Source organism: Lepisma saccharinum, chromosome 4, assembly GCF_977018435.1.
Source record: "Lepisma saccharinum chromosome 4, izLepSacc3.1, whole genome shotgun sequence".
NCBI classification, from domain to species: domain Eukaryota; kingdom Metazoa; phylum Arthropoda; class Insecta; order Zygentoma; family Lepismatidae; genus Lepisma; species Lepisma saccharinum.
In genome coordinates, this window is record NC_139232.1 from 107572418 (window position 1) to 107644506 (window position 72089).

A 72089-nucleotide genomic window follows, 5' to 3' on the forward strand; every position below is an offset into this window, starting at 1 on the left:
ATAGTTGACCCCCTTGCCCCCCCTTCCTTGGGACGTCTATGATCAGAAAGCCACAATGTTATAAGCCAATCTACAATTTTGGTATGTGGTAGAATATTTATATTGTCTGAAAATTACAGAATTCTTTATTATCATAATTTCCTGACAGAGTAGTCAGTGCAACGCGCTGTGGAGTCAGAGGTTCATGGTTCGAACCCTGAGCAAAAATAAGTGATGGGGAAGGCCACAGACTAGAGTGGTAAGGCATGGGTGTATCTTTTTCAATCATTATACAGTGGGATTAACGAGTATTACCGTCCAAATTGTCCATCACCATGTTCGCTCACTTTATTTGACCCAATAACAGCTTCAATAATTAAAAGAAAACTCAAAGCAAGCTTTTGACAACTTCTGCACCTGCATACATAAAAATCCATCGCTTAAAAAAACATATAGGACGAAAGAGAAAAATTAATGAAAATGCTCATGGACGGTAATACTCATGGATCCCACTGTACGAATATTAATTTAATCATTTATGCTGTTACGTGCCTGAACGGCCGAACCCAATGCTCAACATAGGGAGAATTAGTTGGCGGAAACAACAATAGATGGCAGTCCGACGAAAAGGCGGAAAGTAAATTGATTGACGAAATTACAGCAGACAGAAAGTGTAAATATAGTATCAGATATATGAAATCCGTATATTGTATCTCTGGCGAGGAGGAACGCCTCGTTAGGTGTTTAGTTGTTTCCTCTTGCTGGCACTATATTGATATTTGTCGCCCCAAAGCACTACGATTGCGCTAGCTGACTTTAGTCGCACTGGGCTCTTACACATTAGCGATCCTGGGTTGTCCCTTTGGTAGTTATTTAGGTGGCGCTATATCAATATTTGTCGCCCCAAAATACTTGTTTTTTGTTAGCTAAATTCAGGCCGAAGAAAAGGGGGAAACGCTCAGGGGAAGTAGCTATATGGAAGAAATAGATGATACTTCTATAGAAGAAAAGGAGGAATAGATGATCCTTCTACAGAAGAATGAAAGAAATAGATGATCCTTCTATAGAAGAAAAGAAGAAATAGATGATCTTTCTACACAAGAATAGTAGAAATATCTAACCATTGTACAGAAGAATATAAGAAATAGATGATCCTTCTATAGAAGCAGTGGCGTACGCAAGGGGGTTACGGGGTTTAAAACCCCTCCTTGAGCTTGTGAAATATTATGGAAAATGCTGTGGAAAAAATTCAAAATGGCCAATTTATCACAGTCAAAGATCTGCGACAATGCTGCTGCTACTACTACTACTACTACTACTACTACTACTACTACTACTACTACTACTATTATTATTATTATTATTATTAATAATAAATAATTTGAATTATTATCTCTATGCAGCACGGAGAAAAGTCCTGCATTTCAAACACACACGTCTTTAAGAGTGAATGCCTTGAAAATAAACACGATTTCTTGAAAATAAAATATAAGGGTAACTATGATTTAAAAGAGAAAAAAAATGTTTTGTATCTCAGTTGCAACAATGTTCAATACACTGGCGTACGCAGGATTTTATTTCGGGAGGGGCTGGAATAGTAAATGTGGATATAACATCACTTCATTTTGGAGGGGAGGATGCATAATAAAGTATTTCGTATTTTTGGAGCTTTTCAGTCTATTAAAATTGTATTCAAAAACAAAAATGGTAATCGGGACTCACTTTAAAAGAGGTTTCAAATTTACATATTTTGATTTTTTAAAGTTCTTAACGGATTTTTCTCTGAAAATTCTGATTTTCTCAAAATTTCGGTAGGGACTGTAACCCCATCAACCACCCCTCTACGTACGCCAGTGTTCAATGAACATGTATCTTTTTTGTGAACAATGAGAATTAACTAAAAGAAAGTTCTTGATTCGTTGTAAGCGGCTAATGTACAAACAGTGGCTAGGTGGACAATAATACAGTCACCAGTCCGCCTTCCCATTGTTTACCGATGCACGTTTGAATGTGTCTTTAAAATGTTTCACCTTGTTGACTAGACAATTATTCAAGCGACAATAAGCTTAACTATTGCAAAATGTTTTGTTGGTAAGAACAGCGAGACAATCCATATGTGAATTATCGGGGACATTTATGCGGGGAAGAAGCCGGAAAAATTCCAACCAATTTCGGGAATCGAATCAGGATCTCCCTCGTGATTGTCAGACGCTCTACCGACCAGACCACCGCAGCTCCTTGGATGAGTTTCATACATTGAGTATTTCAATTTATTTTAATATAATTTCTTGTTTTTTGTGGATTTTCTTCACACTTAAAATGTCTCACCTCGTTGACCAGACAATTATTTCGTAACACAGGCTCTGTCCGAAAGGTACAAAGTACGGACTTGAAGTACGGTCTTAGCGGAAGTACAGTTCGAAACGCCAAGAACAGAAGACAGAAGTCCGCAAGTGCCAAGCTTACAGTACAGACGAGAGCTGACTAAAGTAAGAATCACGAACCTTCCGACCTTCTGTAAACAACCGTCTCACTTCGAGTAACGTATCACTCCGCGCCAGCTGTTCGTGAATGGTGCGGCCATCATATGCTGCTCACTCGCAACCTTTAATTTTACGTAACATGGAAAAACGTATTCTTTTTTTAACTGATAATCTACACATTGAAGTATAATAAATTTTCTACAAGAAGTATAATAAATTTTCTACAAGTGATTAAATACGTGTTCTTGTTCAAGAATGAACCTATTTTTCTACGCCAAAAGTTCGATTTATCTGACACTGGGTTAACAGATCCCCCTTCCCCCTCCTCTCTCAGTATGACAACGCCAAAGTTATACAAGAGAGTGAGAGATTCGTTTCAGTAAATTCAAGCCTTTTGGTTTTATTGCTTCCTCTTCCACCAAATTATTGCCCAACATTGTTGACATGAAGAGCATTGTTTTCTCCTTTTTGCAACAAATATACCGCCAGTTTTAGCAGAAGCTAAACAAAGATAAGCCGGGGAATAAAAAGAGATTGTTTATCTTTCTCTCGGTTTCTCGTGCACTACAAGAAGACGATAATAAGCACATTATTTACGCACGTCTCATGCAAGTAATGTATTTTCTTACCTTGATTCAGTAGCCTACTTCCTTTTTGAACTTCAGGCATTTTCGGCGCTAGACATCATCCTGTCAGAGTACGGTCTGTGAAATTTGCTTCCCAAAAAGGAACTCAACGTGGCACAGACTGCTAAAATTGGGGAGATCGTCATCAATCATCACTATCAACATCTTCTCCACAGCGGACAGGACGGCTCTTTGATTGAAAGAATACGAAAGCACCTCGCATTGTATTGCGCTTATCTCAAAATCGGTTTACTTGTTTATACGAGCAACAACGTGTTTTTCTCGCGGGACTCACAACTTGACCGGTCGTTTTCCTTTCTTTCACCACACCGAAAACACAAAGACGCAGACACACAATTACACTTGGACACCAACTTCACTGCTTGCTGAGGATAGCACCGACACAACGTCACATAAACGTTAAGAACAACCTGCTTCTTGACACTTTTCAAACGGCTGTATTTCCGAAAGACTCTGAAAACACGGGAGACCATCCTGCACGCATGGAAGTCGCCATGTTCGAAACTGGCGCTATTTTCTTGCTGTTCACGTGATCAATTGTAATTTATACAATAATCACGTATTATTATTATAAACAGAAACCTCTAATGAAAATATATTTTAAAATGTATAATCCAATGTAATTTACACGTTTTTCTTCCATGAGCGTGCTTTCATAGAACGGACTACATTATGCGGAAGAAGTCCGTTATTAGGCTGTTGCCAACCACAATACTTCTCACTAAGCCAAGTACAGAAACGGAAGTGGTATGTCGATTGTCGGCATATGATAGTGTGATTTCACATTGTCAGTGACGATCCTCCGGGGATGGGGAAGGGGTTGGGACGCAGGAGTCGATCTATAATCCAGAGGTGTTCACCATCCGGATGGTGACATCCTCACACTCCGGAATACTTTTGCGGGTGAAGGAAGGCAGGCCGTAGGGTGAGGCAAGTTGATTTAAAATGAACACCTCACAACAAGAGAGAAGAAAAGAAAAATGTGACAATATTTAAAAATTCACCCCCAAATATGCATTTTATTTTATATGTAGCGTGCAATAAAATGTGACTGCCTCAAAATATTTCTGTATTCTACGGAATACACTTTTATGCTTCTCTAAGTTGCCGTTTTAGTTTCCCTTGGTGTCTTTGCTGCATAATTATTAATTTAGTCAATCAAATCATATGTATTAGCTTACTTTCATTATCTATAATAATAAATCATTACACTTTCCAACATCAAATAAATTTAATGAGGAAACCCCGGTTTCAAAACGTAATTTATTTCATGTGTCACATTCTTCTAGCAAGGTTTTTTTTTAGTAAAATATGAGAGAAAATTAATCCTTTGGTACGGAACCGTCTTACTTCTGCGGGATAAGATGTACATTTTGTATTTGATTTTTTTTTAATTTAGCGTTGCTTTTCTTCCACTTTTGGCTAATCCCGACGATGAGAATGAGTGATCTTCAGATGAAATTGATGAAGGGACACTCACAAATAACACCCATGCCGGGATTCGAGCCAAGGAACTTCGGTGATGAGTCTGAAAATCGGCCACCAGGCAAGATGTACATTTTTTAAACTTTTTTTTAACATACATTCAATAACTTTCAACAGGTCATCACTCAGTGATACACTGCTTATTCCGCATCTGTTGACAAATGGAATGTTTTTACACCTTGTAGGCTATGTGGATTATTTTTGTTTCCATAAGTTTGCAACACTGTTAGGGTACACGTGCTTTTGTTTACAGAAGGTCTTAAGTTCTATGATTCTCACTTTAGGTCACGTGATTTCCACACTCGTTGTTCATTTGTTTAAAATCACGGAGGTAGAAAGCCAGCAACACAGGTTAAATATACGTTATGGGCCAGCAAGTTGTTGGTTAAAGTTCTTATAATGTGTCGAAATGTAGGGTGTACGAACATTTGAAAATGCTATGTGATTTCTATGGTGAAAAACAAGTGTTTAAAACGTGGGGAAAACAACGAGTACTAAGTTTTATCTACTCATCGTATTTGGCGCTGCAGTCGAAGTGCAATTCGAAAGACGACTTTGACTTCTAGTCCACGACTTGAAGACCGCACTCCAAGACCATAAATCGGAGGATGCTCGCTTCAAGTACGGTCTTGCACCTTTCAGACACGGCCAAAGAAACAAAAAATTGCTCTCAGAATTTGATAAAAATAGAATGACTAGAAAGTAATTTCGTTCTATTGCTTTCATAAATACTATATACATGTAGATCTCTACTACTTAATAGTCATAGTGATATTAGTAGTAATTCAGATAATTAATTATAAGTATTATTATTTAATTAAAGTATAATAAGACAATGGTAGTGTGAATTTGGAGAAAGTTTTAGAAATAACCCCCCTTGATAAAATCCTGCGTACGCTACTGTATAGAAGAATAGAAGAAATAGATGATCCTTCTACAGATGAATAGAATAAATATTTAATCGATCTACAGATGAATAGAAGAAATATTTAATCGATCTACAGAAGAATAGAAGAAATAAATGATCCTTCTACACAAGAATAGTAGAAATTTTTAACTATTGTACAGAAGAATAGAAGAAATAGATGATCCTTCTATAGAAGAAAAGAAGAAATATATGATCCTTCTACAGAAGAATAGAAGCACTATTTAATCGATGTACAGAAGAATAAAAGAAATAAATGATCCTTCTATACAAGAAATAGTTAATCCTGTCATAGAAGAAAAGAAGAAGAAGATAATCTTTCCCAAAGAAGAAGAAGTTGACCACTCATAGAAGGAAGAAGAAGAAGCCATTTTTTTCTGAGATTTAAGTATATAATATTTGTAATTGTGAAGGTTTCAGAATATACCAGGTGGTTATAATTAAAGTGACGGTGTTCAGAGTGGTACAGCACGGGCTGTAATGAGAGTAGCAGTCTGAAACTTCGTAGATATGATAATGAAGCAATGCGCTCGCGAATTATGCAAAAAAAAAAAAAAAGTTCCAATTCTCGCCACCAGGGTAAAAAATGGCGCTGTAAGCAGTCAAAACGTGAAATTTTCCGTAACTCTGACGTCAAAGTCGGTGACATTGCCTAACCATTGTGTGAGCTCCCTGGTAGTGGTTGGTGACGCTTGTTGCTTTTTCCTTTAGTAATGTTCATCTAATTCGAATAGTGAAATTGTAGCGATATTTTATTACAAAGAGTATTGTTTTCTGCAATTTATAATGTTTTTCCTGTAACTATACCAAGTTTTGACTGCTTACAGCGCCATTTTTTACCCTGGTGGCGAGAATTGGAACTATTTTTTTTTTTTTTTTGCATAATTCGCGAGCGCATTGCTTCATTAGCATATCTACGAAGTTTCAGACTGCTACTCTCATTACAGCCCGTGCTGTACCACTCGGAACACCGTCACTTTAATTATAACCACCTTGTACATTCTCATTATTATATCCATTGGCATATATCTCTGCTTTCTGATTTACATTCCAAAGAAAAGAACCCATAACCCTCGAGATTAGCTGTGGTATACAGAAGCTGTGCTCCTAAAGTGTGACATACACGAATGCACGTAGTAATGCTCACCATGCTGATACAAATATGAGTCGGATAACATATATTTTTATATATTAAGTTACCTGGGGATAACATGAGCCGATAATGCATTAGTACATCTCTCATCTTCATCTCATCATCGCAATAATAATAATAATAATAATAATAATAAAAACAGATTGGCAAAAAATAACATTTTTTTCTCAACATGACAGTCTTAAAAAAATCAGATATAAAATATAGCCATTTTTCGCAAACGTGCACAAAGAAAATACTCAATTTGTTAAATATATATTTTATTTTCTCTTAGTTTTCTCATGGAAAATACATAAAATCACAGAAAAGCCAATGAATTGAATTGTTGGATATGCTAATTTGAACATCAAGTGCGATGTGGAATTAGGTATTACTCCATGTTAATCTGAAACAAAAGATATACATTATTAAAAATTATAATAACTTTCTTTACATTTATGCTGAACTTCTTATTTTTTTGGGGGGGTCAAGATTCCAGCTTAAGGTTCAAATGAAAATAAGTTTGTGCTGAAACTTTAACCTCTCTCAGGGTTTCACCAGTTTCTTTTATTTTTTTATATAAATGCCTGTCATTTCATATACTGACGTCCTCAGGATTTTTTCCAGGCAGGGACGGGTAAGTAAAGTACTATTCCAGGGGAGGGCCAAACGGAAGTTTTAATTTCCCCCCATAATACGATTGTCCCCTCAAAAAATATTGCTCTGTTTGAATTTATCATGTTCCTGCAACGCTGTGACTGAAATGAAATTAGGGTCTATATGTAAGAAATGTATTTTTTTTTTCGGGGAAATATGGTCGGGGTTAAAGGAGAGGCGGTGGCTTCACAATGCATAATTGAACTAATTTATAGGCTCTGAAGGCAGATTAGATTGTTTTCACGATATGAGAAACTTGGAAATGAAAAATTTCTGCAACATTTTCACGACCAAGAGTCTTGTTGTTCCCGGTAAACTTACTTTCTTGTTTACGAATTCATTACTGCACTGCTACGTCAGCACAGTTCCTGTAGGTTTCCTGGATTCCACAGCCCATTGCAGAAGATCCATCGTCACATTCTCCATATCTGTTACCTAGGATGAACAAGAGAAGGCACTTTAATGCAATGTCAAGCACAACTTATGGAAATTACGAAATTAATGTTTGTCTCAAACAAAATTCAGAATGCGAAGGTGATTTTCGGCAAAAAGGAATCCTATTCAACGCTTATAGACTTTTTGGGGAATGGAATTTGAAACATCTTATCACCAGAGTTGAAGCAGTCATCAGTGATTTTGTCTTGGAATTTAGAAAGAAATTTCCAGTAGGCCTCATGCACTACTCCGTAATTTTTTAGTGCTGCGAATTTTTGTCCTTATGTTTTAGATATTTTATAGAAAATACACTATTTCTTTTATTGTGATGCGGCGTAAAATGAATAAAGAAAGGAAAAGTATGTAATTTCGTGAATCACATCTTACCTGTTAAACGTGGGAAAAATTCAATCGCTAAAAGTGTTAGGCATGTTTAAAATTATGTCAGTTGGGACGGGCGATTTACCTCTATCGCTCTTTATGTCAGAGACGTTGTTAAGGAGGCTTTTTTTGTTGTTAACTCACATTCAGACATGACCTTCATGTTGAGAATCATTCAATTTATAAATTTATTATTTTCAAAACAGATTATCATTGCTGTTCAATGATGCTGATGTAAGAAAATGAAATGAAATTTGAAAACATTGGCAATTTGCGGAATACAGTACTATTCGAATACTTCGGAGAATTGAAAGTAAACAATAAGGACCAAGCTGTACCGGGATAGCTTGATTAAACGGCCTTGATTTGCCTTGCACCACGTTACTACTGTCCCATAGGGGAGGCTCAAATATATGTGTATGTGTATTTTCAAATTTGACCCTGCCCATTTCTGATAAAAAGGGAAATGGAATCGGTATTTACCACACTGCCAATTCCACTGCAGGACGCAGTTTGTGCAGGTGACTCCAGCCGGCAGCTTGAGCGCGATGTTCCTGATGCCTGGGCTGTAGTCCCCACCCAGCTCGTAGCGGGTGCCCGAACCGTCGACCAGTTCCAGGAGGTTCTCGTCGAAGCAGCCCTGGGTCTCCATCACGGTTGGGTCGTTCCTGGCGCAGAGGCGGAATTCGAACCAGCCGATGTGGGAGGCTGAGATGTTGACTCCAACCTCTATGATGTCTCCTGCTTTGTACTCCCTAGCGATGGTGCCCGTTCCGTAGGTGCCACCGGATTCGTTGGGTCGGGGTTGGGGAAGGGCTGCGTCGTCTCCGCAGAGACCGCACTCGCCTCCGTTTTGTTCCCATTGGACCTGGGGAAAAATAAACATCAAGTTTCTTCAGGTTGAACTTCATCATGGTACTATTGCTTTTGTTTCAATCATGGACGTTGCCAGGATGTTTTTAGGAGTAGGTAAGGCCGGTGCTATAAATTTGATTATGCATTTAATAATAAATCAATACTAGACAGTTAAATATCCATTGGTAGATAAGATTTAGCAAAGTGAAGTCCACTTCATGCACAGAAAGGCTAATCGGGACTGGACCTACAGTTTAAAGTGGGATCCGAACCACTGTGCCATGTGTCTCCACCAAGTATCGAACCCGTGACCTAATTTGCTTTCATACTTAGTCAGTACAAACATTTTTTAAAAACTTTCATTCACCTCAGTCAAAGCAGTCTTTTGAACATTAGAGGTAAATTTTACTGACGAAGTTTATGTCATGTGACCATTCTCATAAAAAAATATTTTTTCAAATTTGATATATTCCTTCACGAAAGCATTTATTTGCTATATTAAGTGGTAGAATATGAATACATCGTGCTGAAAAAGTAGCAAATTCATAATACAGTGCGTTCAATTTAAAATTGTACCCACCGGGAAAAAGCATCATGTCAGTTTCTCAAAATTTATATGAATGTGACTCCTAACGTACTTCAGTGATATAGTTTCATGAAAATGAGTATTTTCATTAACGACTTTAACTATAATTTACTGGGAAAGATTGTCTTTCTTGTTTAAAACGTTTTTTTTCTATGTGCGGAGTGCTGTACAATTTTAAATTGAACGTACTGTATATAATTATGAGTTTTTCGAATGTACATTTCCCAACTAGTTTTAATTAGAATTTTTTTGCTGTTCAAAATGCAACATGCCAATTGGAGTCATCACTTACTAAGCTAATTTAATGATGGGAAAATTGTTGAGAACTAATTGAAACCTAACCATCTGTCAGCAAATCGATTTATGATTGTGCCATAATTTATTTATTAACATCTTTAATTTCAAGGGTCAATATTAATTAAAAGTTTTTTTTAAAATTCGAAAGGTTATAACGAGTAAAAACGTTTGGCTCACTGCAACGAGTTAAAAAGAAAGGAAAGTAATTTAACGGTCGCGGTCTCACGAAACAATTTCCAGAACCATTTGGGTACTGAAAACATAGAGAATGGAAAGCCTTTATAGCTTTGGTTTATTATGACGATATTGAAAAGCAGATTAAAGAACGAAATAAAGTATTACTTACATCGAAGCCTCCGCAATTCAATGATCCATCAGTGTAGTTGGGTGGGACGTTGAACCCAGCACGCCACATGGACGAGCGCTGGGGCGGTTCGGACATGAACCCATGACCCGCCACCTGGTGGATCAGCAGCAGACTGCTCAATGCCAACGATACAGAGCGAAACATCTTAGCCAGTGTTGGATGTCGACGATGCTGGCTGGTGAATCTGGCCTATCTTTTATACCGACTTGAATCCCGATAACAGATAGTGTCACGCACCTTGGAACTTTAGCGTTATCAGGTCACAAAGGAATTGTATTTTTTTCGATGCATGAAATCAGATATGGATGGAGTGGAAGCACATGAAGATGGATATCAGTACACTCTCTCAATTCTTGTGAACATTTGGCATTGACACGTGAAGCCTAAGGACTTTTCGAAGTGCCTAGGTCGAAGATAATGTGTAGTAATGTGAGAGTTTATCGATGAGAAAATTATGAACTCATATCATGCTATTGTCACTCAGGTTGTATTTTTTTATACAAAGGAGTGTCTTCAACAATAAAGTTAACACAAACGTGCATACACACGAATTGCAACTGAAACCGATCATCAAAAGTGGTGGAGTATTTTGTAACATAATAGAGCGTTGCTTCAACAAGGAAATACGAAAACAGACTCAGGAAGTAAGGACATCCGTCACACACATGTCTCATCCTCGACACGAGCGATTCAGTCAAAGCCCCCCACCCCTATATTATCAAGGGCAAGGTTTCCGACAGGAAGTTCTGGTTGCTTAGTGTAAACAAGGCCAGGAACTTGGCCGTGAATGTTCTGGTATTATCCCTGGCGATAAGCATCTAGTCTACTGACCACAAGCATTCGCCATAGCCAGCAAGGACATCCCTCTCCCCAGAATGGAGAATTGAGAATTCTCACTAACACAGTATACTAAGATCAAGTCACTTATGGCCAGATAGATAGAGTTAGATATATGTTTATACTTGTTAAGACATTAGACCAATAAACATTTATTTATTTATTTCCTCCTTTTACAGAAGGTTGCCAATAAAAAAAAAAGAAACACATAATATAATACAGTGAGACAGAACACAGGTAGAACACATACACAAATATAATGTAACATAAATTACTAAACTATACTATAGAATAATATAACACCCAATTAGCAATTTAGAAGCGCTTCACCCAAAACAATACAAAACAAGACCAAAAATACAAACCAGATGCCATTTATATTCATATGCAGTGATATATTGCTAAGTATAACACTAAATCTGATAATTTATGTTGTAAACACTCTTAATATTATTTTGTACTCATTGATTGAGATACTAAAATCAAGATTAGATTACAATACAGATATTTTGTTGTACGCAAAGGACATTCTAAATAATGGCGAATTCTTGATATATTTTTTTAGGAATATCATAAGACATCAATTGCTGCAGCCTTAAGCCACAGTTTTTTGCTTTGAAACATGTCATACAATGAGCGAGTGTCTACCATCTATGTATACCATCTACATTTCAACTAAGGTAACAACCGAAGAGTAGCGCTAGCTCCCCCCTTAGCGTTACAATTTTATTTATTTGTATACTTGTGTACTGAGTGGATCCATTTTATAACAGAATGTCAACAAAGAAAGAATAACACAACATGTATGCAAAATAATAACAATAATACCACTACAGGAGCTCATGGGCGTAACTTGGGACTTTTTTTGTGGGGGGCAGAATCTAAACTTTAAGCTTCACTGTAGCACTTTATTCTGTTAGTCCCCTTAGATACGCCTCTCATCGTAAGCACGTACGTATATGCAATTTTCAACTCTCATGTAACAGAAAAAACAGCGCAAATGCCTCTGGAGCAGTTATTTTTAACCTGTGCTAATGTAATGTTACGATTTTCCTTTATCTTATCTTAAAAACGAATCACGCACAGATTTGTTTACTGTAGGTCAGTAATGCATGTTCATAGCATGCCACTTCATTTATCTGACGTTCAATGTTTTGTTTCTGGCTTATCACCGGGAGAGATAGTAAAATTACATTCACTACCGATTTTTTTATTGAACTTATTTACGTACAAAATATATAAAATAGTAAGCCATAGTCTACAAGAAAATTCATCGCTCAAACTGGCGATATATCGGGTCCAGATGTGCTTGAGTGGAATTTGATGAACGTATGAAGAAAATAAAGGATTGTTTTGCAAGTCAAAATGACCAAATTAAAATAATATTAATATTAAGTTGCAATTTGAAAATATGTTGCTTTGGTGTTCTCCTTGCGAGGTAGTGGCATATTTAGGACTTTGTCTCGGAAATAGTTTGTCTTAGTGATCGTGTTGTTTTGCGTACTCAGTTCACACATTATTTCAGTTCTTGATATAAGTCGAGTGAATCGAATGAGTAAATAGAAATGTCTAATATTTACAAAGTATTATTTTGTAACTTAACAAGCGATAACTCTTTTAATTAATTTTCAGGGTTTCAGAACAGTGCTTCTCAACCTCCGGGATCTGGTCTCAATTATACCGAGCCGCGAGAGGGTTCCCCTGAAGTTTGAGACTTGCAGCCCGAGCTGGCAACCACCTGGAAAGATGGCCTTTCATTCAGGGTTTGCCAACGATAAGAGGAAATTCTTTCTCACCAGTGCTGGGTAGAATCAAAGCCGCCGAGAGGAGACCGTCACTCGGGCAGTCTCCAAATTTGAATTACAACTGTGGGGCCGTAGATCAAACAATCTAAACGGGGGAGCGTTGTTTCCCCCCCTCCAAATTTGGAGGTTGGCGGATGGGAACAACGGTCAATATAGTTTGCGCAGCAAATCTCATGAACAAATATATTGGAATGGACATTTTCTGATTAATTGCAATTTTTTGGTGTCCGAAATGAAACATGCCAATGAAAATTAGCACTTACCATATTATTTTAATGATATTGGCCAGAGGAAACTAAAAGATTCCGTTAGATCCAGTCGTTGTCAACTGATTTAAAGCAAATTTTATGTTTGTGAACAAGCCTAGAGATAATCGAATTAATACTCTCTATGATTATGCCATAACTTATTTATTAATGTTAAATTTCAAGGGTACACATTACTACTACTACTACTACTACTACTACTACTACTAATAATAATAATAATAATAATAATAATAATAAGCCGTGGCTCTACAACCCGTAAGGGGCTTGGGCTCAGCGCCGGATTAAGACGAAATTGGTCTTGATGCTTGAAATCTTCGGTGAACAATAAACACGACGACAAAGAATAATAGTAACTGTATAATAAGTAACGCTGTGTCTAGGCGTCCGAAATTGGAGCTCCAAATTTCATTCTAAGATTTATTTTCAGTTTAATATAGCAAAGGAAAACTGTTCAGCATTCGGAAAATTCTTGTCTTTTTTCATCTGGGCCTATTTTAGGAATGGGCCTAATGCTGCAGCATCAATAGCACCCACTTTAATCCGGCCCTTCTTGGGTTATCTCTCGTCTGCCAGTCTCCCTCCCACAATCCTACCTAGAGGTGTGAAGATCTTCAACCGGTAATGAGGTGACGTGGGATCAGCACGTCGAATCCCCAACTGTTATAGGAGATATCCATGACGGGGTTACACTACTCACTCGTAGCTCCCCAATTGCCTCATACACGGTCCTATACACAGGCCGAAAACACAGAGAATGAACCCAGGCGGACTCGAATCCATGCCGTCCCGCAGTCGGAGCCCAAAGCACAGCGCCTTATACCGCACGGCCACGAAGGATTAATTAACATATAAAGTTAAAAATAATTAGAAAGCTATTTACGAGTAAAATTGTTGGGATTGGGGGATCGATTTTTAAATAACGAATTTACCGGGTCGCAGGCTCACGAAGGTTGAGAACCACTGATCTAGAGCTTGCTCCATTACTTAGGACGATGAGAATACTATTCACATTCAGTTCCACCTCTCTGTTTTAGGAAAAAGTATTATTTGTATTCTTGTATAAGTTACATGTTTCCCCAACAGATGGCACAAGTGTTTCCATTTCTTTGTGGCTAAATGTATGCGACCAGTATAATAATAATAATAATAATAATAATAATAATAAAAGAAAATCTATGTGTGATTTGAGGGGAAAACTTCATTTTTTCAGTAAATATGGGAGTTATTATATTTTCTCCATTTTGTTTATATTATTGTCACTTTTATTAATATTATTTTCTCTAATTTTTAATTTTATCATTATTACTTTAACCATAAGAATATCACTAATAGTATTCATGTATTTGTGTTCATATTATTGTCACTTTTTATTAATTCTACACCTACTATATTTCTTAACGTATTATCATTCTGCATGTTTCTTTTTAATCTCTTTGGACTTTCCAATGGACCAGTGGCGCAACCACAGGGGGCATGGGACATTCCCCCCAACCTTGGAACGAAAATGAGTTCTAAGGGGGGGGGGCAATTACCACCCACAACTTCAAATACCGTGCGTTCATTTCGATCTGCAGCCGAGAGATCGGGAGAAGCGTGGCGGGCGGCGCTGACGGAGATGCCGACATTTGCGGCCTGTAATGCCCGCTTATTTTTATGGACATATGCAGACATTTATATAAATATTGCAAAACCAGCACTAACCTGTGTTATAACACGCAAAAGTTCTTCTGTAATTCATCCAAGTTCTGCCGTTATATACACAAATAAATACGCTTTAGAAATGATGTTAAGAGCCACAGATAAACATTCTAATCATAGTTTTGACCAGTAACGTCCTGCTTAAGTTTATATCCTTGAAAGAGTTTTGTGTCGATGGGGATCGTTTGGAGGTTTCGAATGTGCAACACTGTATCAAGATTACGCTGCAGACGAAACCGTTAAAAGTCAGTGGTGTTCGTGAGCTTCCTTGCAATCCGAAATCTCAGAGCTCGAGTTTTTTGTTCCTTCGCGACTATCGTGGCGAGCAGATGTAAACAAAGAGCATGTTAATTTCGTACTGTGCCCAAGAGTGTTATTCTTGGTTACTTGCCGTTACTTGTTTGTGTTATTGCAGTGTGTATGTGTGTTGTGTCAGTGAGACGATTGGAATGATAGCCGCAAGGTTCACGTTAGAACAAATAATTTTTATGTATGACACTTACGTGAAAACAGACTCGTGTCGAGACGTGTGTAGGCAATTTCTACAGAAATTCCCAGGTGTTTCACCTCCACATAGAGATACGGTTAGACATCTTGTCCTTAAATTACGAGAAACTTGATCGTTAAATTTTAAAATACCTAAGCAAAAACGACGTATTCTAACCGAAGGAAAACTCGATGAAATTGGTGCAGCGTTAGAACGTTCTCCAAACAAACCTCTACGCAGTGTTTCACAGGAGATGGGAGTGTCAAAATCATGAGCACATACAGCCACAAAGCTACTAAAATTAAAACTGTACCCTTATAACACAGGTTAGTGCCCGTTTTGCAATATTTATATAAATGTCTGCATATGTCCATAAAAATAAGCAGGCATTACAGGCCGCAAATGTCGGCATCTCCGCCAGCGCCGCCCGCCACGCTTCGCCCGATCTCTCGGCTGCAGATCGAAATGAACGCACGGTATTATGCAAATAAAAACACTATTCATAAAATTTTCTTGTTCGCTTCGCTCGCAATGCCTTCTTTTCTTGCTCTTATCAAGTTCAGAGCCGTAGTTAGGAGGCGGTGGGAGTCGGCCCTGGGCGCCGAACGATCTAAATGAAAATAAGTTTTAAAATTGATTGATTGATTTGTGGTTTTAAGTCGACTTTACACACAGAAAGGCTAATCGCGATTGAATCTACAGTTTAAAGTGGGATCCGAACCACTGTGCCATGTGCCTCCACCGGGTATCGAACTCGGGACCCCTTGATCACAAAGCGACGATGTTACTACTACACCATCGGGGAGGCACAAAAGTTGTAAAAGAGAGAATGCATTGGCGTCCTGTGAAATTATTTGCGCCATATTAAATCAATATTGGATCCATAAATTTTCTTGCTCGTTTCGCTCGCACTGTATCATTGTTCTCTGTAGTGCATTGCAAATACCCAGACACAGAAATAATACTTCTCTTAATTGATTTTTGTCTTAAATGCATGAACAATTGCTTTGAGGAAAGGGAGCGTACACATTTGAGAGACAATTTATGTCATTTATGCTGTTGGTTTATTGTGAGATGGATGAATTGGTTGTGTAATGTATTTAAAAAATATATGTTGTATATGATATGTATTAAAGAAACTTTGAATACGCACACAATTTAGTGTCCACGTTGCTCCATGTTGCATATGTGTGAAACATATATCGTGCTTGAAAGTTATACATGTTAATGTAAAGAAGAATTATATTTGGAATGCATTTATCAAGCATTTTCTGTCTTTCAAAAATAGTTTGTATGCTTGTTTTCCATTATTAATGTGAAATTGAAAGTGTTCAAAAAACAATTCAAATAGTTTGTTCAAACACAAATGCTTTAGCACCAACTTCTACCTCCTTTTTGCATAATTTACGAGGGTAATAAAGTCTTTGATACTTCTACTTCTACTACTACTACTACTACTTCTACTACTACTACTACTACTACTACTAATAATAATAATAATAATAATAATGATGATGATGATGATGATGTTAGTTCCGGGTTCGAATCAAGGCTTGGGCATGGATATTTGTGAGTGTCCATTCATCAGTTTCATCATATCATCACTCATCTCCATTTTCGCAAATGAGCCAAAAGTGCCACAAGAAATGAAGTAAAATAAAGCAAATCAATAACTATAATCATAATGTCATAATAATATTATTATTATTAACATTATTAATATTAGCATTATTATTATTAAAATTATTATTATTATTGGTACTTTTTCCTGGTACTTGCACCCCCAAACAGAAATTCGAGGGTTGCGCCTCTGCAATGGACAAGGGTTGGTTGTAAGAACGGCCCAAGAGGTCGAAACACGCCTGCTTTAGTAAAGACGATTATTATTATTATTTATTATTATATTGTTTTAGTTGTTTACCAAATACCACAAGTTTCCGAAAGGTAAAATTTCCCATGCATATAGCCAGGCCCGTACGCAGGGGAGGGGCCACTGCCTACCCCTGGAACTATGCAATATTTGAATGTAAATCTATAAAATCCTACGAAAATAACATCGACGATTTTTCAAATTTGTAAGAATTTCGATTTTGTCTTTGCATAAATGAACGGGTTTGTTGTGGAGAGGCAGTCTCCAGAAGTCTGCAGTCTGCAATATTGGGTCGTTTTAGTTTTATAACCATTGATGCAAGGCTACCAGACTTCACGATTTAGTCCGGACAGTCCATTCCTTCTAATTCCTGTCCCGACTTTTTTCGAAGCAGTCATGGTGCGAAAATGTCTCGTTTCTTTTGGTTAACTCATATTTAGACATGTTTTTTATTATTATAATAATAAGTGCTAATACGTATAATTTAATTTATAAATAAGCATATTATTTTCTAAACGTACAATTATAATGGTTGTTCAATGGTGCACCTGGTATAATAAAATTAAAGGAAATTTGAAAACACTGTTAATTTGCGGAAGACAGTACTATTCGAATTCTTCTGATAATTGAATGTAAACAATAAGCACTAAACTGTCTTGCTGATTGTTGGGTGGGTGAACTTTTTCCGTTACTTTGACCAGGGCCGGATTAAGGTGGGTGCTATTGATGCTGCAGCATTAGGCCCATTCCTGAAATAGGCCCAGATGAAAACAGACGAGAATTTTCCGAAATCTTAGAATTATATTTTCAGCCCCAATTTCGGACGCCTAGACACAGCGTTACTTATTATACAGCTGTGACGTAACTATAACGTCGTCGTGTTTATTGTTCACCGAAGATTTCAAGCATCAGGCCCAATTTCGTCTTTATCTGGCCCTGACTTTGACCATACTATTGTAACTCTACAATTGTACGTTTAGCTGTAGCTGTAATATTACCATAGCATTAATACTCACCTCTAATACTCCAATAGCATTTCGCCGACCACCGTAACGAAGCGTCTAGGCTGAGTGAGATACGACGCCAGGTCTCGGGTTCTAATCCCGGCTTGGGCATGGTTGTCTTTTGTTGAGAGTAGAAGTGTGGGGGACAGAACTTTTTGGGTCGGGACGGGATCGGGACGGGAAATTTTTTAAATCCCGACATTCGGGACGGGAATAAAAAAACAAAGTCGGGAAATTTTCGGGACGGTAAATGTTCGAGATTTTCCCGAAGCTCTTGAAATCTCGAGTTCTACACGCAGGGACGTCGTTAGGGGGGCATGCGGGGGCACTGGCCAAGGCAAATGTCCACGTGTCCCCGGAAAACTGTTCTGTATTTGCTGGAAATTTTACTTTGATGACAAATATTGCAAAATAATTCTTCAGTAAATTTTGCTTGCAGTTTGATTCACTTCTTCAATTTTCAGTAGCTCGAACCGAAGCAAGGCATTTCTTTCTTATTTCCCTGTTTCTTGCTTGTTGAACACAAACAGATGTATTGGGAGGGGATGCAGTTAATGGTTTTGTGGTCCGCCCCGATCAGGGAAGTCTGAGACCTATTGAAAATGCACTTTTCCTCCCTGCTGCACACCAGATCCAGGATCCCCTCAAAACCCGCACTTTCTCTTCATCTGGCCCTGCACTGGCTCCATGGGCGCCGAAAGGACGACACAAACAGGAAGATTTAGCTACGGGTGGTTAGAACTTTCTGCGTTAATTATTTTATTGTTCAGAAAAGATATCCCCATGCGTTTCAAATTCGAAGAACAGAATTCTATTGCTTGTCCCTTTTTCGGCGCGGGAATGAATGACATAGCGATTCTTCTCACATGCACTCAATCAACCCTCCTGCTAATGACCTGCCCTGCAAGGAGGAAAAGGAAAGGCCACTGTTCATCTGTTGATTTGGTGGACAGTTCATATCTGTCAGTTTGGAGTAGGATTTGTTGTCCGAGCGGTGGTAAACTTCTGTAAACGCGAGAAGTTACCATCACGAAGTGTTTGTGATCTCGTTTTCCTACATCGCGAATAAAATGTCGAATGAGAAGCTGCCAGATTGTCTTCCTCTGGAAACAATGGATCAGGATCGACTGATCGACCAAATATCCAACATATTGGCATTCTAAAAGAGAGTCTGACTACCACACAAGATCCTGGGTTCGAATCCCAGGGTGGTTGATCTCATGTATAATGAAGAATAAACCACGTTTCAATTAAGGAAGGAAACTAGGTATGTAGCAATTGTTTTTACAGCCGTCTGCATGCTCTATAAGTATTATGTTACAAAATTTGAATATATTTCTGACTTTCTGTGATTTTTCTTCATTTAGCCTCCACCTGCAAATACGGAAGCTGCTGCTGCGTAGGTGGCTAGGTTGGCTAGACATACAAATATAATTAATCCCTAGTCATACAGCGAATAATACTTATAATATAGTCATGAGTTATGGAGAAGCAAATAACTTATCAAGCATTTTCTGTTTCTATTTGTTGTGCAGTGGTTAATAAGGTGCATTACTCTGCCAGGGGTCCTGGGTTCGAATCCCGGACTGGGCGTGTGTGTTCTTTATGATGGCCCTCTCATCAATTTAACATCACTCATTTTCATCTTCATCTTCACGATTAGCCAAAAAGTGTCAGAAAAGCGAAGTAAAATAAACCAAATCAATCATTTATATATTTCTATATTACACCGCTTTTTTACCTCTTGGGTTAAAAACGACGTAGAGGATGAATGATGAGCCGAAGGAATGACGATAGGGCAGACATGATACAACCATACCTGTCCAATGTCCGAACCTTGGACCTCTGGTTTCGTAGCGTGTTATACTCAGTGGAATTCTTAGGAAGAAAAACTGTAAAAGTAGGGTGAAAAGAAGCAAAATTGTACGATGCATAAAAAGTCATGTTTAGTTCTTCTAAAACCTTCCAATTAGCGAGTTCGTGTTTTAAGTCCACTGAATGCACAGTAAGGCTAATCGGTGATCCAAACCACTATGTGCCTCCACCGGGTATCGAACCCGGGACCCCTTGATTGCAAGGCGGCGACGCTACCACTGCGTCATCGAAGAGACCGAGAAAAACTTACAATTAGTCAGTAAAATTAATATTGAGGGAGAAAGCCTGCGAAATGTTCTTTCATTCGGTTGCGCGTGGTCATCACATCGAGTCCCATAGTTTCGAGAGCAGAATTTGCATCCATATCGATTTCAAGTACTTCCCAAATTTCCCTCACGATGTTCGAACAGCACAGAAATTTTGGAACTAATACAAGCAGGCACATGCCCAGGGAAGGGGCTCGGGGGCTGCAGTCCTTTCCCGAAATTCTACAAATATCTGATTTTAATAATGTGTAGTAGTAATTAAATTTACTTCATTAACAGGATTAAACATCTTGTATATGGTAAGTTGCAATATACCAAGAAATTCATCTTCAGTGCATTTTCTCCTCCCTCCAACCTTTTCGTCCTTAGATGGAGGCTGCCGATAAGGGATAAGCCCCTTCCGAAATCAAATTCTGGTTACCGGCCTGACCACCAGGGATCGAACCTTGAACCTTTCGATTGATTGATTAATTGAACTGGTGTTTTGTCCAGTTTATGCACAGTAAGGCTAATCGGGACTGGACCTACAGTTTAAAGTGAGATCCGAACTATTATGTGCCTTCATCGGGAATCGAACTCGGGCAGGTTGTAGAACCTGCCGAACCAAAGACGAGAGCGTAATTATTTTAGCGTGTGGGAACTTTGTTTTGTACTTGATACAGAGTCTGATGAAGACCTTGCTAGAAGGTTGAAACGTTACGTTTAGTTTATGTTTTTAATAAAATAAATTACTGCCTTGGTCAGCATATTTATATTTTTTCATAATCATGGAAACAAGGCTTAATGGTGTTATAATTTGACTACGAAGAATAGCATTCGTATTTTTCAAGCTCTCTCCGCCTCCCGGCCCCACTTTTACTTTGAGAAAATGGAAGAGCACGGAAACGGAACGTTGTCGTAAGTTTGATATGATGATCTTCTATCCGTCAAGTTCCTTCTACAGTTCCTTTCAATGCGAGTTGCGAAAACATGCCACAAAAAGGGTTAAAGGTGAATTACTTGCCCATCCCTCCCTCATTGTTGAGCTTCTGCAGCATTACTGTAAACCGCCACTATCAACAATCAGCAACAAAAGACTGGACCTCGCGCTCTCTCTCTCTCTCTCGATGGTTCGTAGGAGTGAGTCATCGACTGGGAGCGTTGGCAACATACAAGCAAAGGTCACGACTTCTGAGGAACTACCACGGGTCATGGCAGTTCCTTTTCGGGAAGCACTTCACCGGAGCTCGCTCACTCCAGCAGCCATTCAAAGGAACGACCAACTCCTCCCGATGTTGGTTTCGTGCAGCTGAAGTGAAGGGGGTGAGGGAGGACTTGCTGGAGTTAGCTTGAGTGAAAAGGATTAGGGGAGAGGGAACTGCGCTTACTACTCGACTTCCCATAAGGAAACCAGAGAACATACACAGCAGTAACAATACACGCAAAAGCTCACAGAGGAACTGCTCGTTCACTCCGAAGGAGCGAGCACTTCACAGTTCCCAAGAGGGAGTAGTTCAAAAGGAACGGTTCGTTCACGAACGACCCATCACTACACTATATTGATATTTGTCGCCCCAAAACACTACGGTTTCGCTAGTTGACTTTAGTCGCGCCGTGCTCTTACATTAGCCTTAGCGATCCTGGGTGGTCCCTTTGGTAGTTATTTAGGTGGCGCTATATCAAGATTTGTCGCCCCAAAATACATCTGTTTTTGTTAGCCAAATTCAGGCCGAAGAAAAGAGCTCCATAGAAGAAATAGATGATCTTTCTACATAATAACAGTACAAATGTTTAACCATTGTACATAAGAATAGAAGAAATAGATGATCTTTCTATAGAAGGAAAGAAGAAATAGATGATCCTTCTACAGAAGAATAGAAGAAATAGATGATTCTTCTATAGAAGAAAAGAAGAAATAGATGATCTTTCTACATAAGAATAGTAGAAATATTTAACCATTGTACAGAAGAATATAAGAAATAGATGATCCTTCTATAGAAGCAGTGGCGTACACAAAGGGGGTTACGGGGTTTAACCCCCCCTTAAGCTTGTGAAATATTATGGAAAATGCTGTGGAAAAAGTTCAAAATGGCCAATTTATCACAGTCAAAGATCAGCGACAACACTATCACTATTACTACTGCTGCTGCTACTACTACTACTACTACAACTAATAATAATAATAATAATAATAATAATAATAATAAATAATTTGAATTATTATTTCTATGCAGCACGGAGAAAAGCACTGCATTCCAAACACACGCGTCTTTCAGAGTGAATGCCTTGAAAATAAACACGAATTCTTAAAAATAAAATATAAGGGTAACTATGATTTAAAAGAAATAAAGTTGTTTTGTATCTCAGTTGCAACAATGTTCAATACACTGGCGTACGCAGGATTTTTTTCGGGAGGGGCTGGAATAGTAAATGTGGAGGGCAGGATGCATAATAAAATATTTCGTATTTTTGGAGCTTTTCAGTCTATTAAAATTGTATTCAAAAACAAAAATGGTAATCGGGACTCACTTTAAAAGAGGTTTCAAATTTACATATTTTGATTTTTTAAAGTTCTTAACGGAATTTTATCAGAAGATTCTGATTTTCTCAAAATTTAGGTAGGGGCTGGAACACCATCAATCACCCCTCTACGTACGCCAGTGTTCAATGAACATGTATTTTTTTGTGTGAACAATGAGAATTAAGTAAAGAAAGTTCTTGGTTCATTGTAAGCGGCTAATAGACAAAGGCTAGGTGGACAAGAATACAGTCACCAGTTCGCCTTCCCATTGTTTACCGCTGCACGTTTGAATGTGTCTTTAAAATGTCTCATCTTCTTGACTAGACAATTATTCAAAGGACAATAAGCTTAACTATTGCAAAATGTTTTGTTGGTAAGAACAGCGAGACAATCCAGTTGTGAATTATCGGGGACATTTATGCGGGGAAGAAGCCGGAAAAATGCCAACGAATTTCGGGAATCGAATCGAATCCGGATCCCGCGTGATTGTCAGACGCTTTACCGACCAGACCACTGCAGCTCCTTGGATGACTTTCATACTTTGAGTATTTCAATTTATTTTAATATATTTTCTTGTTTCTTGTGGATTTTCTTCACACTTAAAATGTCTCGCCTCATTGACCAGACAATTATTTCGTAACAAAGAAACAAAAAAATGCTCCCAGAATTTGATAAAAATAGAATGACTGGAAAGTAATTTCGTTCTATTGCTTTCATAAATACTATATATATGTAGATCTCTACTACTTAATAGTCGTAGTGGTATTAGTAGTATTATTAGTAGTAATTCAGATAATTAATTATAAGTATTATTTAATTAAAGTATAATAAGACAATGGTAGTGTGAATTTGGAGAAAGTTTTAGAAATACCCCCCTCTTGATAAAACCCTGGGTACGCGACTGTATAAAAGAATAGAAGAATAGAAGAAATAGATGATCCTTCTACAGATGAATAGAAGAAATATTTATACCATCTACAGAAGAATGGAAGAAATAAATGATCCTTCTACATAAGAATAGTAGAAATATTTAACTATTGTACAGAAGAAAAGAAGAAAAAAATGATCCTTCTACATAAGAATAGTAGAAATATTTAACCATTGTACAGAAGAATAGAAGAAATAGATGATCCTTCTATAGAAGAAAAGAAGAAATAGATGATCCTTCTACAGAAGAACAGAAGCAATATTTAATCGATCTACAGAAGAATAGAAGACATAAATGATCCTTCTATAGAAGAAATAGTTAATCCTGTCATAGAAGAATGGAAGAAGAAGTTAACCTTTCCCAAAGAAGAAGAAGTTGAACACTCCATAGAAGGAAGAAGAAGAAGCCACTCTTTTTTATTGAGAATTTAAGTATATAAAAAGTTGTAATTGTGAAGGTTACAGAATATACATTCTCATTCTTATATCCATTGACATATATATATATATCTCTGCTTTCTGATTTATATTCCAAAGAAAAGAACCCATAACCCTCGAGATTAGCCGTGGTATACAGAAGCTGTGCTCCTAAAGTGTGACATACACGAAGGCACTTAGCAATGCTCACCATGCTGATATAAATATGGGTCGGATAACATATATTTTTATATATTAAGTTACCTGGGGATAACATGGGCCGATAATGTATTAGCACATCTCTCATCGTCATCTCATCATAGCAATAATAATAATAATAATAATAATAATAATAATAATAATAATAATAATAATAATAATAATAAAATAGATTGGCAAAAAAGAACAACATTTTTTCTCAACATGACAGACTTAAAAAAAATCAGATATATAATATAGCCATTTTTTGCAGACGTACATATATGCACAAAGAAAATACACAATTTGTTAAATATATATTTTATTTTCTCTTAGTATTCTCATGGAAAATACATAATATCACGCAAAAGCCAATGAATTGTATTGTTGCATATGCTAATTTGAACATGAAGTGCGATGTGGAATTAGGTATTACTCCATGTTAATCTGAAACAAAAGATATACATTATTAAAAATTATAACTTTCTTTACATTTATGTTGGACTTCTTAATTTTTGAATTTTTTTTTTTTTGGATCAAGATTCCAGCTTAAGGTTCAAATGAAAATAAGCTTGCGCTGAAACTTTAACCTCTGTCAGGGTTTCACCAGTTTCTGTATATATATATATATATATATATATATAAATGCCTGTCATTTCATATACTGACGTCCTCAGGATTTTTTCCAGGCAGGGACGGGTAAGTAAAGTTCTATTCCAGGGGAGGGCCAAACGTGCCCACCATAATACGATTGTCCCCTCAAAAAATATTGCTCTGTTTGAATTTATCATTTTCCTGCAACGCCGTGACTGAAATGAAATTAGGGTCTATATGTGTGAAACGTATTTTTTTCCGGGAAATATGGCCGGGTCAAAAGAGAGGCGGTGGCTTCACAATGCATAATTGAACTAATTTATAGGCTCTGAAGGCAGATTAGATTGTTTTCACGATATGAGAAACGTGGAAATGAAAAATTTCGGCAACATTTTCACGACCAAGAGTCTTGTTGTTGCCGGTAAACTTACTTTCTTGTTTACGAATTCATTACTGCACTGCTACGTCAGCACAGTTCCTGTAGGTTTCCTGGATTCCACAGCCCATTGCAGAAGATCCATCGTCACATTCTCCATATCTGTTACCTAGGATGAACAAGAGAAGGCACTTTAATGCAATGTCAAGCACAACTTATGGAAATTACAAAATTAATATTTATCTCCCACAAAATTCAGAATGTGAAGGTGATTTTCGGCAAAAAGGGACCCTATTCAACTCTTATAGACTTTTTGGGGAATGGAATTTGAAACATCTTATCACCAGAGTTGAAGCACTCATCAGTGATTTTGTCTTGGAATTTACAAAGAAATTTCCTGTAGGCCTAATGTACTCCGCAATTTTTTAGTGCTGCGACTTTTTGTCCTTATGTTTTAGATATTTTATAGAAAATAAACTATTTCTTTTATTGTCATGCGGCGTAAAATGAATAAAGAATGGAAAAGTATCTAATTTCGTGAATCACATCTTACCTGTTAAACGTGGGAAAAATTCAATCGCTAAAAGTGTTAGGCATGTTTAAAATTCTCTCAGTTGGGAGGGGCGCTCGCCTCTATCGCTCTTCCTGTCAGAGACGTCGTTAAGGAGGCTTTTGCTGTTGTTTTTCTTGTTAACTCACATTCAGACATGATCTTCATGTTGAGAATCATTCAATTTATAAATTTATTATTTTCTAAACAGATTATCATTGCTGTTCAATGATGCTGATGTAAGAAAATGAAATGAAATTTGAAAACATTGGCAATTTGCGGAATACAGTACTATTCGAATACTTCGGAGAATTGAAAGTAAACAATAAGGACCAAGCTGTACCGGGATAGCTTGATTAAACGGCCTTGATTTGCCTTGCACCACGTTACTACTGTCCCATAGGGGAGGCTCAAATATATGTGTATGTGTATTTTCAAATTTGACCCTGCCCATTTCTGATAAAAAGGGAAATGGAATCGGTATTTACCACACTGCCAATTCCACTGCAGGACGCAGTTTGTGCAGGTGACTCCAGCTGGCAGCTTGAGCGCGATGTTCCTGATGCCTGAGCTGTAGTCATCACCCAGCTCGTAGCGGGTGCCCGAACCGTCGACCAGTTCCAGGAGGTTCTCGTCGAAGCAGCCCTGGGTCTCCATCACGGTTGGGTCGTTCCTGGCGCAGAGGCGGAATTCGAACCAGCCGATGTGGGAGGCTGAGATGTTGACTCCAACCTCTATGATGTCTCCTGCTTTGTACTCCCTAGCGATGGTGCCCGTTCCGTAGGTGCCACCGGATTCGTTGGGTCGGGGTTGGGGAAGGGCTGCGTCGTCTCCGCAGAGACCGCACTCGCCTCCGTTTTGTTCCCATTGGACCTGGGGAAAAATAAACATCAAGTTTCTTCAGGTTGAACTTCATCATGGTACTATTGCTTTTGTTTCAATCATGGACGTTGCCAGGATGTTTTTAGGAGTAGGTAAGGTCGGTGCTATAAATTTGATTATGCATTTAATAATAAATCAATACTAGACAGTATTGATAGATAAGATTTAGCAAAGTGAAAGGCAAAACTGACAAAAAAGTGGGGGGCACCTGCCATCCCACGCCCCCCTAATCGCCACCACTGTAAAATAATAACAATAAACTTGGGAGGAGACTCTTAGTCAAAACAGCCGTGTATCTTTAATTTTGCTTTCATTGAATTGAATTGTTGTTTGAAGTCCACTTCATGCACAGAAAGGCAAATCGGGACTGGACCTACAGTTTAAAGTGGGATCCGAATCACTGTGCCATGTGTCTCCACCGGGTATCGAACCCGTGACCCAATTTGCTTTCATACTTAGTCAGTACATATATTTTTTTAAAACTTTCATTCACCTCAGTCAAAACAATCTTTTGAACATTAGAGGTAAATTTTAGTGACGATGTTTATGTCGTGTGACCATTCTCAGAAAAAACAACAACATTTTTTCAAATTTGGAATATTTCTTCACGAAAGCATTTATTTCCTGTATTAAGTGGTAGAATATGAAAACATCGTGCTGAAAAAGTAGCAAATTAATAATACACTGCGTTCAATTTTAAATTGTACCCACCGGGGAAAAGCATCATGTCAGTTTCTCAAAACTGACTCCTAACCTACTTCAGTAATATATAGTTTTATGAAAATGAGTAGTTTTTCATTAACGACTTTAACTATAATTTACTGGGAAAGATTGACTTTCTTGTTTAAAACGTTTTTTTTTCCATGTGCGGAGTGCTGTACAATTTTAAATTGAACGCACTCTATATAATTACCAGTTTTTCGAGTATACATTTCCCAACTAGTTTTATTTAGAATTTTTTTGCTATTCAAAATGCAACATGCCAATGGAAGTCATCACTTACTAAGCTAATTTTATGATGGGGAAATTGTTGAGACTTAATTGAAACCTAACCATCTGTCAGCAATCGATTTTTGATTGTGCCATAATTTATTTATTAATATCTTTAATTTCAAGGGTCAATATTAATTAAAAGTTCTTTTTAAAATTCGAAAGGTTATAACGAGTAAAAATGTTTGGATCACTGCATCGAGTTTAGAAAAAAGGAAAGTAATTTAACGGTCGCGGTCTCACGAAACAATTTCCAGAACCATTTGGGTACTGAAAACATAGAGAATGGAAAGCCTTTATAGCCTTGGCTGTATTATGACGATATTGAAAAGCAAATTAAAGAACGAAAGAAAGTATTACTTACATCGAAGCCTCCGCAATTCAATGATCCATCAGTGTAGTTGGGTGGGACGTTGAACCCAGCACGCCACATGGACGAGCGCTGGGGCGGTTCGGACATGAACCCATGACCCGCCACCTGGTGGATCAGAAGCAGACTGCTCAATGCCAACGATACAGAGCGAAACATCTTAGCCAGTGTTGGATGTCGACGATGCTGGCTGGTGAATCTGGCCTACCTTTTATACCAAGTTGAATCCTGATAACAGAGTGTCACGCGCCTTGGAGCTTTAGCGTTATCAGGTCACAAAGGAATTGTATTTTTTTCGATGCATGAAAACAGATATGGATGGAGTGGAAGCACATGAAGATGGATATCAGTACACTCTCTCAATTCTAGTGAACATTTGGCATTGACACGTGAAGCCTAAGGACTTTTCGAAGTGCCTAGGTCGAAGATAATGTGTAGTAATGTGAGAGTTTATCGATGAGAAAATTATGAACTCATATCATGATATTGTCACTCAGGTTGTATTTTTTTTATACAAAGGAGTGTTTTCAACAATAAAGTTAACACAAACGTGTATACACACAAATTGCAACTGAAACCGATCATCAAAAGTGGTGGAGTATTTTGTAACATAATAGAGCGTTGCTTCAACAAGGAAATACGAAAACAGACTCAGGAAGTAAGGACATGCGTCACACACATGTCTCATCCTCGACACGAGCGATTCAGTCAAAGCCTTTCTCTCCCCACATTATTATCAAGGGCAAGGTTTCCGACAGGAAGTTCTGGTTGCTTAGTGTAAACAAGGCCAAGAACTTGGCCGTGAATATTCTGGTATTATCCCTGGCGATAAGCATCTAGTCTACTGACCACAAGCCTTCGCCTAGGCCAGCAAGGCCATCCCTCTCCACAGAATGGAGAATTGGGAATTCTCACTAACACAGTATACTAAGATCAAGCCACTTATGGCCAGATAGATAGAGTTAGATACGGGGGTTGGACAAAATAATATGAACACCCACTTAACATGGTGTGGGACCACTTTTGGCTTTGAGAACAGCCTCAATCCTCCTGGGAATGGATGCATACAAATCCTGGATGGTAGTCAGTGGGGGTGCTATACCATTCCTCAATAAGAAACTGCTCCAATTCCTTGAGATTGGCTGGCGGAGGGAAACGGGCCCGTACTCTGGTTTCCAATACTGACCACAATGGCTCGATAATATTAAAATAAGGCGATTGTGCAGGCCAGGGAAGATTTGTAAGTGCGTCGTCGTGCTCATCAAATCAATTTTGGACAGTGCCAGCGGTATGAATGGGGGCATTATCATCGTGGAAGATGGTATCCGCTGCTGGGAACAATGCCTGCGCTATTGGATGGACATGGTAACCTAAAATGCCTTCATACACCCTTCCTTTCAGTGTGACAATAGGAACCAGTGAATGCCATGAAATGACTGCCCACACAATTACACTACCGCCACCATGGTTCACAGTTGGCACCCGATAGTCTGGATTGTATGCTTCGGCCTGTGTTCTCCATGCGTAAACACGTCCACTGGTGTTTAATAGTGTGAGGTTGATTCGTCGGACCTCATGACATGTTTCCATTGGTCGGTAGTCCAGGTTTTGTGCTCCTGACACCACTGACGTCTCCGTTTGGCATTGTCCTGTGTTACAAGAGGTTTGGCAATAGCGGCTCTGCCATGGATATTCTGTTTATGCAGTTCTCGCCGCACTGTTTTAGCTGACACTGCATTCTCGACAAGCATATTCAGTTCAGCAGTCATTTTGGTTGCTGCGGTCTTCCTCTGAGCGCAAACAATCCTCCTTGATGCCCTCCTGTCACCCTCTGTGAGTTTAGTCTTTCTGCCACTATTCTGTTTCGCAGACGTCGTTTTTCCCTGCACTTTGTATGCTGTCATGATGGTAGATACAGTTGCTCGCGATACCCCTACTAACTTTGCAACCGTTGTTACCGATGCACCAACTAATCGGGCAACAACAATTTGCCCTCGTTGGAAGTCTTTAAGGTCAGATATAATGGTAGCGCAACACAACACGAAGCTGTTCACAAGCTTACTGGTGGCTCATACCTCTAGTAGAGGGATCGTAGGACACAGAGAAAACAAAAGATGTGTTCCGTGCGTGCCAGTGCAGTCAGCACACAACTCCGAATATGGGGCTCATCTAATCGGGTGTTCATATTATTTTGTCCAACCCCTGTATAAGTGTATACTTGTTAAGACATTAGACCAATAAACATGTTACACAATGAGCGAGTGCGTTACTATGTCTACCATCTATATTTCAACTAAGGTAACAACCCAAGAGTAGCGCTAGCTGCTCCCCTAACGTTAATTTTTTTAATTTGTATATATTTACCTGTGTACTGATTGGATCCATTTTATAACATAATGTCAACAAAGAAAAATAACACATGTATGCAAAAAATAAGAACAATAATACCACTACAGGAGCTCATGGGCGTAACTTGGGACATTTTTTTTTGGTGGGGGGGGGGTGAACTTTAAACTTAACTGTAGCACTTTATTCTGTTAGTCCTCCTTAAATACGCGTCTCATCGTAAGCACGTACGTACGTATATGCAATATTTTAACTCTCATGTAACAGAAAAAACAGCAAATGCCTGTGGATAAGTTATTTTTAACCTGTGCTAATGTAATGTTACGATTTTCCATTATCTTATCTTAAAAACGAATCACGCACAGATTTGTTTACTGTAGGTCAGTAATGCATGTTCATAGCATGCCACTTCATTTATCTGACGTTCAATGTTTTGTTTCTGGCTTATCACCGGGAGAGATAGTAAAATTACATTCACTACCGATTTTTTTATTGAACTTATTTACGTACAATTTATATAAAATAGTAAGCCATAGTCTACAAGAAAATTCATCGCTCAAACTGGCGATATATCGGGTCCAGATGTGCTTGAGTGGAATTTGATGAACGTATGAAGAAAGTAAAGGATTGTTTTGCAAGTCAAAATGACCAAATTAAAATAATATTAATATTAAGTTGCAATTTGAAAATATGTTGCTTTGGTGTTCTCCTTGCGAGGTAGTGGCATATTTAGGACTTTGTCTCGGAAATAGTTTGTCTTAGTGATCGTGTTGTTTTGCGTACTCAGTTCACACATTATTTCAGTTCTTGATATAAGTCGAGTGAATCGAATGAGTAAATAGAAATGTCTAATATTTACAAAGTATTATTTTGTAACTTAACAAGCGATAACTCTTTTAATTAATTTTCAGGGTTTCAGAGCAGTGTTTCTCGACCTCCGGGATCAGGCCTCAATTATACCGAGCCGCGAGAGGTTCCCCTGAAGTTTGAGACTTGCAGCCCGAGCTGGCAACCACCTGGAAAGATGGCCTTTCATTCAGGGTTTGCCAACGATAAGAGGAAATTCTTTCTCACCAGTGCTGGGTAGAATCAAAGCCGCCGAGAGGAGACCGTCACTCGGGCAGTCTCCAAATTTGAATTACAACCGTGGGGCCGTAGATCAAACAATCTAAACGGGGGAGGGTTGCTTCACCCCCCTCCAAATTTGGAGGTTGGCGGATGGGAACAACGGTCAATATAGTTTGCGCAGCAAATCTCATGAACAAATATATTGGAATGGACATTTTCTGATTAATTGCAATTTTTCGGTGTCCGAAATGGAACATGCCAATGAAAATTAGCACTTACCATATTATTTTAATGATATTGGCCAGAGGAAACTAAAAGATTCCGTTAGATCCAGTCGTTGTCAACTGATTTAAAGCAAATTTTATGTTTGTGAACCAGCCTAGACATAATCGAATTAATACTCTCTATGATTATGCCATAACTTATTTATTAATGTTAAATTTCAAGGGTACACATTACTACTACTACTACTACTACTACTACTACTACTACTACTACTAATAATAATAATAATAATAATAATAACCCGTGGCTCTACAACCCGTAAGGGGCTTGGGCTCCGCGCCGGATTAAGACGAAATTGGGCTTGATGCTTGAAATCTTTGGTGAACAATAAACACGACGACAAAGAATAATAGTAACTGTATAATAAGTAACGCTGTGTCTAGGCGTCCGAAATTGGAGCTCCAAATTTCATTCTAAGATTTATTTTCAGTTTAATATAGCAAAGGAAAACTGTTCAGCATTCGGAAAATTCTCGTCTTTTTTCATCTGGGCCTATTTCAGGAATGGGCCTAATGCTGCAGCATCAATAGCACCCACTTTAATCCGGCCCTTCTTGGGTTATCTCTCGTCTGCCAGTCTCCCTCCCACAATCCTACCTAGAGGTGTGAAGATCTTCAACCGGTAATGAGTTGACGTGGGATCAGCACGTCGAATCCCCAACTGTTATAGGAGATATCCATGACGGGGTTACACTACTCACTCGTAGCTCCCCAATTGCCTCATACACGGTCCTATACACAGGCCGAAAACACAGAGAATGAACCCAGGCGGACTCGAATCCATGCCGTCCCGCAGTCGGAGCCCAAAGCACAGCGCCTTATACCGCACGGCCACGAAGGATTAATTAACATATAAAGTTAAAAATAATTAGAAAGCTATTTACGAGTAAAATTGTTGGGATTGGGGGATCGATTTTTAAATAACGAATTTACCGGGTCGCAGGCTCACGAAGGTTGAGAACCACTGATCTAGAACTTGCTCCATTACTTAGGACGATGGGAATACTATTCACATTCAGTTCCACCTCTCTGTTTTATATCTTTTGGCTAGAAAGGAAAAAGTATTATTTGTATTCTTGTATAAGTTACATGTTTCCCCAACAGATGGCACAAGTGTTTCCATTTCTTTGGTCTCTGTGGCTAAATGTATGCGACCAGTATAATAATAATAATAATAATAATAATAATAATAATAATAATAATAATAATAATAATAATAATTAAAAAAAAATCTATGTGTGATTTAAAGGGAAAACTTAATTTTTTCAGTAAATATGGGAGTTAATACATTTTCTCCATTTTGTTTATATTATTGTCACTTTTTATTAATATTATTTTCTCTAATTTTTAATTTTATCATTATTACTTTTACCATAAGAATATCACTAATAGTATTCATGTATTTGTGTTCATATTATTGTCACTTTCTATTAATTCTACACCTACTATATTTCTTAATGTATTATCATTCTGCATGTTTCTTTTTAATCTCTTTGGACTTTCCAATGGACCAGTGGCGCAACCACAGGGGGGGCATGGGGCATTCCCCCCAACCTTGGAACGAAAATGAGTTCTAGGGGGGGCAATTACCACCCACAACTTCAAATATTATGCAAATAAAAACACTATTCATAAAATTTTCTTGCTCGCTTCGCTCGCAATAGCTTTTTTTCTTGCTCTTATCAAGTTCAGAGCCGTAGTTAGGAGGCGGTGGGAGTCGGCCCTGGACGCCGAACGATCTAAATGAAAATAAGTTTTAAAATTGATTGATTGATTTGTGGTTTTAAGTCGACTTTACACACAGAAAGGCTAATCCCAACTGAACCTACACTTTAAAATGGGATCCGAACCACAGTGCCATGTGCCTCCACCGGGTATCGAACTCGGGACCCCTTGATCACAAAGCGACGATGTTACTACTACACCATCGGGGAGGCACAAAAGTTGTAAAAGAGAGAATGCATTGGCGTCCCGTGAAATTATTTGCGCCATATTAAATCAATATTGGATCCATAAATTTTCTTGCTCGCTTCGCTCGCACTTTATCATTGTTCTCTGTAGTGCATTGTAAATACCCAGACACAGAAATAACACTTCTCTTAATTGATTCTTGTCTTAAATGCATGAACAATTGCAGTGAGGAAAGGGAACGTGCACATTTGAGAGACAATTTATGTCATTTATGCTGTTGGTTTATTGTGAGATGGATGAATTGGTTGTGTAATGTATTTAAAAAATATATGTTGTATATAATATGTATTAAAGAAACTTTGAATACGCACGCAATTTAGTGTCTACGTTGCTCCATGTTGCATATGTGTGAAACATATCGTGCTTGAAAGTTATACATGTTAATGTAAAGGGCCTCCCCGATGGCGCAGTGGTAGCGTCGTCGCCTTGTAATGAAGGGGTCCCGGGTTCGATAACCGGTGGAGGCACTAGTGGTTCGGATCCCACTTTAAACTGTAGGTCCAGTCCCGATTAGCCTTACTGTGCATAAAATGGACTTAAAACAATAATTCAATCAATAATTCAATGTTAATGTAAAGAAGAATTATATTTGGAATGGATTTATCAAGCATTTTCTGTCTTTCAAAAATAGTTTGTATGCTTGTTTTCCGTTATTAATGTGAAATTGAAAGTGTTCAAAAAACAATTCAAATAGTTTGTTCAAACACAAATGCTTTAGCACCAACTTCTACCTCCTTTTTGCATAATTTACGAGGGTAATAGAGTCTTTGATACTTCTACTTCTACTACTACTACTACTACTTCTACTACTACTACTACTACTACTACTACTACTACTACTAATAATAATAATAATGATGATGATGATGATGATGATGATGATGATGATGTTAGTTCCGGGTTCGAATCAAGGCTTGGGCATGGATATTTGTGAGTGTCCATTCATCAGTTTCATCATATCATCACTCATCTCCATCTTCGCAAATGAGCCAAAAGTGCCACAAGAAATGAAGTAAAATAAAGCAAATCAATAACTATAATCATAATGTCATAATAATATTATTATTATTAACATTATTAATATTAGCATTATTATTATTAAAATTATTATTATTATTGGTACTTTTTCCTGGTACTTGCACCCCCAAACAGAAATTCGAGGGTTGCGCCTCTGCAATGGACAAGGGTTGGTTGTAAAAGCGGCCCAAGAGGTCGAAACACGCCTGCTTTAATAAAGACGATTATTATTATTATTTATTATTATATTGTTTTAGTTGTTTACCAAATACCACAAGTTTCCGAAAGGTAAAATTTCCCATGCATATATAGCCAGGCCCGTACGCAGGGGAGGGGCCATTGCCTGCCCCTGGAACTATGCAATATTTGAATGTAAATCTATAAAATCCTACGAAAATAACATCGACGATTTTTCAAATTTGTAAGAATTTCGATTTTGTGTTTGCATAAATGAACGGGTTTGTTGTGGAGAGGCAGTCTCCAGAAGTCTGCAGTCTGCAATATTGGGTCGTTTTAGTTTTATAACCATTGATGCAAGGCTACCAGACTTCACGAAAGTCCGGACAGTCCATTCCTTCTAATTCCTGTCCCGACTTTTTTCGAAGCAGTCATGGTGCGAAAATGTCTCGTTTCTTTTGGTTAACTCATATTTAGACATGTTTTTTATTATTATAATAATAAGTGCTAATACGTATAATTTAATTTATAAATAAGCATATTATTTTCTAAACGTACAATTATAATGGTTGTTCAATGGTGCACCTGGTATAATAAAATTAAAGGAAATTTGAAAACACTGTTAATTTGCGGAAGACAGTACTATTCGAATTCTTCTGATAATTGAATGTAAACAATAAGCACTAAACTGTCTTGCTGATTGTTGGGTGGGTGAACTTTTTCCGTTACTTTGACCAGGGCCGGATTAAGGTGGGTGCTATTGATGCTGCAGCATTAGGCCCATTCCTGAAATAGGCCCAGATGAAAACAGACGAGAATTTTCCGAAATCTTAGAATTATATTTTCAGCCCCAATTTCGGACGCCTAGACACAGCGTTACTTATTATACAGCTGTGACGTAACTATAACGTCGTCGTGTTTATTGTTCACCGAAGATTTCAAGCATCAGGCCCAATTTCGTCTTTATCTGGCCCTGACTTTGACCATACTATTGTAACTCTACAATTGTACGTTTAGCTGTAGCTGTAATATTACCATAGCATTAATACTCACCTCTAATACTCCAATAGCATTTCGCCGACCACCGTAGCGAAGTGTCTAGGCTGAGTGAGATACGACGCCAGGTCTCGGGTTCTAATCCCGGCTTGGGCATGGGTGTCTTTTGTTGAGAGTGGAAGTGTGCGGGACAGAACGTTTTGGGTCGGGACGGGATCGGGACGGGAAAAGTTTTTAAATTCCGACATTCGGGACGGAAAAAAAAAATTTTCGGGACGGTAAATGTTCGAGATTTTCCCGAATCTCTTGAAATCTCGAGTTCTACACGCAGGGACGTCGTTAGGGGGGCACGCGGGTTGCACTGGCACCGGCAAATGTCCATGTGGCCCCGGCAAATGTCCACGTGGCCCCGGGAAACTGTTCTGTATTTGCTGGAAATTTTACTTTGATGACAAATATTGCAAAATAATTCTTCAGTAAATTTTGCTTGCAGTTTGAATCACTTGTTCAATTTTCAGTAGCACGAACCAAAGCAAGGCATTTCTTTCTTATTTCCCTGTTCCTTCCTTGTTGAACACAAACAGATGTATTGGGAGGGGATGCAGTTAATGGTTTTGTGGTCCGCTCCGGTCAGGGAAGTCTGAGACCTATTGAAAATGCACTTTTCCTCCCAGCTGCACACCAGATCCAGGATCCCCCCAAAACCCGCACTTTCTCTTCATCTGGCCCTGCACTGGCTCCATGGGCGCCGAAAGGACGACACAAACAGGAAGATTTAGCTACGGGTGGCTAGAACTTTCTACGTTAATTATTTTATTGTTCAGAAAAGATATCCACATGCGTTTCAAATTCGAAGAACAGAATTCTAATGCTTGTCCCTTTTTCGGCGCGGGAATGAATGACATGGCGATTCTTCTCACATGCACTCAATCAACCCTCCTGCTAATGACCTGCCCTGCAAGGAGGAAAAGGAAAGGCCACTTTCTGAAAATTCGGTTCATCTGTTGATTTGGTGGACAGTTCGTATCTGTCAGTTTGAAGTAGGATTTGTTGTCCGAGCGGTGTCTGTAAACGCGAGAAGTTACCATCACGAAGTGTTTGTGATCTCGTTTTCCTACATCGCGAGTAAAATGTCGAATGAGAAGCTGCCAGATTGTCTTCCTCTGGAAACAATGGATCAGGATCGACTGATCGACCAAATATCCAACATATTGGCATTCTAAAAGAGAGTCTGACTACCACACAAGATCCTGGGTTCGAATCCCAGGGTGGTTGATCTCATGTATAATGAAGAATAAACCACGTTTCAATTAAGGAAGGAAACTAGGTATGTAGCAATTGTTTTTACAGCCGTCTGCATGCTCTATAAGTATTATGTTACAAAATTTGAATATATTTCTGACTTTCTGTGATTTTTCTTCATTTAGCCTCCACCTGCAAATACGGAAGTTGCTGCTGCGTAGGTGGCTCGGTTGGCTAGACATACAAATATAATTAATCCCTAGTCATACAGCGAATAATACTTATAATATAGTCATGAGTTATGGAGAAGCAAATAACCACGGAAAAAGGTTTTATCTACTTCTCAATTTTTCCCCAGCAAATTTACAAATGTAAAGACTAATAAGATTGTTCTTGGTGTATAAGCCATTGAGCTAATGAGTTCACTCTGCATTTAGTTTCCGAATAATGGCTGTGTATTTCGCGAGAGTATATCCGTAGACTGTTGGCTACAGAATAAAATGATGTTCCTTTCCAATTTATTGATTGATTGAGTTGGTGTTTTAAGACCACTTTATACACAGTAAGGCTAATCGGGACTGGTTCTACAGTGTAAAGTGGGATCCGAACCACTATGAGTATCCACCGGGTATCGAACCTGGAACCCCTTGATTACAAGGCGACGATTCTACCATGCGCCACCGAGGAGGCCCATGATTCTTTTCTTTCCAATAGTTTGATAGAAAAAATCTTACATTTGGGCCCACCCCAAACTAATTAACCTAGCTACGTCCCTGTCTACACGCCATTTTCACCTTAAGTGATTGTTTTTGCATTTCTGGTACAAAAACTAACAATTTCCGCGAAGTTCCAGACATTTACAATGTAGAAAACGTCGAGAATTAACGACTTTTTAAATGAACATTCGGTATTTCCAGACTCCTCGGGATCCCGAAAAGTCGAGATCGGGACGGTAAAATTTTTCCCGATCTCGGTCTCGACTTTTCGGGATCCCGCACACCCCTAGTTGAGAGTGTTCCTTCCTTCATCAATTATATCATAGCATCACTCATCCTCATGGTCGCGATTAAACCACCAGCATTTCCTATATTCTCTTTGTTCTTTGTTAGGGTAAAAGTAAAGTGTTCCCCTGTGCATAGCACCACGCCATGAAGGCGTATAGGGGGTGTGGGGGTAACGCCCCACACTTTCTTGATCCGGTCGTGAGTGGGGGTGATGTGATCAGCATCACGCCCCTGACCGCCTTTACCCCCCAGGGTTTCCCCCAGGTACCCATGTTATTCGACGCTGGGTAGGCGCCGGAGCCGCTTCCACCGTTAGAAAAGTTAGGGGCCCTCCATAAAAAAAATCCTGGGTACGTGCCTGCATATAGCACCGTGTGCCATTAATACACATTTAGGGGATTTGTAGCTAGGTCCCCGCACATTCTCGATCTCGGCCATTTTGGAGTGATGTGCCGTCTTTAACCCCTTGGGTTGCCCCAAGGTACCAATTTATTTGAGTCTGGGTGAACCCCAGAGCCGCTTTTGCGGAAACAATGTCGGAAAAATTCCGACCTTAGGTCATCCACCCCGGGAATCGAACCCGGGTATCCCGCGTGGCAGTCAGACACACTACCACGGTTTAAAACACATGAGAAATTGTGGGAAATGTGGGAATTTTTTTTACTCCATGGGATTTTCTGTGACTGAAATAGAACGGAAACGGAAGTGCAAAGTATACTGTTTGTGTCTGTCTGTTAATGTGATGGTACAGAATGATGGTGGGGTTGTGTTGACAGTTTGTAGGATGGATATTTTCAGTCTATAATTTGTAAATACCGTAAATTGTGTGTGATGTTGTGTTGGGCAACTAGTGCAGGAATTTTTATATAGCTAAAACAAGATAAAAGGGCATTGACCTTGCTCGATGCCGGATGACACACCCACTAGAAGTGATGAGAGTGACCAGTGACAGCCTGATCGTAATTATGCTGTATTGCCTTTTATAGTGTATCATGAGTTCTGCAGTTATAAAGTCGTTTGCCCAAGAATATTTTACTTCCCTAAATCCAATAGCAAGAAGAATAAGTCTAGATATTGCAGCTACCAGAGAAGCATACGAAGATATATGGCATGGTCTTAGTGGAGAGGAACAAAATCAAGTTGTGGATGAAACAATTATAGATCCAAAAGCTATTTTGAAGTATGCATTCTATCCTAAGGAAGATCCAGAAGTAGAATATTTTCCACGCCTACGATTTCAAACGGGCGAGAAATATGTTGTAGACGAGGAAAGGGTAAGTGTGAATTTGAATTTAATTATTTTTACAGTTATCCACTGTTCAAATAGGTTTGACAGTATTGGTAGCGTTGGTTTGGGAGGGGGAAAATCACAGTAATACATTCGTTTACCCTACTTTTTTTTACACTACTTTTTTTGTGAAAGAACTATCGTTTGGTAAATGTTCGATCTAGCACAAACAGGTTTCTTCATTTTTACACAAGAAACTACTTACGAAAATGACTTTCTATAGCATTGCTGGACATTGTGAAAGTGTATAACGGTTTTATGTAGTGTTTCTAGTTTTCAAGATAGCCACACTGACCATTCACGATATCCCCACAAACCATTCACGTAGTGTTAGGTTAAGTTAGGTAAACATAGGGTAACAGTATGGTATAAGGAAAACACATTTCTTCAAATTTACAGGAGAAACTACTTACGGAACTGAGATTCTGTAGACTTTTGAAAGCTCGTGGAAGTGTGTTCTCCCTTCGTTCAACTTATTTGGCCGGTAAATCATGTATTTTTCAACATTAATGTCTCTCTGATGCACAAAAGCTCTTGCCTCACATTACGTTCTACTACGTGAACCAAATGTTTCGTGCGTTCAATGACGTAACCTCCGGTCAGTGTTTCCATACTCGCCATTGTTTTGCCAGAACATGACAATTTTAACTATGTTTGCCTAACCTCACAGAACCTAACCTAACCTTGCATGCATGGTTCGTGGGGCTATTTATGAATGGTTTGTGTATTTATGAATGGTTTGTGGGGCTATCCATGCATGGTTTGTGGGGCTATCCATGCATGGTTTGTGGGGCTATCTGTGCATGGTTTGTGGGGCTATCCGTGAATGGTGTGTGGGGCTATTTATGATTGGTTTGTGCATTTATGAATGGTTTGTGGGGCTATCCGTGCATGGTTTGTGGGGCTATCCGTGAATGGTGTGTGGGGCTACGCGTGCATGGTTCGTGGAGCTATTTATGAATGGGTTGTGTATTTATGGTATTTATGATTGGTTTGTGGGGCTATCTATGCATGGTTCGTGGGGCTATTAGAATGGTTTGTGGGGCTATCCGTGAATGGTGTGTGGGGCTATACGTGCATGGTTCGTGTGGTTTTCGAACCCGGATTGCACGACTTTTGAAACATACTGTAGTATGCAAAATTGCTAGTGGTTTCCTGGCGCCTGATTTTTAGAGCTGGCGCCTAGCTTTGAAGACAATTTTTCGAGCACTGTTTATAGGTGTCACCCCTATAGGAAAGTAGTACCATGAAGAAATCTGTTTGTGTGAAAGTAAATATTTACCCTAATTTTTGATAAGAACAAATTTTAACATTCCTAATTTATGAATGAACAGTTCAAGGCATTGTTTTTGTTAAATATATAGGAGCTTGACATGACCCAAATGTTACAAGGGATGTTAGAGTCAACTTGCTGTTAATTAATTATGATGTACTACACATACTGTGATAACTTTTGTAAACTGTCTCTTCATTCTTTCAGGGATTGACATGGAGGGATGAACATTCTGCTCCATTTTCGTGGCGCACTCAAAGTCAATTAGATATTTCCATATTTGGTTCTGCATCTGAAGGCAAACCAAAATCCTGTGTTGAGGGTTTCCAGAGTCCGCAACCAGTTCACACGAAACCAAAGTCCACTCCAAAAAGAAAGTCCCACCAAAGTGCCGACACTTTCGATCCCCCAAGCGTCGTTCTTGGGGGATCAACAATGAAAGTCACTTCAAATCTAAGTGCCAAAGTACGTTTCCCCCCTAAGACGGAGATAGCAAAATTTGCTTCAGCAGAGGATAGCTTGCTGGCGAAGCTGAAGAACAAGACTGCTATATTGAAGATCCCACTGAAGACGTTCGCGAACAAGTCCTCAGGCAGCGAACCGAGCAAGACTGACGAAATGCACCAAGATACAGAGAGTCTGGTGCAGCCTACACAACCTCACAAGTTGAAACCAAAGCCTGTAATATCAAAACCAAAAACTCCCCCACCACCTCCACCAAAACCAGCACCAAAGCCCTCGCTGAAACCAGCCCTGAAGCCCTCACTAAAACCAGCCCCAAAGCCCCCACTGAAACAAGCACCGAAGCCTCCACCAAAACCAGTACCGAAACCCCCAGCTCTGGAGAGTAAAGAAAATGCTAAAGTTGTCGTTGCAACCCACTCGGACCGAGAGAGCGAAAGGAAGCATTCTTCATGTACTGGGAGAGACCCTGAGAAGGCAGCCTTGCTTGCAGATTGCACTGAGGATGAAGCAGTGACTGAGAAGCAAGAAGGGATTATACAGTCCCAGTCTTCAGATGTTCTGCGTGACTTCAAGATAGATTTGTCTAATCCTTCAGATGTAAGTATTGGCTTGTGGTATTTCTAACACTTTTTACATACTATACATTTATATTGATATTCCTTGCAGATTTTCAGTGGTGTATGATATGTTTGTTTCTTTGATTATCGTTTAGCATTGCTTTTCTTCCACTTGTGGCTAATTGCAAGGATGAGTGATGACTTGATGAAGGGACGCTCCCAAAGAACACCCACAGCCAGGCTGGAACCCAGGACCCCTTGCATTGTAGCATGCTGTGTTAAACACCACCACGGAGATCAGCTCGTGAGGAATGTATTCGGACTTTTGACCCCTACTGTACTTTTAATCCCAGCATCAAAGACTAGCCTTTTCTCAGTCTTCAACTTTGCTCTGTCTTGTCGGCATACTGTTGAGGATCAGTGTAGTGCATGCAATGTCGGAATTCTGTAAACCCAAGATCATTCAAGGGCCATCAGTTGCGGACTTCTTATTCGTAAAGTGTTTTTTTTCTTTCTTGTTGTTGTTGTCGTCGTAAGATCCACAATGGTCCAGTCAGTAGGGCATCTGACTGCCACGGGGCAGGTGATCTTGGGTAGAAATTTTCAGACTATATCCCTGCATAAAATGGCTCTGGAGTTCACCCAGCCTCCCATTAATGGTTACCTGCATAACACTTAATCACCAGGGAACGTATTTGTATATTTGTATGTAGGAGACATATGTAAATATATATTTAGTTATTTTCACCAAAATATGAAGTTAAATATGGACTTAAAATTGTAAAAATTTACCTTTTTAACAATACAAGATATTGCATAAACTACATAAACTACAGTATACTGACATTGACATTAATTGTAAAACAACAAATGTGCTGTTGCACTAAGAATCTTTGAGTAGCTGTCACTCAAGGCACACACATTGCAAAATAAAACTACTTCACCATCTCCGATACATAACTCTTGATGTTTAAAACAATTGATTGTGCTTCTCTCAGCATGGTAATTATTACCATGACTATCGAGAAGAGAAATAGAAGCGAATCCCGTACGTGTGCCACAAAATCTTTGCTTCTGGCGCTGCTGTAGAATGCACAACTATAGCGAGAGAGGGGTTAGCAATGGTCTGCTCGACTTGGGACTCTCTTCCAACGTTACCAAAATAATGTTTGTAACAACCAGAAGCCGATGCTTGAGCCCTCCTGTTTTGCTTAATGTTGCTCCAGACTTTAACAGTAATTCGCAAGATATTCACCCAACTCTTTCGGTCACACGGGGACATGTAGGTATTGCACGAATATGGAGTATATGTTGAGAAATGTTCTGAAATATGGAAATAATATGTGAGTTGGAGATTAATAGTGGCACCTATTTATTTACAAATTATACAAAAGAGTGAAACTGTGAAACTTTTACAGCCCTTCGATGTAGTCACCAGCATTGTGTACAACTGTTGCCAGCGATGTGGATATCATAGTATACCTGTAGCAGTAGCTGTTCCATTGATGGTTCGAATGGAACAGTCTATTGCATGAAGGATCTCTGGAACTGTTAGGAAGTGAATAACCTCCACCTTAGGGATCAAATAAAAGTCACGGTGTCTTAAGTCCATGGAGTATGGGAATGGTAGAGCACCTGCCAGCCCCTTCGAGCTAACAAATCAGCCACAGCTTGCACTACATGCACCCGATCATTGTCCTGCAAAGTGATGGGAGGATTCAGTAGAAAGTGTCACCTTTTTTTTTTTTTGCAGCACAGATCACAGGTTATGTTCCAAAAGTGAACAGTAATAGTAATACTGTGCATTGACGGTCTGTTCCTGAGGTATGGTATGCGTTAAGATAACACCATCAAAGTTGTACCTCGATTTAACCTGGGTGGTAACCCGAGAACACCTGATCGAACATTCACAGTCGTACATGAGAATCACAATAACTTTTACATTAGTGGGGTTCTGGCTACACAACTTTAGACCTCCAACTCCAACAATACTCTATTCCTTTTGTCACTGCGCATGCATCTAGTGTTGGAAAAGTCCATTTACTGGGAAGTAGGGTAGGTATCAAACTAACGTGTGGTATAAGCGAGAAGCATGGGTTCCGTTTCATGACACATATATACAGCAGTGTTGCCACTATTAAATCTCCAACCCACGTATGTAAAAATAACCGAAATATGAACCAAAACCTAATATTTGTACAAATATGGAAAATAAAAACTGAATTTTTCGAGTGTACATGCCATGATATGCAAAGATAATACAGTGTAACTGATTTCAGCTTCATACATAAATATGTATTTACATATAAATCTTTTTCCTTCTTATCACATGTCTTCCACAATGGCTCGCTCACCTCTACAGCTCCTTCACCCAAATTTGAATTTTCACGGCTTGTTTCAATGCTCAAGAGGCATAGAAAATAATTTTTGCTCCCATAGTTATTTCTTACTCAGAACTTCTAGTTCCTCCAACTGGTCTATCTGTGCACAAGAGTGAATTTGGATCCTGTGTGTGTCTGGATGAAAGGGATTTCATGTGCACAGACCACATTTTGGAACCAAATTTATCAGTTATTTACAGTTTCTCCATCATGAAACACATTAGACATTCAAAATAATCTAACACAGTTATTTTTATTGATTTTATCTGTGACGTTTTGTTCTGGTTTCCCAGAACTTACTCAAGCTACACTGAGATATACATACAATAACACAACTTCACATGGCTAGTCACTCTACACTTCTAAGGAAAGAATGTGTTCTTAATTCCTCCTAGGTAAACTGGTTTTGGTAACACTTTACTATACCGGAGACGGATTTCTTCAAACTTACAGGAGAAAGTACTTATGCAAATCATTTTCTGTAGCGTTGTTGATGTTCGGGAATGTAGTTGTGATCCATTTTAATGCGAATGCATGTGGTTTTCTACGAAAATCTATTTCTGATGCGCTATTGCTGCTGCCGCCATTTGCTTTCTGCACGAGAGCAGAATACGCTCTCGTATTGTCCTTATATGCTAAATTGAATGAAAGGAGTGCTAATGGAACCTAACCTAACAGGCCTAACCTAACCTAATAGGCATACCTCGTCTCGTGATGGTTCGTGCGGCTATCGTGAATTTTTGGGCTAACGTCAATGGTTTTTGGGGCTGCGCGTGGATGGTTTGTGGGAAATAAGGAACAACAGTAAGTACACGTTAATGTAAGAAATATACATTATTTTCGTTAGAAATTCATTATTTCACCCAAAAAAATGTTCCGTAATGCAGAATAGTACGTTAGCAATGTAAAAAATTGCGAAATAAATCATTGTTAGGTGTCTCCGGTATAGTAAAGTAGTACCCTGGTTTTTCCTTGCAGGTGTTCCTTACAGCTGGCTGTTTCTCCCCTCCCCTTCATCCTATAACCTACTCTTCCTGTCTTCCCTGGCCTCCTCCTGGTGGCACTGACCTTCTGTTTCTCCTTTAACTCATCTGGCAAGATAGAATCTTCTGTGTTAGATTATTTTGCATGCACAAAAAGTGATTATGTGAACCTTAAGAAGAACATTTGACATTACATGAAACATTGAAATTTATTGATTATAATATGCATTTTTTAAAACTTAGAGTAGAATTTGGGCAATCTGTGATGTTTTTAGGAGCATAATTGAAGGTGTGCATCATATAAATTGTCACGGTGAAATGTTTGTGTCATGAATCACAACATATCTGAAAATAGTTTATTTCTATTTAGGTCATTTCCTATATTCAGTAATGAAGAAGGTATATTTATATGCTTATTTTACTCGTTTTATCAGAAAATAACATGTAGGTTTTGAAAGTAGTTATTCCCACAGTGTAAGAATTGAAAATGTTCAGTTATGGAATTTGGGATTAAACTAAATAAACTTGTGTTACTTTTTAAAATTATTTTTAAGATGAGATTAGAATTTTTTTCCTTTTTTCTTTTCAGAATATTCCAAAGACTGGATTTGAGTTCTTGGATAATTGGTAATGAGAAAGGACAAGGTATGTTGATAATCCAAAGATTGTTGAATTTTCTATTTTTTTTTTTCCTTTTTGGACTCCCACCGTAATAGCACATGCATAGTACTGAAAATTATGTAGCATTTATACAATGTTTTTTTTCTCTTTTTCACAACATTTTATAAAGCATCGATTTGTGATAGGAAGCATTTCATTTATCTGATTTACACTGTTTTGATTAATCTCATTAGGATGACATCAAAATATTTACGATGATTAACATTATTATGTAGTACTTTGCACAAGGTATAATTAGAGCTTGTACCATTGAGTAGCATCTGTTATGTGAATCTTAGTTGCAATTGCCCATGGAAATTTGAGAGATATGTTAGTTATAATGACTGCTATACATAGGAATTCATGTTTCAGGTAATGGAAGATGTAGTAACAAATTAATACACTGAAATGAAATCCTTCTAAAAGGATGGTGGCAGTGGCCTCCAAAATAAATATGTGTAGGAAGGACAATATTAAAGCTAATATATTAATAAGTCGAGGTGTGCGAGATTCCAAAAAGTCTGTACCAGGATCGGGATAACATTTCCCATTTCCTTACTCTCCGGGATCCTGAATTGTTGGGAAATTCCAAATGTTCATGTTAGAAAGTGGTTAGTTTTTTATGTTTTCTGCATTTTAAGTGCATGAAACTTCTCTGAAATTGTTGTTTTTTATTTCCGAAATTGAAAAAAAAAAAAATCAATTAACGGAAAATGGCATGTAGAATATAAATTTTCGCAGTGTCAGGAAATTTTGAACATTTACTTCCCTGAAAATTTCCTGACTTGGTTGGGACATTGCAGTTTGTTCCCATCCTGAACACCGGGATTGAAAAATAAATTCCCATCCTGACCAAAAAGTCTCTGTCCGCACACCCCTCTTAATAAGAATTAATTTGTTTATATTATCTTTAAAATAGGAGTTTTTTTTCATAATTGCAATTCTTAGTAAATAATCGTGATATTATGTTGCCAAAAGTGCAAGTTACTTGGAAAGACTGGTCAAATGTTTTGTTTTAGGTGTTCATTTAGTGTGAGATTCTATATTAGTATAATTGAAGTTAAAACTGTATCTGGAATAGAATTACACTTGCTATTAAGCTGTGTTCAGACCTGTGCAACTTGCATCTAGTTACGGTGTGTGTGTCCTCTTGGCATCACACATTTAACACTTGTGCATGTAGATGCTTGCCCCTTGCAATCATCATTCTGTTTACACCTGGAGAGCAATAGAATAGAATAGAATAGAATAGAATGGTCTTTATTTAAGCAGGCGTGTTTCGGCCTCATGATCTACCCTATGTCATCATTGGAAACAGCATCTAGAAATTCAAGAACCCTGTCATTGTTTTGAAAGAATGAATTGAAAAAAAAGTCACATAAATTTCAGATTGAAATATTTTTTCTTAAACTTGTGACAAACTCCTTCTTTAAGTAAAAAGAAAATGGTGAGTAGCTTGGTTTTTCTTTTTTTGCAATATTAGTAAACATATTGATTTAAAATGCAATCTGCATTTTTTTGCAATGATGAACAAGTGATCAAAAAGATACCCATTAACTCTGATACACTTACTATTCATTTTTCCGCGAAAGTTTTTTTCAGCGATTGATTTCATCACTCGTCTGGTGGCTTCGTCAGTTCATGCCTGACGAAGCCACCAGACGAGTGGCAAAATCGATCTCTGAAAAAAACTTTCATGGAAAAATGAATAGTAAGTGTATCACAGTTAATTACCTATCTCCGCGTAACTGCCAAACTGATATCTTTAGATGCAAGATACCCATTTTAAAATTCCTGCAGTAGAGTACCCCTTTTCTGTTAATTCCTGTTATGAAATACATAATAGTGAACATATCACTTTTAGTTTTGTTGAAAAGGACTTTTTACTCAATGAAACTGCTAACCTTCCAACCACAAGGAAAAGAATGATAATCTGTGATGGATTCAGTTTATTTTTCATTCATCCACTTGGCCATATCAAAAACAAAAGCAAGCTACTGGAGTCACTGAACACCATGCCAAATGCTCATGCTATCCTGTGCTTGTAGATATCACATGCTCGTGTCGTGACCTTGCTCTCAGCATTCATCTGCGGGTATCTTCATGTGATATGCGTATGCCTACAGTATGCATGAAAAGTTGGGACAGCTGTGAATGCACCATTACAGAGATCTAAACTTCCTATGGAGATATCAGAGTAATGTCAGAAAAGCATGAGATTTCAGTGTTAGAACACTATGCTATGTTGTTGTCACCTTAAGGTGCACAGAATATTAGCATTTTATTTTTAAGAATGGCAAACTTTTCATTTGCATTTTGTTGTGTTGAGGAGTGTATCCTCTGTATTTTATTCTGCATTGTGTAGCATTTTTGTTTACTATGCATATGTGATAGTCTAGAATGTTAACAAGTATCTGATTTCTTGTACTGATTCACATTATATTAGGCATAAGTGAAAGTGAATTATGTGTTCTTGTATTGTTGAGACATCCCCCTCATGAGCTAGTGGTCAAGGCTATTGCCAGATCATCAGATTTCAACTTTTATCCCTGGCCTATTGGGGACTTGGGAAGGGTGTGAAATTCATTCAGTTTCAATCAGTTCCTCATGCATTAAATGGTGTTTAAATGCAAATTTTATTAGCTTATGAGGTCTACAGTATATCATTCTGCAGTCTTCCAGTGCTGATTGTTTGATGCACTTCTGAATTCTAACAACATATGCCTGTAGTTTCTTTATGCTAAATGAAAGGTTGTGCTAATAACCAATTTTGTAAACAATCTGTGTTACGAACCATTTAGGTACAGCTCATGTTTTGGGCAGCTTTTTTAAATATGATAACAAACTTGCTGCCAACATTTCTAAAAATATTGTGTTTGAAATTGTGAAATGTTTAGAAGCATTGTATTTGCTGTTGGAATAGGAGTATTTGCATAGCTTCAAATGTGCCATCAACAAATTAACAAGGGCCTCCTCTCCAATCCACTGTGTCAGATGTTCCCCTTTAACCTCTGCTGTAGTCATTCCTGTCTGTTAACATTTATTATTCACTACTGCAAATTATATTCATGCCTTATTATGTATCTTGTGCAGTTTTTGCAGTTACAGATTTAAATGAATTTTGTTTTTGTCCAGTTCTTAAACAATTTTGCCTGTGTCATTGATCTGTTGCTTGTTTTACATAACTCTTTGATTTTTGTACAACAATGGGAGTAAGGGCATAATACTATTTTCTCATCATTATTTTTATTATTTTATTTGATGTGCAGGGTGATCCATTTGAGATCTTACAGAAAGAAAAAAAGTGTTGCAGAAAAGAATCCACTTTATTACCAGTGATTGACATGTACATATGTAGAAAAGGCACAACTTGTGTGTCCAATATGAGCCCTTTGTCATTAATAATCAATGTCATCACCACAATGAATGCATACTGCTGGGACAAGTTGCGCTACTTGGTGTGCAGCATTTCCAGAGTGATGTGTGAGCAGTGTGACCACAATAGTGTTGCCATATAGCTATGACTATACTGTAAACACTCCATTCACCTATATGGGCATCCCTCCCACTCATATTCAGGCAAACTCCTCAGAGATACGTACATTACCTTACCTTCTTGAATTCAATGGTTTCCTTTTTTAATGTCTCAAACAGATCATCCTGTGTTGTTTCAATTAATTATCTCCACAGTGAGTTGTGTTTTATTGCAGTTTGTTAGGCAAGAAATTTACATCTATGTAGCTTAACAGTATAATATCAGTATTTACACAGTGATATTTACACTTTACAGATTTGATAAAAGAATTTGCACTTGCATGAAGAATGCTATCTCCATTCTTTAATTTACTAAACAAAATATATATTTACGTATGCAGATGTTTGGTAAAAATATGACTTCGTACTCCATTTTTGTATGTGTTACATAATCATCAGAATATCATATTTAACAATGCAATATCTTATTATAACTTATTATTTCTGTATAATGTTAATTGTTGAAATGCACATGTTCATTAGAAATCCCATGAACTGTAATAAGTGACTGGTGTCAGTTGAATAATTGAATCTCAATTTTCCAAAAAGGTTTTGAATCATTGTTCATAAAGTATTCATAATTTCTATCAACATGTTGTCTCAGGTCCCAAGTAAGAAATTGCACTTCATGTACAGTGTAGTCCAGCAATCTGGGATGTGAGAACATAGTATATTTACTCAGGTATAAAAGAAGTGACAACCCAAATTTTGCTTTAGAGAGTATTAACTATTTTCTGAGCTCAAATTACAGTCTGAACTTAATTATACCAATTTCTTGTTCATTGGTATATTCCCTATACTATTTTTCTTTTGCCTATTGTTGTGTATATTTGATTTATCCTTGCATGTCTTGTTATGCTAAGTAGGTTCTTACTGATGCAGGAAAGATAATAGTCATTTCGTATAGCATATCGTACACAAATTCTTTATTGTAATTATTTGAGAATTTATTTTGCATCAATTAAATAATTGAACTTGGTAGTAAACATCTTGTCTTACATTGTCTGTTTACCCACATGGACTGTTGTCTGCAATTTGCAAATTGTACACACTGTCTTGGGAATCTATGAACCAATGCTCTGTTAACAGTAGGGAAGGAAAGAAAGTGGGTGGTGCAAAGGACTGCTGCAAAGGGCTGGTAGCTGCAGCTACTTTTTTCCTCCGAGTACTCACTTCCCATCTCACTTGTTCATTGGCCAAACACTCTTGAGTCACTACTTGTGCAAGACTTCTTTTCATTTGCTTATTCCAGAGATTTCTAGGACAGAGTGTATAAATTACTTACGTGAAATTTAGAAGATTTCGTACTTCCGCGTTGCACAATTTAATGGTTCAATCATATTAATTTCGAAGATCCACTGTCTTCATTCACAAAAGGGTACAGCGTTTGAAGCAGAGATGGTACCGCGTCACTGCATTGTTTGTTCCCGACAGTGGATCTTCGAAATTAATAGGATTGAACCATTAAATTGTGCAATGCGGAAATACGAAATCTTCTAAATTTCACGTAAGTAATTTTAAACTGCGTTTACCGCAACCATCATGAAGAGTGTAGAAAGATTCACTTTTAAAGTAATGAGTTGTCAGCATATTCTTATGCAATAGTGCATTAATCTATGTGAGAACAGGTGTCTGCATATTTTTTCTTGGGGAGCAAAGGGAGGGGGAAGGATAAGGCATCCCCACCAAAGTGCTGATTTAACACTGTTACAGTTAGAAATCATTGCATTCCTGCGACAACTTATACCAGTTTTATAATTATCAGTTCCTTACAATAATTAATGCAAATTACCATAACTGAAATGAAATTATACATGAATGATATATAGAATTTTGGGTTGACATTCATTTTCCGAAGGAGCATAACCCTCTCCCCCTTGGGAATGCATCACGCCCCTGACCGCCTTTACCCCCCAGGGTTTCCCCCAGGTACCCATGTTATTCGACGCTGGGTAGGCGCCGGGGCCGCTTCCACCGTTAGAAAAGTTCCCGGATTTGAACCGGCCGGGGATCGAACCCGGGACCTTGAGCATGGTAGTCAGACGCGTTACCGACTGAGCCACCGCGGCCACTCACGACCGGATCAAGAAAGTGTGGGGCGTTACCCCCACACCCCCTATACGCCTTCATGGCGTGGTGCTATGCACAGGGGAACACTTTACCTTTTTTTACCTTTACCCTTGGGAATGCTCGTGTATATGAGTTATTTTACCATGTGGATGATATTGAGCATGAATATCTTATTATTTGTAAATGAATAAGAAAATGAAACAATCCGTGGAAAATTTGGAAATATGTGTCTGAAGGACACACACATTTTGGATATTGTAATAGGAGCAAATAGCCACTGTACTGATGTAACCACTATAAAATGGTTGAGTTTGAAATTATCTTTTTTCATTGCACCTTTTAAATATATTTTCCCACAAGCATTTTTTTTGTTTGTGTAAGTGTTAATTTGAAATGGCATGTTAACGCAAATTTTGTCTGTAACATGGAGCAATATAAAAGAATATCAGGATGCAGCTTATGTTATTTATAATCATAGATGTATACAAACAATGTGTATGAGCATTTTTGGAAAAAAGTAAAGTATGGAAAACTGAACTTATTGTGAATACTTTAGTTTGAGATTTGAGTTTCAGTTGGAGATGTTTAATGGAGTTACATCATGTACTCATAACTTTGAAATACCTTGCATGCATAACTTACACTTGGAAAAACCTCAGAAAAATATTGTTCTATTTCTGGAAAAATCTTGATAATGTCTCTTTAAATGCTTTTTTTAAATTTATTTTTTTATATGAATCAGATTTTTAAAAAAATCATCCCACGCAACACAATGTTAAAATCCTGCTGCCTTTTGTTGCAGTTATGTTTTTGAATACTACTGATGTAAGCTGATAGGAAGACATTTAGGCAATGGTATGATAATAGTATTGTGATTATCTTCCTTTTATCATGGTATCAAAAGAGTATTGAATGTGTAAGATGTTGAATTGATGTTAAATATACAATCCATGTGTGATCAGTGTTTTGTGCAGCTACAGGACATACAGACAACTATGTTGTTGGCATGGCTGTACAGAGTACCATGCTTCAATATGTGCCTAATGGATTAGAGTGAAAACATGTTACTTATTTGTAATGTGTACTGTGAATTCAAAATATGTGATAGTTGAATTTATATGACTGGTGTGAGATGAAAAATGTAGGAATTTGTTTACTGATTTGTGTAAAATTGTGAAGGAAAGATCATTTTATAAATTACTTTTGTGTATTCACATTAAGCTGGTTTCACTCATTGAAATATGTAAGTTTTTGTAGTATGTTCACTATTTGTGTATTGCCACCTTGGAAATGACTGATTTGAAGTGTTTTTTTTTTAAAAATAAGTTTAAAATTTCAAAATATTTTCTCTGTTTCAGAGTTCTTATCTCTTTACATAGTAATATTTTGTACAAGCTGGGAAGCAACAATAGGTAACTGTAATGGTTGTGACTGATATAGGGGAACCACAGGCAAAAGAGCCTGTGCTCCTGCATGAAGGAGAGGGGCGGAGTAAGGCATGCTTCCTTACAGCCCGAGTTGAACTGATGTAGGGGAAGGTGTATGGAGACTTTTGGCTGAAGGTTCTTTTCCTTGTGGTCGCTCTATAGTTTGTAACTGAGGCAGCCATATTTTTGATGTTCCTTTTTTTTAAGCCTGTGCTATGCCATTTGTAAGCTGTGAATTGAATACTTTTTACAAGTCATCTCTAGTGATTTTTTTAAAACTATAATTATATATGTACACATACACACAGAACTTTTTATATGCTTTGTATTTATTTTGAATATCTTTGTAGTTAACTTCTTTACATTTTAATAAATATAGTGATGAACACTACATGTTCTTTTTCCTTGTGCCTTGTGTGTGGATGACAATTGGTATGCAACCCTATATGTGCTTTAAAATTATGTCTATAAAAATACATGAGCAACCAGTGTGTTATAAACATATTAATGAATAATCCATTTTGAATGTGCAGAAAGACTATTAATTAATTTATATGAAGCTCTAAAATACTAGTAATGTATTTTAAAGGTTGATGGATTTCAATATCATTAACCTTGGCTATACAGAAGGACCTTTCATATCCATATTATCGCATATCTCTAGCTGTTATTTTTCATGAGATACTGAAAGAGTGTGAAATACTGTTTAATGAATGAAGGAGCTGAAACTATTTGAAATCTGTTATTTCTTTTCCAACGTTTGCAGACACACAGGAGAACAAACACGGAAGTATTTCTTACTTCACGAATCTCTAGAACACTTGAGTGTAATTTTTAAAGGAAGCATTTTTAATCTTTGACAAATTATTCTTTTTATTTCTTTCAAGTACTAATATTAAGCATATTTCAGAACTTTTATTTCCAAACGACTCAAATGCTCCATACTTGAAAATCATTTATCTGTATTTATACAGAAATATGGTCGTTAAGAATCTGATATAGTGTCATAAACATTCTATTAGTGTTTTCAGACCGAAAAAATGTTACGGGAAATTTTGATAAAGCTCAACGCAACACAATTCCTTTCTTTTTCGGACATAAAATATGTAAATTTGAATTCTGTCAACTTGCAATTGTTTATAACCATAGAAAATGGAGTATATGTTTTATATTTTACAAATGAAATATAAATTTTAAAATATTAATTAACACATTCAAACAGGTGTTCTCGGGTTACCAGCCAGGTAAAATTGGAGTTGGCTTCCAAAGTTTCAAGGGCATACATTGCTCTCATCTTCAGGGAATGTAAAATTGGAGACCAGTGTGGGTTTATATATATGACTATGATGTGGCGGAGTTTGGACTCTGTAACCGGAAGGTCACTGGGACCGACGGGTAAAGGAAGCCATAGTCATTTCATGGGAAAACACCAATCTCAACAAGGATGTGGGACTCCAGCTCAGTCACGCCTGGAACCCACTCCTCCGTAAAAACAAGACACGACCAGGATCCAAAGTGAACCAATAGGAATACAGAGTCCAAACTCTGCCACATCATAGTCATATAAATATATAAGCCCACACTGGTCTCCAATTTTACATTCCCTGAAGATGAGAGCAATGTATGCCCTCGAAACGTTGGAAGCCAACTCCAATTTAATCTGGCTGGTAACCTGAGGACACCTGTTCGAATCACGTCACAAGAAAAGCTACCATTCCTAATTAACACATGTCCCTAAATATAAATAAATTTTTGAAAATTAAATTAAAATAAATTTAAAATTTCAAAGTATTTTTTTTTAATTTGATATATCTTTTGCAATTATAATGCTTTTAAATTTATGCTGCAAGATGTTTTGTTAACATTTACATTTTCAGACGAATGAATAAATATAGTACATGAAATCCATTAGTACAGATCCTACCATGTTACTAAAATCTCAAAAATTCTAACTGTGTTGTACACTAAAGAAGTCCAATGAAAACTAATTAACACAAGTACAGTGGAAGTTTATGAAGACAGTATAGATATGGGGCTGTATTCCATGCTTTTGAAATCTTGACCTTAAATCAGGGGCGCCGACTTGTCAAAATTATTGGGCGGGCTCTGATCACTGAAATAAATTAATGAATGACTCACTCTCTCCCTTTTTTAAGTTTTGGCCTCAGTGTTCGGAATTTCATAAAAGCTAGGGGTGGGCGGGATCCCGAAAAGTCGAGACCGGGATCGGGAAAAAAATTCCTGTCCCGATCCCGACTTCGAGAAATGATTTCTCGACTTTTTGGGATCCCGAGCAGTCGGGAAAAACCGAATGCTCATTTAAAAACGTCGTTATTTCTCGACGTTTTCTGCATTGTCAATTTATGGAACTTATCGTAAATTGTTAGTTTTTAATCCAGAAATCACTTAAAGTGAAAATGACGTGTAGAATTCGAGATTTTCAAAGCTTCGGGAAATTTGGAACATTTCCCGTCCCGAAAATTTCCCGACATAATCGGGAAATTGAAAATTTTTCCCATCCCGATCCCGTCGCGCACACCCCTAATAAAAGCCCATGAATTCCTAAAAAATATCATTTTTTTTATTCACAGTTCGAATGCAGAATATAAATTGTCCACGGATGGATATGTCACAAGTTTCGTCAACCATAATAGCAAAATATTCCCGACTTTTAATATCTGCTACCACGGAGCGCAAAACAGATCTCCCTAATATATCAATGATGTCGTTCTGAATGTCATGTGAGAGCCATTTGTAGCCCGAACATCCTATCCACTACCCTAGTTCATGCACATCGTCTTTTGAAACTCTTTTTAGTAAAAATGTTAACAATACTCATAATTACATACTTAGTATATAGTAATAAGTCATGTGTTTTGCTGTCTCTGGTCATAGCCTCCCCAAAGTTGATGGTTTAGGGGTTTCAGCCCCCCCAAATTTGATGGTCTAGAAAATTTTAAATGTGTATTTAAAGTTAAGTTCATGTGGCACAATTCAGAGTAAACTATACAAGAGAAGCAAAATAATACATTAGATCCTCTTAAGCAAATTATTTGGGGGCTTTGCCCCCACATCGTTAATATTGGGGGGGCTCGAGCACCCCCAAGCCCCATGGAGTCGTCGCCTATGCCTTAAATACAAGATAAGATCTTTGTGGGACTTGACTTAAGCCAGACATTTTTTTTTTTTTTTTGTAATGAGTGTGATTTTGTTAAGGGGCTAATAATTTCGAAATCACACAAATTATTATCAACACTTCTGAGAAGTGCATAGAATTAGTTGGATGCTGATATCTTGAATTTATGTTGCACCCTACCAGCAGGGTTAATTCGAAATTCTTAAACCATAAAAGGACTTGCGTTATATTTTGACAGTATTTAAGTTACGAACAACTTTGGTAGGAATAATTTTTTGCAGCACCATATTTTTTTTTACACACATCAGTAGATAAATTTGATGGACAATGACAAAGAAACATCCAGGTCAGGACTTGAGCACCGAATCTTTGGTGGCGAGATGAGAGTTGATTGCTCAATGTGCCACCACCGGATGTTGGATGGTGAGGATGGTATTTGAATCGGGGAGGGGGTCAATGATGGGGAATTCCTGGATATTCCATTCCCGATCGCAGTTGCATATTTTTGCCCTGTGGCCTGTGCGGGAGGGGTCGTGTGTATATTATTTGTACAATATTCCAAAGAAAGTTGCAGTCACCAAATTGAATTTTTAACATAAAAAATACTCCATTGAGAGGGTATCTTTGGACGTTGTGTAGATGAAAGAGTTCAATTAATACTTTTCATAGCAATATTTCACTTTTAGAATTTCATAGAAATCAACCCTTTATATCTGAAATGTAGCAATCTACTTCCAATGTGTAAAATATGATGATTGCCTCTCCTCCCTGTTGTCTAATATACAGTGCCTTCATTTGGTTATTGTGCCACTTGAGCTTTACCATTGTAGCTGCTGGAAGCCAGATGCTTGCCAACAAAATCAGGTATATACACCTTCCCCCCACTCAAATCTTGGGAAGGTGATAAGTGTTGTTAGTGTTTTTATAATGCCGCGACATAAGTACACTATAGAACAAAAAGGATTTTTATGTATGATTCCTATGGGAAAACAAATTCTTGCAATGCATATGAATGTAAACTTTACCAAAAGGTGTGAAAAACATGTAGCAGTACAAGGACAACATTTTCAATATCATCTGTGATAAAGGATGCGATGACTGTACCTGTAATTATTGAGTTATTTTAATTAAGATAAATCTATGTGCTTGAGTTGAGGGGTTACGCATTTGTTAGCAAGCAGTGTGGTTCTAGCTGCTATGTGCATTTGAGCAGGACAATAACCAAATAAAGGAACTGCACTATAATGACTGCCATTGGGGGGGGGGGGGTTAGGAGAGAGAGAATCCAGATAAATGTATTATGTATGTGCATGTAAGACTGTGGCGCCCGGCAGCAACTATGAATGGTAGTGCCAACGTGATCAAGAAATCGAAAAAAAAACTACGCAATGCTCCCCCCTGCCCCCTCCTTGAGGTTGAGCCACTGGCCAAGATGTTCATCCTCGTTTTGTAACGTGGAAAACAACGTATGTTTAAGTAATAAGGTACTAATCCGATTCATCTTCACTCACTAACCTATTTTTATACACTACAGGACACTTCCCTAAAAATATAACAATTACAAGAGGAAAGGAAAAACAAATCCTATCACCTTCTCCTCCTCCATGCACACGTATCCTAACTGGATGTCAAAAATATCTTTGTTATGAAAAGAAATTGTCGAAATGCCAAAGGAAACTCGCATCATCATAGGATTTTTTTTCTTTTTTGTTAATATTTTTAAAAAAGTCTGGATGGCCCTCTTGGTGCATCTATCTATTATTAAAAATGTTCATTTAACTTTGGAAAAATACTAGGTTCGTTTCTCCAAAAGTAGGCAGAAATTACTTCCCCAACAGGTCTTACAAATCAGTCGTATTTAGCGACTTTTCTCTGAAGGTGGCAACTGTGTCAACACTGCGAAAGTTCCACCGCCGTGCCAGGCGAAGACGAGCACCGTGTCTTATGGGCTAATCCCACCCCCTGCCACTTTGTTTTCGGCTCATGGTGGAAATGTTCCTCGCGGAGACTTCTTCAACCCTCTGCACGTGTGTCAACTTGGTTAGGTCCATGGGTTAGGCCAAGGCCAGCTCTTGGGCGGCACGGACTGTTGCCTCGCGAGGGTAGGAACGAAACAGCTGGCGATGCAGTGAGGAGATTGGGGCGGTCGTCACGTCAGCTTGACCGATTGCAAGATTCGAATCTCCTTGTCTGTAAACTATCAATGTATTCATTTAACATTACTTGGCGAGGTATGCTTTTCTTCTGAGGGTAGTGCCATGGCACGGCGGCTCTACCCCTTGAACTCCTTGAGCCGCCGCTGATGTGAGATATTGGTGTATTACAGTATTTCCCTCGAATATTGAAAAGTAAGGACACTTATGGCAGTTGCTTTCTCTCAAAGGGCTAAAACAAGTGGTGTGCCAAAGATTTTTGTAAGGGGATAGGTTTTCTCTCTTTAGTGTTAGGCCTTTTTTTGCCACCTTTTCCTGCACTTAATTTACTGCTTTCAGAAATGTCAAACTAAAGTGGGGATTATGATTCCCCTGCACATGCCACAGTGTAAACAAGCAATAAACCGTCAATTAGTGATGTTTAATATATAGTGATCCCCTCCGAAGATATCTAAACTTAACAGGGAACAAATGAGACCAAAAATGTCAAGGTGATCCATGGTCGTTAATCCGTTACTGGTAAAGCTGAATGTTAATGTATTTTCCTTTCATCCCATAGGGAATGCAATGTATGTGGTTATTCTTCTGCCAGTCTGTTGTTTACATAGCACGCTTTGTTGCAAACAATATCATTTAGACAGTATGCAAAGCAATGCAAGAGATAAACATGTATATTCTTGTTTATCAGCCGTATACATTTCATGCACCGAGTCGTGGGAGGAGGAAATTATTATATTCTTAGTCAAGGTTGCAGGTACTTCGCTGGGAACATTGCAATAGTGACTCCCACTGTTTGCGTGACTAAAGGTATTATGTGATAACAATACAGAGGAAGGGAAAAAAAGAATGTCATTTTTTTTTATTACGGCATAGCTCTGCTTCGATTGCTGTCAGTGTGGTTTAGTCATGCAGGGAAGTAACTCGAATGGTGCGACATGTAACGCACGCGTCGAAATGGAGGAGTGTGCGAGGGCAGAAGAGATTGAATACAGCAATTTGAAAGTGAGACACGGCAGTAGATGTAGTTCAGGTATCATGATTGTTTCAAGTTTTTATGCCTTTTTAGTTGTGGCGTGGTCTTTCTTTTGTGATTATGTTGTAGATCTGTTATTTTACATCTATGCCTCTTCCAGAAACTAGACTCTCGTCCCAGCTGGGGAATCATGAGGCAGTTAGTTCCCGATCCTCTCTTATTTACAATGTTTTATAACACCACAGGATGCTTATTTATGCCTGCTAATTTGGAGTGGCAAAATTGACCCATCTTAATGTCGTCCGGACACTTTGCGTAGCTTATTTTAATTTCCCTTCCTGTTATTTTCGTGATTAATTTTAGTGGCGGAGGTTTTTGTTACGTTTACGTTTTGCCGGCTCGTCCGAAGCTTTACTACTAAACATGAGCCCCAACAAGGGATTAGAGGGGAGTTTTATGATCCAGAAAGATATTTTTAGTGTTGTCAAAACAGATTTTTCGCCTTGGAAAACTGAAAATCTGTTTTTGAAAAACGTCACGTTTCATAAAACCAGTTATTCGGTTAACAATTTTTTAGGTACAGATCGTGCTTACAGAATGAATTAGAATTATAATCAAAGCCGTGTGATTTCTTCCCCTTGCTTATATTTTGAGGCTCTAAAAATGTATTTTAGGAAGAATTCTGGTCTGCAATAAAGGCAGTCGCTCGTTTCAAACCATACGGAAACTTTAGGTTATCCTGCCTGGGATTTTCTGTGGTTTCCTTCAGTTTCTCCAGACAAATTACTACTACGGAACCTTTAACGAAGGCCAGGAAACCGTCTTTCACTTTGTCTCTTTCCTTCCACCCTATAAATTGTCTCGTCGCATCCGCGGTTAACCGAATGGTACAAATTAGCTACATTAGTTAAATCAACCATTGAACGTAGTATAGTAATTTTCATCCGTAAAATCCACAAAAACATTCATGAAAAATAGCATGGGTGGGTGTAATTTATACACTGGGTTGGGAAGGGGAGGGGCAACACTTTACATCCGACCCTATGATAATACACCATACTCTTTCCTTCGTTAATCAAGGGGTCCCGGGTGTGGAGGCACATAGTGGTTCGGATCGCACTTTAAACTGTAGGCCCAGTCCCGTTTAGCCTTACTGTGCCCAAATACCAACTCAATCAATCAATCAATCTTTCCTTCGTGCAGAATAATTGTAGCCATTTTTAGACTTCATTTTGTCAAAAGTTACTGAACAAAAACAATAGGTCCTTTTGTTCCATTTAAAGAGGAACATGCTCAAATTCAGTTATATTCAAGCGAATATTCATTAGATAAATAACAACCCGTGGTGCAACAACCTTTGAGGGCCCGGGTCTACCTGCCGACTGTCGGCCCCACTCCCATATGTCTCAGCGTAAGTGGGCGATCATCGAACCAGTTACGGGCAGTGGCGTGTCCAGTATTTTCGAAAGAAGGGGGTTACGTATACTTTTTTGTAGTAGCCAGTTCTCTTGCTATCATTTCCTGAGTTTGACGTTCTTTTTTTAGGAATACTGGGTCGAAGGGGGGAGGGTTATAATTCCCCACCAACCCATCCTTGGGCACGCCACTGGTTACGGGGTAACATGCGGTCAACACGACGAACCCCCAGTCGATGTAAGGAGAGAAGAATATGCCCGGAATGCTGATAGAAGTTCTCTCACAACCACCTTCCCTTATACGAAAGGATGATGCTGAAGTGAGAATAGTAAAGAGTTATAAAAATAACATGGTTCGTCATCTTCATTGTTCTGAATGAATGTAGTGACTTGATGAGGCAACAGCGCCGGATTAACCTATGGGCAACTGGGGCAATTGCCCCGGGGCCCCCACCAAAAGGAAGCTGTGAAGGGTCTCCACCAAAAAATATTTTAACCAGCTGACTATGCTTGTGAAAAATTACATAAGAAGTTGTATTTTAAAAATAAAAAAACTTCAATATTGTCGTATGTCTACTCTCTTCTGGATCCAATTGTAGCACAGCTCTCAGTCGATCTGTTTGTAGATATCTGAACCGCAGTATACTTTATACCATGGATTTATTTGGCTGTGGTGTGGAAATAAGGCACACTTATTCAAACAATCTATTCTCAGATACGATTAAGATGATAAATAATCGTACGAAGTACATAAATTTATTTCGTTAATAACATCGTATAAGAACTGTGAGTTTTTCTGGGGGAAAAAAATGTGGAGATACTAGCGTTCTCTCTACAGTGAACTACAGGACACCTAACTTTAAGCAGCGCTTTTGTGCGTTTTACTCTTAATTGTAAATAACATAATTTATAATAAATTATGTACGAAAGTACAGTCTACTGCTCAGTTCTCTGTTTCCGTCTGAACCCCATTAGTATTTACTGTTCACTCTTCATAATATACTGTAGACATTTAGACGCTGAATTTTACTGCTGCTATAGCTCTACAATTTTCGTCCTGTAACTTTATTCTACTGCGCTATTCTCCCTGCAAACCTATCTGCAATATGCTCGATTGTGAATGACTACTGATTCCAAAATCAGGTCTACCATTTCAACTGCTGAAAATTGGTGGTTAATATATTGAGCTAATAAAGCTCCTAGTAAAAAATAATAAAAAAATTGGGGCCCCACAAAACATTTTGCCCAGGGGCCTCCACAAACTTTGATACGGCCCTGTGAGGCAATCACGCAGCGCTGCTGGTAAATGCAGTAAGATAAAAGGGGGGAGGGAGTGGCGAGAGAGAGAGAGAGAGAGAGAGAGAGAGAGAGAGAGAGAGAGAGCCAGGCGCACACCGGATCCGACTCGACACGACTTCTTCTTGCAAATAGTCTGAAGGGAACGCGTTTCCAGAAACAAACTTACTGGCAGGTGGCCACGTCTTTTTAAAAAACGTATTTCGATGTTCAAATTGATATTATATGATCTAAACAAGAATTTATTATCTAATAATAAGTTTACATATTGGACCAAACGAAAATTGTACGAATGGGCAGAGGCGGCTGAAGATAAAATTTCTATTTGGGCGAGGTGGATTTTTGCCGCTAATCAAGAGGAGCTCCCGACCCCGAGGACGCCAAATTGCTCGTTAATATGATTTTAACCTGAAAAATTATGTCGGAACGCGATCGGACGAATAATCAGTGCTGTAAAACTAGAAAATAGCGCTAAGAAATATCCATTTGTCTAAAAACATCATATTTTATCTTGTATGTGTACACCCATATGACACAAATGAATGGCTCTTTTTGTTGGAAAACGTACCAAAAGCGCTAGTAAATTATGGACAATGGAGACATCGGCAGCCTGAAGTTGAAGGTTTCAACTCCTCACTCTTAAATCATGCTAGTGTCATCGTTAGTACGTAACTGGCATGTTTTTGCACTAACAGAGGAGCTTCGCAAATTGTGCACAAATATATACCCAATTCAGAAGACGACCTCCGAGCTGGCAACCACCTGGAAATATGTACTTTAGTTCGGATTCTATTGCTATAAAAGGAAATTCTTTCGCGACAGTGGTAGTGATGGATGCTTCCCGCCTCCAAATTTGGAGGTTGACGGACGGGTACCACGGTCAATTTAGTTTGCGCAGCAATTTTCATGAACAAACCAGGAGCGTATAATTCTAGGCTAGCTATTCTATTTGTGAAGCCTGAAGTCTGCAGAATGAAATACAGGGGAATAATCGATCAGAAATTGTAAATATTATTATTCATATCAGTGAGATGATGATGCTGATTCTGGAGTTGGCAACCTGATTTCTTATGAGTTGGTAAACTGATTTCCTATGTGTTGGCAACCTGATTTCCTATGAGTTGGCAACCTGATTTCCTATGAGTTGGCAACCTGATTTCCTATATGTTGGCAACCTGATTTCCTATATGTTGGCAACCTGATTTCCTATGTGTTGGCAACTTGATTTCCTATGAGTTGGCAACCTGATTTCCTATGAGTTGGCAACCTGATTTCCTATGTGTTGGCAACCTGATTTCCTATGAGTTGGCAACCTGATTTCCTATGTGCTGGCAACCTGATTTCCTATGAGTTGGCAACCTGATTTCGTATGAGTTGGCAACCTGATTTCGTATGAGTTGGCAACCTGATTTCGTATGAGTTGGCAACCTGATTTCCTATGTGTTGGCAACCTGATTTCCTATGAGTTGGCAACCTGATTTCCTATGATTTGGCAACCTGATTTCCTATGATTTGGCAACCTGATTTCCTATGAGTTGGCAACCTGATTTCATATGAGTTGGCAACCTGATTTCCTATGAGTTGGCAACCTGATTTCCTATGTGTTGGCAACCTGATTTCCTATGAGTTGGCAACCTGATTTCCTATGAGTTGGCAACCTGATTTCCTATGTGTTGGCAACCTGATTTCCTATGAGTTGGCAACCTGATTTCCTATGTGTTGGCAACCTGATTTCCTATGAGTTGGCAACCTGATTTCCTATGAGTTGGCAACCTGATTTCCTATGTGTTGGCAACCTGATTTCCTATGTGTTGGCAACCTGATTTCCTATGAGTTGGCAACCTGATTTTCTATGATTTGGCAACCTGATTTCCTATGAGTTGGCAACCTGATTTCCTATGAGTTGGCAACCTGATTTCCTATGTGTTGGCAACCTGATTGCCTATGAGTTGGCAACCTGATTTCGTATGAGTTGGCAACCTGATTTCGTATGAGTTGGCAACCTGATTTCCTATGAGTTGGCAACCTGATTTCCTATGAGTTGGCAACCTGATTTCCTATGTGTTGGCAACCTGGTTTCCTATGAGTTGGCAACCTGATTTCCTATGTGTTGGCAACCTGATTTCGTATGAGTTGGCAACCTGATTTCCTATGAGTTGGCAACCTGATTTCCTATGAGTTGGCAACCTGATTTCCTATGAGTTGGCAACCTGATTTCCTATGAGTTGGCAACCTGACTTCCTATGTGTTGGCAACCTGATTTCCTATGAGTTGGCATCCTGATTTCCTGAGTTGGTAAATTTATTTTAATTCATACCTAGGACCACGTGACATGGTGAGATAGCCCAGATCTTGGACTAAGTACACGCCACTGTAACAAACGTATTGAAGTGGAAATATATTCTGATTAATTTTAATTTTCCTGTGTCGGAAATGGAACATGTCAATGAAAATCAGCTCACCAAATTAATTTAATGATTGGCCAGGGGAAACTAAAGATTCCATTAGATCCAGTTGTTGTCAACTAATTTAAACCAAATTTTACACTTGACAAAGAGCCTAGACATAATCGAACTAGTACTCTCTATGATTATGCCATGATTGATTTAAATTTCAAGGGTACATATTAATTAACATACAAAGTTGAAAAAATTAGAAAGCTATTTACGACTAAAATTGTGATCGGGACATCGACTTTTAGAGACGAATTTACCGGACTGCGGCTTCACGAAGGTTGAGAACCACTGCTCTAGGCGATGTGAAAATTTGTGGCTGTCATCCTGCGACACCCTGTATATATAAGATGAGTCGGCTCGGACTATTCAACAAACATGGTTAAGTGAAGTCATGTGGTATATCAGGAAGCATAGTGGCGTTAATAATTTTAACATTTTTATGCAATAATTTTTCATATATGCATTAAATTAAGTTGCATTATTCTTGCGAAGCATCAATTTGTAGAAAATTCACTCGAGAACTGACGGTTGTTGAAAATTTGCGTGCCTCCACCAATCTACATCACACGAAAATTGCAGAACACAAAGAAGGCTCCTGTAAGTAACTTCACACAAGATTTCTTTAAACATTTTTCAAGTCCTTGCATTGCCCTTCAACTTGCAAGTAGATTTACTATGCTGAGTAATGAGAACACTGTATTTCTTCCGTATAATTGAAGTAATAAAGTATATGTTGCTTTGCAGGTGCTGTGTTTTTCTTCTTGACTGCTGTTTTTTGCTTACTCCTTGGGTTAGTTTTGGAACTTATAGGAGTACAGAAGTTAGCAGTACGAGAGGTAAGTGGGTAAGTTATTTGAGATTGGAATTATCATTAACGTCTGGGGCATTTCACCGCATAATCGTAGCAGATTTTATGCCAATTTTTTTTTCTAAACAAGTTGAGTGCGACCATTATGTGAAACGTTTTTTTTTTTTAAAAAAAATGTGTCGTTATTTCCGGCACCTAAAATCATTTATTACTAAACTGACTTTGACGTAAGATTGGGATGCATGGAATACTCCAATATAGTCTAAATCGACGCACATAATTTCTTCGTGATAGTTTAGCGTACATTATCCCAATCTGAAAAAACGTTAATACACTAGTTGTTAATTTGTGCATTATAGTCAAAATATCACACTCGAGAAATTTTACTACATTGCAATGTATTGTTGTGAAGTACAAACTTACAAAATGTAATCTTCTGTGAGTGTAGATTCTGCGCCGTGCTTTCGTTATTTGACGTACCAATGCAAGGTTTACACGACGAAAGGATATAAACCAATTTTTTGGCTGAAAAAAATAGGGTGCGACGATTATGCATTGAAATATGGTACTTTGGCTCCCCTAGTACAGTCAACGGCAAAGATAATGGTAGGTAAATTGTCCACCACTATTTTCATTACTTTCTAATTGTACAGCCTGTTGTGTTTTAAGGAATGAAACTATGTTGGTTCGAAGCAGCCATTGTTTTCTGCTTATTGACGCATTATTTCAATTCTTTGTCATCACATTGTGTAATACAGACAGAATGAAAATGGTGGCGGACAATTCACCTACTGTTTCTTTCGCCGTTGGGTGTACCAGATACTGAGCAAACAAATGAATCAATATGAAATTCATTGCAACACGTCCTTTCTAAGAAGTAATCTTTGGAAAAGCAAAACGAAGTCCAGTCAGGCTCCGATATCATTACAATTTTAGAAAAATAATACTTACTTAGAATATAATTAATTTCCTCTCTGGATCGGAATACATGACGTAACTGAACTTAACCTTGTAACTGTATAGAGGATGCCTTCGTATTATTGCCCTCTTAAATGTTTCTTATATTTTTGTTATTTTCTTGTACTGTTGCATTCTATTTCTTTCTGACACTTTTGCCTAATCGCGCGATGAGGATGAGTGATGAAGGAACAATCACAATGAACAACCATGCCCAGGCCGGGAGTCGAACCCGGGAAACTTGGTTGCGAGATCAACGCACTCTGTCACAAAGCCGGCTTAATTATTTCTGAACTGTAATATATAATGCATCTGTTCATGTAAATATGTAAGGCATAAATTGAAATATAACTTGAAATTTCAACTAAGATTTACACCATGCATTGAATGGACTGGGTACAGAACGTAAAATGTTACTTTGGAAATTAAAAATAAAGTATGAACTAATGACCCCTCAAAGAATAAATAAAACAAAAAAATATTATAAAAGTTAATATTAATAGTAGCAATAAAATAATTAATAAAAATATAAATCTGGAAAATAATTGAATAATCTACCTCCCCTCCCCAGCTATCTGCCGAGAGTTAGTTGTTTAAGTCCACCCTGTGTTCAGATTGGCTAAATGGGATTGGACCTGCACTGAAATTTTCGATGCAACCCTTTGATTACAGAGCGATATCGTTACCTCAAATATCTGGCATACCATACGGCTTCGGTTATATTGAAAATTATGTCTTTGCCAGTTACAAAGATGTTAAAATCAACATGCACCACTAACCAATGCTAGTAGGCGGGGAGGAATAATGCTGCGGAGCACACCATCAATTTTCTTCGAGGGGTTAGAATTATATAGAACTCAACATGTATATATTTTTCTAAAAAAATATAAGCATAAGTTATACCTTGGTACCACAATGCAATAGGTATGTGCGATGAGGCAGGGTGGGAGGGTCAGAATATATTTGCTTAGTAATTAATTTACTTTAGCTGGTTCCAAGTCACTTTTGCTACTAGGTGCAACATATTTAATCCCTTAGATGAAGAAATGCAAGAATTTAGTGGGTGGACAGATCAAGCAGAATGTTCAGTAAAGCTAAAGAATTGACCTTCAATAATATAATAGTGGTACGAGTAATTAACTCATTTACGAGGATTATGGCATGGGTTGGGGGGGGGGGGGCGGACTCCTGCTTGTAGGTAACTAGGATTTGTTAATTATGAGAATCTTAAATTGTGAAGAGGTGCAATTATTGGTTGCACAATAGTTAGAAATTTTATTTTATTATGGAGTTGATTACACTTTTTTTTCTAATTATTTTTCAGTTCCTGAAAGCTGAAAATGGTTCCAAATTTTACGAATATTGGAGCCAGGAGAAATCGGAGCGTATTCACAGGTTCTGGTTGTTCAATATTACGAATTATGAGAAGATAGTAGCAGGCGATGAAGGATTGAAGTTTCAACAGCTTGGGCCATACGTGTACAAGTATGTATTTACTCAATTGCACGTTTAGCATGTACAGTGAGATGTGTAACTATTGCAAAGCAAATTGTTCATCACCATGTTCATGATCTTTGTTTTATCTAATTAGAGTTTATGACAGCTTCTGCACCAACATATTTAAAAATCTATTCCTTGAGACATGTAGGATGCAAGATTAAAATTAATGACAACAGTCATCGACAATTTGGCGAGCAATACTTGTGCATCTCGCTATACCTCTGTCAGTTGTAGTTATGATTTACGTTTGGGGGAGTTTTGTGTCTTCCTGGTGCGTAAACCCACGATTGCATTCTGATGGCTGATCCAACATTTGTACTTGGTACTCTTAAGGGCAATTTTCATTCTTGTACAGTCGGAAGCAAACATAATAGTGTCTTAATTTTATTATCTTCTATATGTTTCATGTCTATAAGGCATGGGACTTCCAGAGGAATGATCAGGGTCGGTCAGTCATTTTCTTTGATGGGTTGGTAATTAATTTAGAATCATAGAAACTGAGGGGAGGGAAATCTCTGGCTTGCCCCTTCGATTAAAATGCCGCACTTTGAGTACTAAACTACTAGTACCAATACAATTTTTTTTCTAAATGTTACAGTTGTGTTTATCTTGACTTGAAGTGTTTAACTTAAGTTAAAATAAAATGGTCAGCTCAATGGCAGAATGGTTAGCGTAGTATGTTGAGAAGCAGGCAGTGGTCTCGGGTTTGAATCCCGAGTAAGACGTGAAAATTTTGTTTCACTCAAATTTCAACAGTTCGCCAACAGCGTCTTAGCATACTACTGTGATAACCACTTCGTCACGAAGGTCGGCGGAGGCGCTGGACTGTATTTTTTTTCTTCCTAATTCATTTCTGAAGTCAACTTTAAATAAAATTTGAATTAAGATTTTTGCACTGTTATCAGCACAATACATAAGAAAGGACACATTCACTTGTTCCGAAAATGCACTGAGAGCATGTATGATTCTTGTTATGTATGACGATTGTTAATATTTTCTTTTTGGTTTGTGATATTCAAGAGAATACACAAAACGCACAGATATTTCCTTTAATGACGATGGAACCATGTCATACGAGAACAACAGGGAGGTTGTATTTGACCCTTATTTATCATCGAATTGTTTGAGCGAGAACCTGATTTCTTTCAACATAGAAGCCATGGTAAGCAAATGTTCTATCATGTTTACAATTAAATATTGCAACATTTTAAATCATGTGCATTTGAAAGCATGACAATAATGCAGTGGCGGCGATTAGGGGGGCAGTTGCCCCCCCAATTTTCGCCACTTTTGCCCCCACACTATGCTAAATCTTATCTGCAACAAGCTGGAGGAAAAATAGGCATGTTTCAACTTTGGAAACAAAATTTGATACTTATGTAATTTCTGTTCTCAGCTAAATAGCTTAAGGATCAACTTTAAAAGAAATTAATGAGATTTCTCATATTACCCGTGAACGTATCTTTCCCCTTGTGATTGTGTGGCCGGGCATTGGTGTTCTTTGTGAGTGTCCCTTCATCAATATCATAATATCATTACTCATCCTCATTTTCGCGATTAGCCAAAGTGGCAGAAATGTAAAGTAAAATAAATCAAATCAACCAATAAATAAATATATGTAAATTTAGAAATATAGCCAAGATTGTTGCACAAAAAAGCTGACATGGTTCATTGAAGTTTCATGTCTTTTCATGTTTTAAGAACGAATACGAATAAAGAGTGAAATTTTAAAATTCAAAATGCTAGAAAAAAAATCCAAATTATGGTAGTATATTTTATTTCATTTCGTTTTATCTTGCAGCATCATGAGGTAACTCCTTCGCCGACCGACTCTTTGGTGTCTGATGGCCTTCTTGTGATCACACACCAGGCACTGTTGGCAACAACAGCAGGCAATCTTCTCGGAAGACAACTAAATGCCGTCGTCGATTCTGCAGACAGAACAGGTGGTTTACATGACCAGACATCAGGGTTTCTAAGTATGGTAAGTTTTTAAACTTATGTTCTATGGTTTAATACGTTCTTGGCTGTATTGTTCTTGACGTCTTGCTCTTCATCTAATGCATCTAATTATCCTCATTGCCACCTCTGTAGCAGGGTGATTATCGTATCGCACTGCGATACCAGAGGTTCTGGGTTCCAATCTTGAATTAAACATAGACGTGTGTTTGTCTTATAATTTATTTCAGGTGGTATTTTCTTCGTCGCGATTTACCTGGCTAAGTATGATGCCTTGGTCAAGGTAGTAGGATAACGTTATGAAAACTAATATTTTTTCGAAACTTAGGATTTACATGTAAATAACCATGAAAGTTATGATTTTTTACTTGTTAGGCCTATGTGGTTATTTTACGGCACTTTTCTGCCGCTTCTCTAGGTTAATGGCGACAATGTCAACATAAGACTCTAACATATGTTCTGTTTCCAACTTTTGCAGTTTTTCTGCGACACGAAGGAAAGGATCTCCATTCGAACAACAGACAATTTTATGCAAGTTGCTGGCTTCCAGAGTGAACGTCAAAGAAATTTCACGAATTGCAGGAACAATTTCCGGTTTGGTTCTTTCCTAGCTAAGGACGAGAGCTTGCATGTGTGTAGACATTTCTGCCACACACCGCTAGAGTTCACGTATGAGAGGGAAGTGTCGAAAGAAGGAACGAAAGGCTACATGTACTTGCTCTCCGATCAGAAGTATTGTTATGGCGGGGACTTTGTAGATGATACGAACGGATCTTTTAATCATCCAGGTACTACTATCTAATTTTCTCTTTTGTAACCATTGAAATCACGAATGAGTGAGGTATCAACTTAATTATTCATTTTTAGTCATTTTAAATAACTTGCTATAGCTCTCTAATTTAACGATGATAAGAACAGTAGTAATAGATGCATTTTGGTTAATGAGGCAGCAGAAATCTGACTCATCCGGTGTTACTGAACTTCCGTTGACCTTGATCACATCATGGGTTGAAGAGTTATAAGAAATTGTAGCGGAAGTGCTTATATTGTTGATACCAGTGGTGTAAAAACTGGGGGGAGGGGGGGGGGCTGATTCACTGTATCCCAAAATTGTTTATAGAGGGTACAGCACGCCATAAATCCTTTGATCCAAATATTATCTCTTCTCAATAATTTGACAGACGCAAGATTCTTCCATTCAAAGAATCTCTTTTTAGTAGCTAAACGCAAAATGTTTCTTTGGTTTACATTATCTTCCTATCCAAAAATAATCAAAACCATCATCTGTGCCTTTAGTAGTAAAAACTGTTTAAAACGAGTGCAAAATTATGGAGTGATATCTGAGCTTGTTCGATCCTGGATAGTCCAAGTGTTTGGCCTGTCGGAAATTATTTTCTTATTGACAAGCCGGACCCTGTGGCTGAGTGGTGGGCGGCCCCTGTGGCGGAGTGGTTAGCATATCGCGCTACGACGCCAGGGGTCCCGGGTTCGATTCCCGGCTCGGCCATGGATGTTTGTGATTGTCTGTCCTGAAAAGTCTTGAAATTGAAATATGAAATGATATGAGTGAATGAAGTGTGATGGGGGAAGCTTCCGCATAGGGGCTTTCCTTTTAAAAAAAATTAAAAAAAAAAAAAAAGTGGTTAGCACATCGCGCTGCGACGGTAAGGGTCCCGGGTTCGAATCCCGCTCGGGCATGGTTGTTTGTGAATGTCCATTCATCAATTTCATCACTCATCCCCATCTTCGCAAATTAGCCAAGAGGCACAAAAACGCGAAGTAAAATATAATAAATCAAATCAAAAATCTTATTGACAAGTCCATAAATTTTTTTTTAAAAAAATTGAAAGGAATGTGATCTGTTCCAAAACGGTTTTGATTGATTGATAAGATTTATTTTACTTCGCTTCTTTTCTGCCACTTTTGGCTAATCGCGAAGATGAGGAGGAGCGATGATATGATGAAATTGATGAAGGGGTACTTACAAAGAGCACCCATGCCAATGTCTTGATTCGAACCTGGGACATCTGGGACATAGCTCGCTATGCTAACGATTCCGCCACGAGGGTCTACTGTTCAAAAATCGAATGGCCCATATATATGGAGGTTGAAATCAAATTAAAAACGTTCCTGTGTCATTGGTTGATACGCACATCTGGTTTTCTTCTACTTCTATATTTTCTCTGTCCATCTGCAGGTCTTCATTTCTACTTATCACTACCAGGCATTAAGCATGACGATCAGACAGATGTAATTGAGGCAACGATTTCGAATTCAAGCTTGCAAGATTCCTATATAATTGTAGAACCGGTAAGTACCCTGTGCACAGGAGTCGTTACACTTGAGTTATTGGGTGGGACAAACACACACACACGCAAATTTCTTGAGTGTTTGGGATACATGTACACATCCTTTGTGATGCTTCTGGTCCTGCATTGTGAAGGATTACGGCCCGTTTCGCCTTATTGCGTTTTCACCCACCATACAATTTCGCGTGATTTATGTGACTAACTTTCCAAGGCGAAAGGGAACATCCCATTTCGCCTTAT

The 72089-nt window shown here is 38.2% G+C and overlaps 4 protein-coding genes across 4 annotated transcripts in view; 2 read left to right on the top strand and 2 right to left on the bottom strand.

Annotated features, from left to right (window-relative positions):
• Positions 1 to 6915: 6915 nt before the first annotated feature.
• On the bottom strand, positions 6916 to 10420 carry LOC145987307 (uncharacterized). The gene is made up of 4 exons (XM_083121826.1): positions 10209 to 10420; positions 8608 to 8992; positions 7630 to 7743; positions 6916 to 7057 (listed from the first exon to the last, which is right to left on the bottom strand). The coding sequence occupies exons 1-3, from the start codon at positions 10371 to 10373 to the stop codon at positions 7649 to 7651; spliced, it is 645 nt and encodes a 214-aa protein (XP_082977952.1). The 5' UTR covers positions 10374 to 10420; the 3' UTR covers positions 6916 to 7057; positions 7630 to 7648.
• A 14269-nt stretch (positions 10421 to 24689) lies between these two features.
• Positions 24690 to 28314, bottom strand: LOC145987308 (uncharacterized). The gene is made up of 4 exons (XM_083121827.1): positions 28139 to 28314; positions 26391 to 26775; positions 25408 to 25521; positions 24690 to 24829 (listed from the first exon to the last, which is right to left on the bottom strand). Exons 1-3 carry the CDS (start codon positions 28301 to 28303, stop codon positions 25427 to 25429), a joined length of 645 nt encoding a protein of 214 aa, XP_082977953.1. The 5' UTR covers positions 28304 to 28314; the 3' UTR covers positions 24690 to 24829; positions 25408 to 25426.
• Positions 28315 to 38988: 10674 nt separating this feature from the next.
• Positions 38989 to 53278, top strand: LOC145986725 (uncharacterized). The gene is made up of 3 exons (XM_083121058.1): positions 38989 to 39523; positions 41018 to 41872; positions 45786 to 53278. The coding sequence occupies exons 1-3, from the start codon at positions 39242 to 39244 to the stop codon at positions 45825 to 45827; spliced, it is 1179 nt and encodes a 392-aa protein (XP_082977184.1). The 5' UTR covers positions 38989 to 39241; the 3' UTR covers positions 45828 to 53278.
• Positions 53279 to 59079: 5801 nt separating this feature from the next.
• The window catches only part of LOC145987309 (sensory neuron membrane protein 2-like), a 15407-nt gene continuing 2397 nt past the window's right edge, over positions 59080 to 72089 (top strand). Inside the window, exons 1-7 of the mRNA XM_083121828.1 lie at positions 59080 to 59206; positions 65061 to 65152; positions 67406 to 67566; positions 68602 to 68743; positions 69383 to 69565; positions 70019 to 70328; positions 71738 to 71850. Coding sequence (XP_082977954.1) covers positions 59083 to 59206; positions 65061 to 65152; positions 67406 to 67566; positions 68602 to 68743; positions 69383 to 69565; positions 70019 to 70328; positions 71738 to 71850 — 1125 coding nt within the window. The 5' untranslated portion in view covers positions 59080 to 59082. The remainder of the gene's footprint in view (positions 59207 to 65060; positions 65153 to 67405; positions 67567 to 68601; positions 68744 to 69382; positions 69566 to 70018; positions 70329 to 71737; positions 71851 to 72089) is intronic.

What these genes read in the sequence shown, in the direction of transcription:
- LOC145987307 (XM_083121826.1), bottom strand. Translation starts at nt 10,373, where the DNA reads ATGTTTCGCTCTGTATCGTTGGCATTGAGCAGTCTGCTGCTGATCCAC. An exon ending in TGAATTGCGGAGGCTTCGAT is followed by an intron (nt 8,993 to 10,208) that starts GTAAGTAATACT and finishes ATTTTTCCCCAG; the next exon opens with GTCCAATGGGAACAAAACGG. An exon ending in GCAGTGGAATTGGCAGTGTG is followed by an intron (nt 7,744 to 8,607) that starts GTAAATACCGAT and finishes TGTTCATCCTAG; the next exon opens with GTAACAGATATGGAGAATGT.
- LOC145987308 (XM_083121827.1), bottom strand. Translation starts at nt 28,303, where the DNA reads ATGTTTCGCTCTGTATCGTTGGCATTGAGCAGTCTGCTTCTGATCCAC. An exon ending in TGAATTGCGGAGGCTTCGAT is followed by an intron (nt 26,776 to 28,138) that starts GTAAGTAATACT and finishes ATTTTTCCCCAG; the next exon opens with GTCCAATGGGAACAAAACGG. An exon ending in GCAGTGGAATTGGCAGTGTG is followed by an intron (nt 25,522 to 26,390) that starts GTAAATACCGAT and finishes TGTTCATCCTAG; the next exon opens with GTAACAGATATGGAGAATGT.
- LOC145986725 (XM_083121058.1), top strand. Translation starts at nt 39,242, where the DNA reads ATGAGTTCTGCAGTTATAAAGTCGTTTGCCCAAGAATATTTTACTTCC. An exon ending in ATGTTGTAGACGAGGAAAGG is followed by an intron (nt 39,524 to 41,017) that starts GTAAGTGTGAAT and finishes TCATTCTTTCAG; the next exon opens with GGATTGACATGGAGGGATGA. An exon ending in ATTTGTCTAATCCTTCAGAT is followed by an intron (nt 41,873 to 45,785) that starts GTAAGTATTGGC and finishes TTTTCTTTTCAG; the next exon opens with AATATTCCAAAGACTGGATT.